Source organism: Primulina eburnea, chromosome 14, assembly GCF_022965805.1.
Source record: "Primulina eburnea isolate SZY01 chromosome 14, ASM2296580v1, whole genome shotgun sequence".
NCBI classification, from domain to species: Eukaryota; Viridiplantae; Streptophyta; class Magnoliopsida; order Lamiales; family Gesneriaceae; genus Primulina; species Primulina eburnea.
Window position 1 is genome coordinate 29,467,861 of NC_133114.1, and position 69,630 is coordinate 29,537,490.

At 32.9% G+C, this 69,630-nt stretch overlaps 13 protein-coding genes and 1 pseudogene across 16 annotated transcripts; 5 read left to right on the plus strand and 9 right to left on the minus strand.

Moving 5' to 3' along the window:
- Window positions 1-3,616: 3,616 nt before the first annotated feature.
- On the minus strand, window positions 3,617-4,570 carry LOC140811807 (ethylene-responsive transcription factor 4-like). The gene has a single exon (XM_073169882.1). The coding sequence runs from the start codon at window positions 4,500-4,502 to the stop codon at window positions 3,861-3,863; it is 642 nt and encodes a 213-aa protein (XP_073025983.1). The 5' UTR covers window positions 4,503-4,570; the 3' UTR covers window positions 3,617-3,860.
- Window positions 4,571-7,082: 2,512 nt separating this feature from the next.
- Window positions 7,083-11,312, plus strand: LOC140811805 (proteasome subunit alpha type-6). The gene is made up of 9 exons (XM_073169880.1): window positions 7,083-7,300; window positions 7,429-7,523; window positions 7,622-7,703; window positions 8,223-8,319; window positions 8,720-8,778; window positions 8,877-8,959; window positions 9,998-10,093; window positions 10,496-10,555; window positions 10,901-11,312. Exons 1-9 carry the CDS (start codon window positions 7,225-7,227, stop codon window positions 10,991-10,993), a joined length of 741 nt encoding a protein of 246 aa, XP_073025981.1. The 5' UTR covers window positions 7,083-7,224; the 3' UTR covers window positions 10,994-11,312.
- Window positions 11,313-12,285: 973 nt separating this feature from the next.
- On the minus strand, window positions 12,286-14,809 carry LOC140811806 (ras-related protein RABA1f-like). The gene is made up of 2 exons (XM_073169881.1): window positions 14,474-14,809; window positions 12,286-13,055 (listed from the first exon to the last, which is right to left on the minus strand). The coding sequence occupies exons 1-2, from the start codon at window positions 14,692-14,694 to the stop codon at window positions 12,623-12,625; spliced, it is 654 nt and encodes a 217-aa protein (XP_073025982.1). The 5' UTR covers window positions 14,695-14,809; the 3' UTR covers window positions 12,286-12,622.
- On the plus strand, window positions 14,693-15,814 carry LOC140811324 (pentatricopeptide repeat-containing protein At1g06270-like; annotated as a pseudogene).
- Window positions 15,815-16,199: 385 nt separating this feature from the next.
- LOC140811804 (cysteine proteinase COT44-like) lies at window positions 16,200-17,852 on the minus strand. Its single transcript, XM_073169879.1, has 2 exons — window positions 17,386-17,852; window positions 16,200-17,007 (listed from the first exon to the last, which is right to left on the minus strand). Exons 1-2 carry the CDS (start codon window positions 17,828-17,830, stop codon window positions 16,415-16,417), a joined length of 1,038 nt encoding a protein of 345 aa, XP_073025980.1. The 5' UTR covers window positions 17,831-17,852; the 3' UTR covers window positions 16,200-16,414.
- A 1,940-nt stretch (window positions 17,853-19,792) lies between these two features.
- LOC140811809 (PLASMODESMATA CALLOSE-BINDING PROTEIN 5-like) lies at window positions 19,793-21,060 on the plus strand. Of its 2 annotated transcripts, none has more exons than XM_073169883.1 (3): window positions 19,793-20,371; window positions 20,461-20,488; window positions 20,836-21,060. In XM_073169883.1, exons 1-3 carry the CDS (start codon window positions 20,032-20,034, stop codon window positions 20,978-20,980), a joined length of 513 nt encoding a protein of 170 aa, XP_073025984.1. In that variant the 5' UTR covers window positions 19,793-20,031; the 3' UTR covers window positions 20,981-21,060. The 2 variants fall into 2 exon arrangements, with proteins under 2 accessions (XP_073025984.1, XP_073025985.1); XM_073169884.1 differs by having other exon boundaries at window positions 20,839-21,060.
- Window positions 21,061-22,546: 1,486 nt separating this feature from the next.
- On the minus strand, window positions 22,547-23,529 carry LOC140812042 (RING-H2 finger protein ATL40-like). Its single transcript, XM_073170220.1, has one exon. The coding sequence runs from the start codon at window positions 23,469-23,471 to the stop codon at window positions 22,743-22,745; it is 729 nt and encodes a 242-aa protein (XP_073026321.1). The 5' UTR covers window positions 23,472-23,529; the 3' UTR covers window positions 22,547-22,742.
- A 3,407-nt stretch (window positions 23,530-26,936) lies between these two features.
- On the minus strand, window positions 26,937-28,829 carry LOC140812757 (transcription factor PCF5-like). The gene is made up of 2 exons (XM_073171114.1): window positions 27,317-28,829; window positions 26,937-27,155 (listed from the first exon to the last, which is right to left on the minus strand). The coding sequence occupies exon 1, from the start codon at window positions 28,252-28,254 to the stop codon at window positions 27,367-27,369; it is 888 nt and encodes a 295-aa protein (XP_073027215.1). The 5' UTR covers window positions 28,255-28,829; the 3' UTR covers window positions 26,937-27,155; window positions 27,317-27,366.
- A 9,268-nt stretch (window positions 28,830-38,097) lies between these two features.
- LOC140811494 (signaling peptide TAXIMIN 1-like) lies at window positions 38,098-38,801 on the plus strand. Its single transcript, XM_073169403.1, has 2 exons — window positions 38,098-38,394; window positions 38,499-38,801. The coding sequence occupies exons 1-2, from the start codon at window positions 38,288-38,290 to the stop codon at window positions 38,620-38,622; spliced, it is 231 nt and encodes a 76-aa protein (XP_073025504.1). The 5' UTR covers window positions 38,098-38,287; the 3' UTR covers window positions 38,623-38,801.
- Window positions 38,802-38,972: 171 nt separating this feature from the next.
- On the minus strand, window positions 38,973-41,027 carry LOC140811492 (uncharacterized). Its single transcript, XM_073169401.1, has 2 exons — window positions 39,493-41,027; window positions 38,973-39,360 (listed from the first exon to the last, which is right to left on the minus strand). The coding sequence occupies exons 1-2, from the start codon at window positions 40,615-40,617 to the stop codon at window positions 39,082-39,084; spliced, it is 1,404 nt and encodes a 467-aa protein (XP_073025502.1). The 5' UTR covers window positions 40,618-41,027; the 3' UTR covers window positions 38,973-39,081.
- Window positions 41,028-41,188: 161 nt separating this feature from the next.
- LOC140811493 (protein trichome birefringence-like 39) lies at window positions 41,189-45,016 on the minus strand. The gene is made up of 5 exons (XM_073169402.1): window positions 44,698-45,016; window positions 44,263-44,434; window positions 42,006-42,181; window positions 41,726-41,884; window positions 41,189-41,634 (listed from the first exon to the last, which is right to left on the minus strand). Exons 1-5 carry the CDS (start codon window positions 44,988-44,990, stop codon window positions 41,346-41,348), a joined length of 1,089 nt encoding a protein of 362 aa, XP_073025503.1. The 5' UTR covers window positions 44,991-45,016; the 3' UTR covers window positions 41,189-41,345.
- A 3,307-nt stretch (window positions 45,017-48,323) lies between these two features.
- Window positions 48,324-52,949, minus strand: LOC140812576 (uncharacterized). Of its 3 annotated transcripts, none has more exons than XM_073170885.1 (7): window positions 52,769-52,949; window positions 51,110-51,249; window positions 49,460-50,105; window positions 49,279-49,383; window positions 49,071-49,184; window positions 48,696-48,859; window positions 48,324-48,622 (listed from the first exon to the last, which is right to left on the minus strand). In XM_073170885.1, the coding sequence occupies exons 2-7, from the start codon at window positions 51,194-51,196 to the stop codon at window positions 48,446-48,448; spliced, it is 1,293 nt and encodes a 430-aa protein (XP_073026986.1). In that variant the 5' UTR covers window positions 51,197-51,249; window positions 52,769-52,949; the 3' UTR covers window positions 48,324-48,445. The 3 variants fall into 3 exon arrangements, with proteins under 3 accessions (XP_073026986.1, XP_073026985.1, XP_073026987.1); XM_073170884.1 differs by having other exon boundaries at window positions 52,765-52,949; XM_073170886.1 differs by having other exon boundaries at window positions 49,071-49,178; window positions 52,765-52,948.
- A 3,058-nt stretch (window positions 52,950-56,007) lies between these two features.
- LOC140812975 (ABC transporter G family member 10-like) lies at window positions 56,008-58,324 on the plus strand. The gene has a single exon (XM_073171365.1). It carries the CDS (start codon window positions 56,293-56,295, stop codon window positions 58,099-58,101), a length of 1,809 nt encoding a protein of 602 aa, XP_073027466.1. The 5' UTR covers window positions 56,008-56,292; the 3' UTR covers window positions 58,102-58,324.
- A 118-nt stretch (window positions 58,325-58,442) lies between these two features.
- LOC140812976 (transcription factor bHLH30-like) lies at window positions 58,443-60,582 on the minus strand. The gene is made up of 2 exons (XM_073171366.1): window positions 59,922-60,582; window positions 58,443-59,237 (listed from the first exon to the last, which is right to left on the minus strand). Exons 1-2 carry the CDS (start codon window positions 60,180-60,182, stop codon window positions 58,758-58,760), a joined length of 741 nt encoding a protein of 246 aa, XP_073027467.1. The 5' UTR covers window positions 60,183-60,582; the 3' UTR covers window positions 58,443-58,757.
- Between the last annotated feature and the right edge of the window lie 9,048 nt (window positions 60,583-69,630).

A 69,630-nucleotide genomic window follows, 5' to 3' on the forward strand; every position in this document is an offset into this window, starting at 1 on the left:
TATAAAGTGTTAACATGAAAGATCGATGAATAAATAATTTAGAAACAAGTAAATCTTGGTAATCCCAGATTTTATGATGTATGAAATAAATATTTGGTTTATTAATTTTTATTTTTGTTGAAATTATGTATTCCAATGCTAATACAACGTATCAACTCAAAGAATTCAATTTGAAGTTAATTAATTTATACAATCGTGTCATATGAATTTTTGTGATGAACTGAAAGAAAAAATTCCTCATTTCTTCTGGTTCTGGACTCAGATTATTTTGAGTATTCAATGCTTTGGGTTCACATCTTTGAAAATTGGACTAGTTTGTGCATTTTGTGACAACATAGTAAAAAGCCCATAGAAGGGATTGATTGATTGATATAATTTGCACACTTTGGTATGTGATGAGTAATATAACCTACATGCAATTGATTTTACGCATGGAATGAAAAAGTGGCGCATTGGAGTGAGTCAACTTGGACATAAGAAATATATATTATTATAAAAACAAAAACCAAACTTCGCCATATAACACACAGTGTTGACTGGTGAAAAGAACACCGGAGCCGCCCCACTAAGCGCGTTTGGTGTGATTATAGATAAACTATCCGTCTGTCCACTTATGCACGTGACAAGTGGCTAGGTATTGAGCCACTTCCAAGAAACAGCGGCGGGTCAAGCGGCGTGCCGGCCCACGGCGGCGCTTATATTTGTGATATTTCACGAGTCAAGCTGGTTAAAAGAGGTATGTTAGATAATTTTTATTTTAAAAAATACTTTATTTATAATATAATACATTTGAAAAAGTTATTTTTTTTACAAAAAATTTGATTAGATTTATTTTTCGAAATATCCTGATTATTAAAAAATAAATTATATTATCTTTTCAATACAAATATAGGGTTTTAAAAAAAAAAAATTGATTTTTTTAAATATTGTTTAAAAAATAAGGTGCATACCCGAGTTTTGCAAAAATAAAGTAAAACACCTTTATGAATAACAAGCGTTGTAAAAATATTTAAATATATGCTTTTTTATTTTCAAAAAATAAATAAAATATGTATTTATATCAATCCACTTATTTTATTTTTACTAGTAATATGATTAATAAAAAATTAATATAATAGTTGAAAAATTCAACTTCGTACTTAAAATTTTTGAACTTGTATTTTTTAGTTTTTTTTTAAACAATTTCTTTTATATTTTTTTAAAAAAGGGTGCAAATTTTTTTGAAAGATAACTTATCGAATATTGTAAAAGTAAATAATATTTTAAAATGCTTGATCAGTTCACAATTTTAAGTTGATTTATCTTTTAAATTAGTCCACGAACTAAATAAGAATTGAAGTCCAAATTCATTGATTTGAAAGGGAAAAAAAATAGATTGACGCACATCCCTTCCTTTATTTTATTTTTTAAACACTAAACTAACATATATTTAAATAAGTAAAAGAATTTATTTAAAAAAAATTAAAAGATCACAAAATCAAGAATTTTAAGTACGAAAATTCAAGATTTTGCATACTGCAACTATCGTTATTAATTTTTTTATTAATCATATTTCATGTAAAAAAATAGAAAATAAGTGAACTGATACACATAATCGTTTCTTTATTTTTCTGAAAACTAAACAACAGATCAATATTTAAAGCAATAAAGAGGATTTGTTTAAAAAATATATAAAAAGTACAAGTTTTTTAAAGATAGATTGCCTAATATTTTACATATAAATAATTTTTTGAAAAAAAATAGTAGACAAGTTCATCATTTCAAAGTAATATATATATTGAATTATTGAACTGAGATTTAAACTCTCATTTTATATAGTACACCATTTGGCAAAAATTTGTGTGAGACGGTCTTACGGGTAATATTTGTGAGACGGATCTTTTATTTGGGTCACCCATGAAAAAATATTATTTTTTATGCTAAAAGTATTATTTTTTATTGTGAATATGAGTACTGTTGACCTGTCTCACAGATTATGATATGTGAGATGGTCTCACATGAGACTCACTCCCACCATTTTGCTTTAAAATCAAACCATTTCATCCAAGTATAATCCAACAGAGACACGCCTTTGAGCCAAAAATAAAGAACTTCAACTAGTGAAATTGACAATGGCTTTGGGAACCATTCTTCTGAATTTGAAGTTTGAACAAGCAGTGAGTACTTAAATCTAGCTTTTTCGATAAAGGGCTTTCATCAATAAATTTTTGTATACGTCTTGAATTATCCATGTAAATCCGTATAATTGTGCCTTCTGTTAATCTACAAAATAGTCTATTCTTTTTCTGCCCAGCGGGGAATACAACTCTCCCACTGAATGTTCATACCCACTCATGTTGTCCAATATTTACAGAAGTTTCCCTATTTTGCATTTTCTCCATATGTAATAATTAAAATAAAAATAAAAATACGCTCTTAGATTTAAATATTTCGTGAAATTCGAGTAATTAAAATCTATACTCAATAAAAATGGATTTCAGTTTTAATTTTATATCTAATATCTTATAATGTCCATATCAGTCTAACTCTCTTTAGCATATGCTAAGAGTAGATTCCAGATTTTCATCCAAAATCTCACAAAATAAAAGGAGCAAGAGTATCTGACATGGTAAATGAATGTAACGCAAAAGTAGCCTTCCAAAATGCTACGTGTATAGCCTATGGGTGGTGTGCATGGAGAGCAGGAAACAAAGTGTACACTCCACAACTTCCGCCGACGCAGCGTGGTTGAGGCCCACCGAAAGCGGCAGCGGAATCGCGACAGCTCAATTTTTCCACCGCGGACCCCGCCGCCCTTTTTCTCCTCCCTCACCCCACGCGCTTCGTCTTGTCAGGAATTTATCCACTTTTTCCATTCTTTTCGAATATTTTCTACGTCGTTTTTTTTAATATATATTTTAATATGTGATACAGAAAAATAAATATATATATTCACCTACTTCTAATAGATGTCACACGTGCCAACAATAACGATTGGATTTTCAAAAGGAAACTCGTTCACATATTTGTAAACACATGGTTCGTCGATGTTGACAAATTTGTAGATAAAATCGAACAATTAAATTTTCATGAACATTAGGAAATAATATTTGATACATCACAAATATTAATTAAATACCGACTTTCACAAATGACTCAATTGATACATTTTTTAAATCTAATTTCAATTTATTTCTTTTTTGGAGATAATATGTTATAATGTTCATTTTATATATTAAAAATTATATTAATATGTCTAAAAGTATTTCAAAAAAACATAATTTTGAAATTATTTTTTTCTTAAAAAAGAGAGATGAATAGGAATGGGTAGCAAGCAAGGTCTAAAAGTAACACGTGGTGCCGTCCACCTTTCACACGCATGTACCCCGTCAACACGTAATTCAAATGGCTGCTGGCTCGACACCAACACTGACACACAGCCATTTTACTTGACCCATTCTTTTACTATTACAAATATACATGAGACAATATTTATTATTTTCGGACCTAATAGTATTTCAAGATTAGATAGATATAGCACCAATAAAAATCGAACAATAAACATTCTATAGCGGTCTTGTTTGAGATGAACGATCGAATCGACAAGTGCTGCCCATCTTTAATTGAAGAGCCAAAATAAGATTAATAATAATGGGTCGACATTCAGATGGGATGAACTGTAAAAATATTACATCAAAACCTAGAAATTACTGAAATTTTTCTTTCAAATAACATAAAATTAATGGCCCTTCGAAAATGTAACAGCTTAGAGAAATTGCAGTGATTTCTCCAAGCTGCAAAAAAAAGAGGAAACGGCCATATGGAAATCATTTATCTACAAATCAGAGGTGAGAGTAGTTATCTCGCTCATCCGGGTTCAATCAAGCATCGAGGGGAGGTGGAAGGTTAAGATCGAGGTCCAGACCCCTCTTTCCATCAGATCCGTCAAAATGATTTTCATCCACGACAGATGAAGAGTCGGAGTCGCTGTGAGCCGCGGAGTTTCTAAACCCAACAGCCGTCGGGTTCAGGCGGTACGCCGCCGGCATGCCCAGATGCTCATATATCAAAACCGGCTGCCCGTTCGGCAGCACCGCCATCGAGGGTTGCCTCCGTAAAAACTGATACCCTTCCATCGGTGCCGCGTGATCCAAGCCGAAGACGGTTTCATCGGTGGCGCCTAGGCGGCGCGTGAGATCCAGCTCGACAGGGGCACGCTGGATGAGGTCCCCGCTGGACGATTCGACTGTGCTGCTGTTGCTGGGGCTGCGGACCTCGTGCGAGAGGGGGAAGTTGGTCTTGGCCTTCGGACCCCGGAAGTCGCGTGCCGCGGTATCGTACGCACGCGCCGCATCTTCGGCGGTGTCGAAGGTGCCCAACCAGACTCGGGTCTTCTTACCCGGGTCCCGGATTTCGGCAGCGTAACGGCCCCACGGCCTCTTCCTGACGCCTCTGAAGTGCACCTCCTTGACCTTGGCGTCCCCGTTTACTCCGGCATTAGCCTTCTCCTTGATCGCCGTCATTAGGATCCCTGGAGCGTATAAAATATTTCTGTATCTTGTGCGATGAGAAGTTAAGGAAGAAAAGGTGCAACGGAAGCTTTGTTTATATAAAGAGGCGGGTGAGCGCAGTCAACAAGGGATTTGACTTTAAGCACGGGATGTAGATAATAATTATGTGCTACTAAATCTGCGGTTACAATTACGTATATTTTCTATTTAATCGCTATTACATGCATATTTTCTCCTCTTTTTTTTTTTTTTTTTTTTTTTTACTGTAATAGGAATTCGGCAAAGCTTTCTAGCTAGGCCTAAAAAGTAATCAAATATCTTCTATTATATTAAATCAGAGTATTTTATGTCCAAAAAAATTATTACATTGTGTATTATTTGCTGATTAATTTCACTAAATTTATTGCAGTTTTACTTAATTTTACAAAAATACTCTTAAATCCTCAACAAACCTCTAATGATATTTCTTGATAAAATTTTTACATAATACAAATTTATTATACTTATAATAAATATAAAAATAAGATTTTGTTCAGTTACGTTTGCTGGGACCGCTAATGTTTTTTAATTATATATATATATATATATATATATATATATATATATATATATATATATATATATATATATATATATATTGTTCGATTTTTATCAGTTCATTAGAATACTTTTTATGTTCACTAAATTACTAATGATACCTTTTTATTTTTTTGACCTTTAATTTAAAAATTAAGTGAATTTATTTAATCGTTCAAAAAATAAATTACTGACTTTTACATTTCAATATTGATCAATAATGCATCGTACTAATTTGCAAAAGAATAAAACTGTTGCCTGTTTAATTTAAGTAAGACGAATCATGAATATCAAGACTAGATGTATGCCTATCAAAAAATAAGAGTGATAAAAGGAATATTAATTTGACATTCCAGTCGAAATTAAGACAAAAACTGCTTAAAATTCCGATACGAAATAAGATAAAAATATGCCCGATTCATCAAGTTTCAGCCATTTTTTGTTTGGGACAAATTCTCAAATGTCAAGTGCAAATAGTTAGATTCTATTTAGTTGTTTCGACTTTAAGGATGATTCTTCCCGCCTCCTTCCTTACGAATGTCGCTCGAACGCGGTATACGAGACAGCCACGCCAACCCAAGACATATATATATATATATATATATATATATATATATATATATATATTTATATATATATATGATATGCAATTTAATTTTTTAAACAACAAATTCTATATGGTCGATAATAATCCGTAGTTTTTCTGAAGTTTGATAACAATTCATTGCTCTCGCTAAAAAAAATAATTGACGAAAAATCTCACAATTTCTTTTAGAGATTTGTAAACTTATTAATTAATTAATTAGCTCCTCGCCCAAGCTAATTAACCTAATCTTAAATTCCTAAATTGTTTTACTTTGACTAATTTTTTTAATTTCCCAGGGCTGAACCGAACTTGACACGTGTCTAATGCCTGCTTCTACGTGTCTGCCTAGCAACCAGGCGCTGTTTCAAATCTCTCTTTCCATTTCCCCAACGCTCTATATTTTTCTATTGCCTTCTTATGTCTAAATATTTGTTTTATTATCTAAGTAAAAATACCTTCAATCCGATTTTATTCATAAAAAATTATTATTTTTTATATCAAAAATATTAATTTTCAAGTAAAAATTATAATTTAAAATTCAAGTTGAAAAAATAAAACGAATTAAGATTGAAGTTTATCTATTTCTAAAATCTATTGATTCCGACTACCTTTTTCAAAAATAAAGTATCGAACTAGCACCTCATCTCTTTTGAGTGTGAACAATTGGGTCTCCAATCTTTACTCCACTCAGTCGTCAAATAAGAAGAATATGGGGCTGCGTTTTGCTTCCGTTTGGGCTTGTATGATTAGTTTTTGTGGGCTTCTCTTTGTTAAAATCACAAAATCAGCGACATAATGTCAAATTTTAACTAAACCAATAAAATATTTAGTGCTAATAATTCTCAACATTAGTTCATACTAGTGTATCGACACACGCGTTGCGTAGTTATATAATATTTTTTTATAATTTATTTGATTTATAATTAAATGAGGATAAAAATATAACTATAAGAAATAATCAGGGACTCCACTGTAATTTCGATATATAATTGTCTCAAACTTAATAAAATTGTATAGAAGTATAACAGTGTTCCTTCATCTCCACATATAATTATTAAAACAGACCATGACACTAAAGTTAGTTATTCTAATTGTCTCAAACTTAATAAAATAGTATAGAAGTATTGATAGTATAGATTTTTCATAATTTCCAAAACAAAAACCCGTTCTTAAACAGACAATGCTTGGCTTTATAGTAAAGCAAAAATTTGTGTAAGACGGTCTCATGGGTCGAATTTGTGAGACAGATCTCTTATTTGGGTCATCCATGAAAAAATATAATTTTTTATGCTAAGAGTATTACTTTTTATTGTGAATATAGGTAAGGTTGACCCGTCTCACGTATTAATATCCGTAAGACGGTCTCACATTAGACACTCTTATAGTAAAATGAATATAAAAATTTCAACATATTTTTTAATAAACCCGGGGGTATTTTCGTACTTGTGGTCGACTCTGCTTGGGCACAAAGCTTCTGCTTTTCTCTTTAGTTGTGCAAACCCTTGGCTTTCTGGTATCTTTTTCGACATCTCCAATTCGATTAATCGGAACTGAGAAGTATAATCCAACAGAATGAGCCGTGGAAGTGGAGGTGGATATGATCGGCATATAACGATCTTCTCTCCTGAGGGTCGTCTCTATCAAGTTGGTATGTTGTTTGCATCAAATTTTGTTATTTCCTCATTTTCCATTCTTTATTCGTATTGAGGTCTCGATGTTTATTTTTCTTGGGATTAGGGTTTTATGATTTATTTTTGTTACGAATGAACTATGTAGAGTATGCTTTTAAGGCCGTCAAAGCTGCCGGAGTTACCTCTATTGGCGTTCGCGGGTCGGATTCCGTTTGCGTTGTTACTCAGAAGAAAGTTCCTGTTAGTTTTTTTCTGAAAAAATCGTGATCTTTATGATTGTTTTTATTTTCCAGTAGATGTTAAGTTGTCAAACTTGATTCTTGTGGACGAGTGTGCAGGACAAGCTTTTAGATCAGACGAGTGTCACCCATTTGTTTTCAATCACTAAATACCTTGGATTGTTGGCTACAGGCATGACAGGTACATTTTGCTTTGACTTCTATTTTCATTAGCATTTTCTTTTACCGAGTTGCACATTAACTAACTGATGGGTTATTATTGGAGACATGAATTGATAATCTTTCTAGATGAAAAATGATTTTTTTTTAATTGTATGGGAATAACTGGTGCATCTTGTAATTTTATGTGGATGCAAAGTCAGTGGCTACATGCTGTTGGTCACATCGAATAATTTATTTTAACCACAGTAAACGAAATGCTAGTTAAGTATCTGTTGATTTAAATCCTATTTACATTTTTCAGACTTGATTTACATGCTTATGCTATGGAACAAAGTATTTCGTGAACAAATAATTTATTTTGTGAATTCACAAAACTAGTCGCGCTGTGTAGTTCTGGAAAATTGATTGTTTTTGCTTTGCATTCGATTTGGGTTGAAAATCCATATTTTATTTTGCAAAGAAGCTCAATGTTCTTCCATATCGTTATTAGTGTCAAATGTTGGTTTTTATTTGATCATTTTTGTTGGTCCCCTTCCAGCTGATGCAAGGACTTTGGTGCAACAAGCAAGGAATGAAGCTGCTGAGTTTCGCTTTAGATATGGCTATGAAATGCCTGTTGATGCATTGGCGCGCTGGTATGTTGATTTGAATTTTGAATACTTTTGTTGCAGTAAAATTCCATACAATTTGATGGTGCATTGGTTCTATGTTGTTTGTTGAGGCAAAGCGCTTTTTTTTAAAATAAATCATGTGTTTCTGATTATTTAATGGTCATTTAGTCTGTGCACATTTAGCCTAATGTAATCCTAGGATTGTGCGATGAATTGACTTCCAATTCTCATTTCTCCAATTTTTTCCTTAAAATAGTGTGGCAAACTGACAATCCTATAATCGGATCTTCAAAACATGTGTTTATAGGTAGTTGTTTGGGACTTTTTGCAATGAATTCTTTAATGGTTCAAAGAAGAGCGTAATGAAGGTGTTAAATTTTCTGGTTTCACTCGAATCATAGTGCCATATTTATCCATGCCACAGGATTGCTGACAAGTCTCAGGTTTACACACAACATGCCTATATGAGACCACTTGGAGTCGGTTGGTTGCAGATTATTTCTACTCTTACAAACACTTCTTTATAAAATGTCTCGCCGTATAATAAGTTTTATTTATAATGTGTCTTTTAACGTGGGCAGTTGCTATGATTTTGGGTATTGATGAAGAGAAAGGTCCGCAGCTCTTCAAGTGTGATCCTGCCGGCCATTTCTTTGGTCACAAGGTAATTTGGACTGTCCATCTTTTGAAATGAAACATAAAAATGGTTTCACTCTATTTTTATGTTTGTTCTATTTTTATGTGAATATCTGTTATCCTTTTTGCCTTTTACTTACCATAGAACTTTGTATGTGCCTTTCTTGAATTTTTATTGTATACAAATGTTATCACCGAACTTTGAAATCTTGAGGACATCTAGTGCGGTATCTTCTTGCAAAAGAATCCATGAAAGTTCCAACAAGGGGCTTTCTGAAAATAGAATTTGAAATGGTCATCAACTTTTTTCTTCAGGACTTACACTATCTTCTATTATGGTTAGCAAGTTAGGAAATTCTTAATTTTATTCCCCTGGGGCATTTTGAATGCCCATGCAAGCTTATGGCTTGCCTTAGACTGGGGAGTGTTGAATCTGGTGAAAATGGCTCCTCGAGTTCTGTCATCATTATTCTATACAGTAGCTCTTACTGGTTAATTTCCTTAGTTTAGTCGGCTTTGTGAATTTAACGTGTACAGGTTTGGATTTATAAAATCTTTCGGGCTTGACAAGATTGACGGGCTTTCATTGAAACTGGAACACTGCATATATCTGTGGTATTGGATGAATGATGATATCGTGGATGAGTTGTGATTTGTTGTATTTATTTTAGTCTTGACACCTTGGTGATTGGTGTGTTTTCCATACCCTTCGTTTTCGCCTCTCCATGTTCCCTTTGGCTTTGATGTGTAGTGTTTTTCGTTGCTTACTAAAGATCCCGAAGTAAGAGTATTGTCTGCCTTCACTATCAAATGACGTGTTTAACGTTGCTTCCTAAAGATACCGAAGTACGAGTACTGTCTACCTTCACAATCAAATGACTCCATTTGATTGTCATGGATTTTAGATGGATGTCAATTACATAACCTTAACTTGTAGCATTAGTTTCTGAGGGACGTGCTTTTGTGATAGACTCGTAGAGTTGCAGTAATTTTCTTTTCTTTTTTCATTTCTTTTTGTTTCTCTTTGGTCTTGCGTTGTGTATTACCTTCCATTTATTTCTGGCAGGCAACAAGTGCTGGATCAAAAGATCAAGAAGCCATTAATTTTCTAGAGAAGAAAATGAAAAATGATCAGGCATTCTCCTATGAAGAAACTGTACGGGTAATGAAATAGGTTTTGCTGCATATGATCTCCTCATGAATAATGCTTGATTTTGGATACTGAGCGTATTATTTGCTATAGGCTGAATACCATACATGTTGGTTAAGATTTAGGGCATGTCCCTTTTTAGATGATATTGGTGTTTTAATGAAAAGTTTCATCAAAACAGCTGACATTTGGCTTATTGCCCTTGATTATTAAAGTATGAAGTTGTCTTGAAAGCTTTGTGAAGTTGCTCTCTTACAATTTATTGAAATCTAATGCAATTTGTCATTCAGTTTATTCTTGGAGGTGAACTTTTGTTTAGGTTTTCTTATGAAACAAACTTCCTGGTTAGAATTCAGCTAACATTATTTATCTCAATAACTTTTGTTCTAACGTTTGCAATGCCTTCGATCGCAGATTACAATTTCTGCTCTGCAGTCTGTTCTCCAGGAGGATTTCAAAGCTACTGAGATTGAGGTAGTCTTTATTTGTATTCGTATTTTCTGAAACTGGAGGCATGGTCTTTTTATTAGTTCTTTAGTTCTGTATTCTATTAACGACTTCGCTGTTCGTATAGTGTAAACTCAACTACTTAGCAAATGAAAACCTATCATATGCTTTACTTGAGGGATGGCACCTTATTTGTTAACATATTGTTTAATATTAGGCACATTAAATGCGCACCATCGAAGAACATAGGCTTTCTACATTTTTGTCATATGGATATGGATTGCTTTCCAAAACTTAAATGCTACTGTTATTATATTTTTCTTAGAGGCGAAACTTGCTGAATGCTGAGAAATCTTTTGATGTTTATACCAGGTCGGTGTTGTGAGGAAAGACGATCCGGTGTTCAAAGTATTGTCGACTGAGGAGATTGAAGAGCACTTGACTGCCATTAGTGAGCGAGACTAATCCCTTCCGAGGTTATCCAAATGTTTACGTATTCTGATTCGAACGCATAAAGTTTGATTCGTGGGGAAAAGAGTCCGAGGGTGTTTCCACATTTGTCTGGATTGTGAAATCTTCGAACCTCATGCCCCCCTGCATTCATCTGACCGAAAATATGTTCCATGTTCGGATTTGGTTCATCTCTATCATTATTTCTTTATGTTATTGTCGGATTTATACAAAACTAGGCTCTGATGTGTAATTCATTCTCTATGCTTTGTTGAGGCCTTATTAATTAACAACGACATATTTACTAATAATGATCCAAACTGGTGATTAATTACACCCATGCTAATCAAATCATATGCTAAATATGATCATTTATGAAAGGACCTCGATGACCGATTTCAATCTTAAATCAGGAGTAACCGTACTAGAATCTGAACAGAATAATTTCTGAAAGAATCTCATTGACCGATTTCAATCTTATCCCATTGTTTCTCAGCTATATTTATCGTTGAACGAGGCCAACACTTCATGTATGAGAAGTGATGTCATAGAATAAACAAATATGGAGAGACACAGGAATCGGGCTGTGAGCGAAGGACGAGGCCAGACAATTTAGTTAAATAGATTTACTTTTTCGAAGACCTTTCGTTGATATTTCAAATTTTTGTTTGATTCTTTGCAAGAATTTTACTAAAAATAAAGAGGCAATTCAAGTTGTTTGTCGAGTTCAATAACTTAGATGGAAGATCAACTTAGCTATGTTCGATTAGTACAAGCACGTGACTAACTCTTAATTCGAACGCGCCAAGCTTTACAGTGGGCGAAAATTGTATAAATTAATTAATTACTTTTCATTTAAAAAATTGAGAAATTAATCCATGATGCTTAATTTATCTACAAATAAAAAATACTGAAGACCAGTTGCTATACACGCTTTATTTATTTTAACAAGATTTTAAAGAGCACAAATCATCGAAACAAAAAGCACGAACCATCGAAACATCACGGTGAAGTTTATGCTTTGCAAGATTAAACGGATCTAGTATAAGTTTATGCGTAATGAACTTTTAGAGTGACCCAATGCCTTCACAAATGGACTTCACGTTGAGGCCCAATGCCTCGGTGTGTTTGATATCCAGTTTCGGTCCCAGTCAAATAATTGTAAATCTACATACATTCAACAGTGACTAAGTGTACTTGTCCACACCAAAAGCAACTTGTCCACAGATGCTGGTAACACCTGGGTAGTAGAAAGTTGAATTACATAAAAACACAAATCACATAGCGAACCATCAAACTTGAGTACATAGAGCAACTGCAATGCCAATTACATATCTAATTTCAAATTCAAATCAACAACCTACGATAAACTTGTCTCAATCTTATCAACAAATAATAAAATACTCTTTCAAGAAACATAAGATCGTGATGATAAAAAAAAGTGAAGAAAGGACTAAGGAGTGAGAACCTTACTCTCAGAGAGGTATCTTTTTAAGCTGAACAGATATGTATGTGTATGCCGAAAAGTTTGACTCCTGGGGCCAAATAATTCAAGTGATTGATGTATACAAAGAAAACATCAAACAGATACCATAATACAAAAATTCAACAAAAACTGTAGCTGCATTGAGTTGTTAGCTTTCTTTAAGTAGAGCAACACCCGGATTTCTTTACTGCTGAAACATCATCCTTTAATCCCACGTTTATGGTCTGTCCCTTGGGTAAAGTAGCCGGATCATCACTAGCCTCAAGTGCTTTTCTGCTGACGACGCGATGTATCTGAGTAAGCACTTCTGTGAAAGCATTTTCCACGTTCATTGATTCCAGGGCAGAGGTTTCCATGAAAAACGTGCTTTCCTTCTCAGCAAAAGCAGTCGCATCTTCAGTGGAAACAGCACGCAAATGACGTAAATCAGCCTTGTTTCCAACAAGCATGATGACAATGCTTGAATCTGTATGATCCCTCAGTTCCTTCAACCATCTCTCAACATTCTCAAATGTAACGTGGCGCGTAACATCATAAACAAGCAATGCACCAACAGCTCCTCGATAGTAGGCACTTGTGATTGCACGATATCTTCAGCAAATACCACACATCGGATTAGGTATGATGTAATAGGTCACATGGTTTAGATGAAAATTGAACACCCAAAAATAAACCACAACCATAAATTTAGATTTACATCTGCTATGCCAAAACAAACACTCAGGGAACTTAAAACAGTTTTGGATTAATGATGCAAAAACTCAAAATATGAGATAATAATAAAACCTTTGTCGTCATATACAAAGATTCATACGCATTCTAATATGAATATCATAGCTTTACAACTTTCTGAAAAGTGGTACTACATGATCAATAGTTACGTATAGCTAAATGCTAATAGCACAATAACTCAATGTCTTCTTTAGCAACTCTGGCAAAAGGGAAACATGAAAACAGGAAATTACAAGGCATTTAGTTCCTTACTGCCCTATCGTATTTCTAGATACACAGAAAATTTTACAAGTCCATGTACTTCAAGATATGCCACTTTAGTTGGCAGTTGGCAGCTTGGTATCACAAGGAATAACAATTGGTCTATCTATGAAAAATGAAATTGTATTTTAATACATACAGTAACTCAAATGCCACTATTATTGGCAGCTTAGTGTTACAAGGAATAACCGTCTTTCCATGAAAAATGATGATCAGGATTAAGTTACAGGCAATAGGCTATTAGGCTCGTTATATAGACTAGTATTTAACAAAATACAATAACATGCACGAGGTCAAAAACATGTAGATTTAGTGAACTTCATACTCTTGAAAGAAGAGTTACCTTACAACACTTACACCACTGATGTTCAAGATCCGTAAATAAACTTGGGAGCATACGTTATGGTGTCAATGTAACTTTCCAAGTGATGTTCCGTGTATGGAAACACCAAAAGTTACAGATAGGTCGTTATAAATAGGACAAATTGCAAGTTATTTATTTAAATTTCGCAAGTATACCAAAACACTGACAGATAACTTATCTTGGTTCCATACAAAATTCTCCAGAAAATCAATGTTGGCCTTTAACTGTTGCTAGTTTTGTAAATAATGAACAAATGTAATGTCAAATGCAACATATACGGAGGGAAATTCGTCACGCCAGATAAAATCTTACATTCTTTAACAAAATATATAAACCCAAGAAGTTATAATTAATGGTTGAGCTGCATGCAACAGATTTCAGAAATAGCTAGAACCATCCATTGCAAAATGCAGATAGATCTAAGCTAAAAAAGCTTCAGATCTAATCCTCATACCAACAACGGCTACAAAACAGGTCATGCAATTTTCAAAACCTTAGATCTCAAAAATTCTAAAAGGAACGACCAGGAAAAATCAACATTGCAACAATCAAAGCGGAGATCTCAAACCAAGAAAGTGCTCCTCCAATGCAAACCTCCACATAAGATACCATACTCATTTTCCCATAAATTTAGAACGCGAGGTAATAATACCGTTCTTGACCAGCGGTATCCCAAATCTGAGCCTTGACAACTTTATCGTCGACGCGGATGCTTCGAGTGGCGAATTCGACGCCAATAGTAGACTTGGACTCCAAACTGAACTCGTTGCGAGTAAATCTGGAGAGCAAATTGGATTTTCCGACGCCGGAATCTCCGATCAACACAACCTTGAACAAGTAGTCGTAGTCATCGTCTGCTCGATACGCCCCCATGAATGTATTTGTATATTTGCGCGATTGATCGAAGAAACGTAAAAGGGACGTGCCCCGTTTCCGGGAAAAGGGACCGAGAAGACCCACGATCGATTCAAATATTTATATTATGTATTTACTTTTTCTCAATTTAATCGTGATTTTATAAATGAAAGTGGAACCCAAAAATCCACAATCTATTCAAATCTTTATATTTTGTTTTACCTTTTTTTTCCAATTTAATTGTGATTTTAGAAATGACTATATGTAATTATATGTGAGATCCTCTTATCGATATAAATTTGTGGAACACTAAATGAATAATTATTTTGTGAGACAATCTCATATATTTACAAACGTGTTGATCTTGTTCATTCATGTAATAAAAATAATATTTTTAAAATAAAAATTAATCTTAATTTATATCCCTTTGCTTTTCTAAACAAGTTTACTGAAAGCCACCGAGTTCATGTCGTTCATGGAATTTTACAGTCCTTAATTTGTGTTCGACCCCGTGGCCGACTGTATGGAGTCTATTCCTTTCTCCTATCTTACGCTCTTGGAAGCTCGAATCCTCTCCCACTTGCGTTCGTGATCCTACAACGAATGCTTCGTTTACGGTTGTAGTCCTGTTTCACAAACTAATCTACCACTTTCCAATGCATGGGTTGACCGCCTGCAGAAATTGCAGTCTGTTTCTAGTATCCTATCTGAAATGCACTCAATTGGGTACTCTCCTGACCGTGGGACTTGCAATTACCTTATTACGTCGCTCTGCAAAGTTGATCGGTTAGAAGAAGCAATTAAAGTCTTGCAGGGCATGAGCAAAGCGGGTTGCATTCCAGATTTGGATAGTTATGGAGCTTTGATCAGTGAAATGAATGAGCGAAGAATGACAACTGAGGTACTAGGAATGGTGAAGGAAATGGTGAGCAATCATGGATTGAATCCAAGGCAAGATACCATGCTAAAAGCAATCGGTGCAATGCGTGCTAATAGGGACATATGGAGATCAGTAGAGATGCTCGAGTTTTTAGAAGGTGAGGTTGTGTATTTTGGATTTGAGGCCTATGAATCAGTTCTCGAGGGTTGCTTAGAGGGACGTGACGTCATTTCGTTTTGGCTGGAAAGTTTGTCATGAGAATGACCGAAAAAGAGTTTACCTTGAAAAATCTCAAGGAACCTTTGTATCGAAGTATGACCCAAGCCAATTTGGCTCAGGGACACCATCCTTGCATATGTGAGAGACTCAAGTTCGAGTCTTCTCCACCAAAAAAAAACGTCCATAACACCCTTTTGGATATTCTTGAATTTCATGAATTTAAATTCTCTCCTTTTTGAAGCTTGTTTGTTTATTTTAATATAATGTCACGAAACAGAGCCAATTTGTAATCAATCCATCAAACCCCTTATCTTAAGTCCAAATCACACCATCCAAAACGCGTGATGCACTTAACTATGAAATTTGTGATGTCCTACATATGAGAAAAACATAATCTTTGTAGTATTAATCGGAATTCCGTGCGTCCAAAAAATCATCTGGTAAGATCATATATATAATTTAAATAATAATATTAATAACAAATAGCCTTCCAATTGCTTTTGTATTATTTGTATGATTATACTGTTGAAAACTGCTTTGTTTTTACCCAAGAGTTATTGCTTGATCATATAACTTTTGTTTGCGGAAATTATTATCTAAGACTTGACCTGGAGTCTAGCATTTGCCATCGAACATTCTTCAACTCTTGGTGGGGTAGCTGGGCTCCAATGCTATGCCACACTCGCCATTCTTATCAGAAGAATCACGCTTTATTTTGACATATCCTTCCTCACCCCATTTAGTCCCCCACGAGTTCTTCACAAGCCAGTACTTCTCTCCATTTTCTACACCGTAGCCTACAGCTGCAACTCCATGATTTAAATCTTTTCCACAATATCCAGATAAGATCCCACTAGAATACAATTGAAATTCGTACCCTCCAGCATCAACGGCTACTGCTACTGGTTGTTTAGCCACTGCAGCTTGCAAGGCCTTCTCATTTTTAGGAGGTACTGATACGTAGCCACTTATTGCCACTGCTCTTTCTTTTTCTTTGTCAATTTTACACCTTCCACGTACCCCTTCATAAGGATAGTTTTTTTCCGTGGTTATGCCATTATTATTTTTTATAAATTCAAATGCTTTTTCCATGTATCCACCATTACAACCTTCATTTTCTCCCTTGTAGTCGCAGTCTACAAGCTCTTGTTCTGACAAAGACACCAATTTCCCAGTCTTGATCTTGTTGATGCCTTCCACTGCTGCTACGGCGGAGAATGCCCAACAGCTGCCTGTGATGAAACATGTTTATTTGGTTATCAGTATACAATTGTTTCTTTCAAGCGTTCTTCATCTAAAGAAATCCGCTGGAACATTTACTACAATTCTCAGTTGTCACGCCAATGATATTTGAAGTTTAATAAGTTACTGCAAACCTTACGACTACCCTGTCCTGGCATTTACTTTCGTGTCTTCTGTGAAACATTTCAAGGAAATATACTTTCTTGACATCGAAAAAGTTGAATAAATTTTTTCGCGTGTGTGATTGATATAATCATTATATTATGATGTTACCGCTAATATTTACTAAATGGTGAGATAAGATTTTGGTTATTTCATTTACCAGCGCATTAACAAGGCTAAAACATGATATTAGATGTTTTTTTTACCACAAGTTCCTTGATTCTTGATCGGAGTAACAGCGCCAAATTTCCTCCAGTCTATGCTAGATGGCACTGAAGAATCACCAAACGTGCAGTTGTGTTGGTCCTCTGCCTGCCGCTGGCCACGACTCCTATAACCCAAGTATCTCGATTTGAACTCCAGATTAGTCATGTCTGCAAATTCATTATCTGTAAGTCTATAAGGAAGATTCTGAGAATTGATCAAATCAATCAACACTACATTTGACTGGTAAATCCCGAATCGCAAATTCCATTCATCTCTGTTCTCATATCTTCGTCCATGTTGTATTATCCAAGCTTGGTACCTCTTCATCATGACATCCATGATGTCCTCGCTTGTATTGTGGCCAAAATATGCACACGAAGAACCACAGAGGACACAAAAAAGTACCATAGCCAGGAAATATTTCATCATTATAGTTTTAGTCATCAGTGTAAGGGAAGATTTTGTATGAAAAATGGCTGGTGAAGTTTGAAACTCATCAGCTGAGGCGTTTTTATTGCAAAAGTTCACAAACATGGATTGCATACTCATGTAGGTAACCAATATAATTGGTAAGTCAGTTGGATTCATGTTTTTTATATTGGTTTCCCACTTTTGTTTAGCTGCGGCAAGTCTATTGTGTATGTTGTCTGTAGTTTCTGTTTCGTTCACGGGTTCTTAAAATAAGAAGGGACACAATGAATCCATGGAGGTGAAAATTCCGGCGTTCCTGGTTAGTTGTTAAAAGCTTGTCGGTTTCATGGGTTCCATTGTTTCTCTTATACTCGTGAAATATACAGTGAAATTTGATACTATTTTTATCCAAAAAGCTATACATGAAATTTGAATGTGTTGACCGGTGTGACTCGTGTGAGTAGTAGTGTCAATGTTCACGGCGTTGTTCCAAAAATGACGGGCCTCGTAGGGATCATCGCATCGATTAATACGACAAACACCATCACTTAGTGTTAGATGTTTCATATCGCTTGAATAAAATTTGTGTGAATTGTATATATGGTCTTAGACAATCTTCGTGAGAACAAAAATACACCATCTACGGTGAAACCAGAAGAAGACTTGGAAACCACCAAGGTCATCCAGTCTCAAACTTAATGTTGATGCAGCCGTGGATGAGTATCGGAATCAATAAAGCATTGGTGGAGTAGTTTGTGACACTCAAGGGCGGCTCTATTGGCATTCGGGAAACAAATTAATCAACTAATTTCTGTAGCTCATGGTGAAGCCTTGGAAATCCGAGAAGACATTAAACTGCTTTATGAGAAATGTTTTCAAGACGTTTAGGTTGCATCAGATTCAATTTTGGAGGTTCATGCAGTCACCACCATGATGTTGGCTATATTGGATTCTGTACGGCAGAAATAATAGAGTGCATTAAAGCACATATGGTTTGTGAGATTATTCACGAACGCGGATCGGTTAATAAAATAGCACATCATATTGTTCGTTTTACTTTGTTCTCCCCTTCATCTTTTGCTTGGGTTAATTATGAATTTTCTTCTTGGTTGCTTAAACTTGTAATTGACGATTATTTTCAATAATATTACGAGCTTTTGACCCTAAAAAAATTGTACCTTTTCTATGTAAACTTCTAAAATTCTTGGTCAATTTTCAATTTTAAAATCCGAATAACTTAGAAAATTTGCATTTTTTTTTATCAAATTTAATTTTAAATCTAAATAAGTTGAACATATAAATTGCATTCAAAGATTTCCTCAGGAATGGAACGTTATTAAATTAGTAGGAATCTTGTTATATGTTTATTCATGAGACAGATCAAATATACTAATATTTACAATAATAAGTAATAATTTTGACATAAAAAATAATATTTTTTAAGGGTAACTTAAATATGATATTTATCTAACAAAATTGACACGTGACACATTCTCACAAAAAAATTTGTGTTTTTAAATATAGCACTAATTTAAACTTCTCAAAACCATACACTAAAAAAGAAAATAAAGAGGATCGGTGCTGTTTAATAATGTTCCTAATCCCCATTTTCAGTATAAAATTTTCCGAGAAAAACTAATATATTGACAATTCTTTTTTTTTTTTGTAAATGGATAGATTTGTACATATATTGCTATAATTTATTTCGCCGAAACGGAAAAATAAATATATACGTCTACTAATTAATATGTAAAGAAACGGAAAGCGGCAATTTATTTACGATATCTCATGCTTGATATTCCAGAATGTTTCTTTAATGATAATTTTCCAATTTAATATGTAGAGAAACTCTGCATTGATTCCAGCCCTTTGGAATAATTAAAATTAAAACTTTGAATTGATATATAAAACTGCACAACTGCGCTATTTAAAAAAGTGAGATTAATAAATTATTATTATTTTTTTAAAAAAAAGAAGAAGATGTGAGATTCTAAAATTAATTAATGATCAGTTGAGGGGTCAATGTGCCAATTCCATCCACCAAAGGTTGTATGAATGCAGACAATATACTCCAACGTTACTGATCCTCCTGCGTCTGCTCAGTTCTCTATGAAACCCAACGGTCGCATTTCCTGCAGATTTAAAACCGCATCCTTGTTAAACTCCTGTAACTAATTCCTTCGACTTCGATTTTGTAGTCTTCCACGTCTCATTCATTCTCTCTTAGCTTAGCTATGGGTGCTGGTTTTTTCGCGGGGGTTCTACATCTTTTCTTATTCTGCTGTTTCATCTCCGCCGTGTCGGCCGCACAAGGAGGCGGAGTGCCTTCGTTGGAGCTGTGGTGCGTTGCCAAGAACAACGCGGAGGACAGTGCCCTGCAGTCGGCCCTCGATTGGGCTTGTGGGCCCGGCGGAGCGAATTGTGCCCCGATTCAAAATGGTGGGCCTTGCTACGACGCGTCCAACATCCTTCGTATGGCTTCGTTTGCCTTCAATGATTACTTCATAAAAAATGGTCTTACTGATGATAGCTGTAACTTTAGTAACACTGCCGCTCTCACTTCCTTGAACCCCAGTGAGCTTTCTGAATTTTTTGGCGCATTTTCTCCCACTTCTGTTTGATTTTAAATTATGTTATCAATTTTTTTTTCCATATCGTTTCAGGTTATAAAAAGTGCATATTTCCATCCAGGTGAGCTGCTGTGCAAAATTTTGTATCAGACCTGGTTACAAATTTGTTCTTTATTTTTGGCCGATCATTCTTTTATTCAGTTGTGTCAAATGTATGAATTCTAGTGGTCTGCTCTCTGTGGTGTTGTAAGTTCATTTCCTTTTCACAACACCCACAGTAATCTGTTATGATTTCAAGTAGATGTTAGAACATAAATGTTAGAGAAACACCAAATCCAAAGAGTTTACTGGTCACTTCACTTTTTTTATCCGGGGCATGTTAGGATGATCTTGTATAGATTGAGAACTTCTCTGTTTTTTTTTTGACAATTCTAACACTCATGGTTGTGTATTTTGGTGCGGTTTAAGTAGGGGAAATGTGAACTTGAATGGTTCAGCGACAGCAGGGCCGGCTACTGCGGATATGAGTGCCAGTAATTCAATCTCGAGACGATGGGATTTGGGATCGATCTCGATTTGTCTCTTATTTTCCATCCCACTAGTACTTTTGTAGTGAAAACAAGACTGGATACATTCATTCTTGTCTGTAACAATCCTTTCTTGTTCGGATATCATATAGATATTTCTTATCAATCCCACGCTTAAAGAATCACCAAGTGATTTTTTGTTAAACATGCTCATTTTCTTGACCTTTTGTGGTTCCTGTTGCATTGTTGTCCTAAATTTTTGATATAAAATCTCTTGGTGCTTCCATCAGCTCATGATTTTCACAGCTTTCCATGTTCACATAATAGATGGGAAAATTGTGGGTACATTACAGATGAACTCATTTATACCCATCCTTGAGTACAAGTCAGCTCGAGTTTAAAGTGTATTGAGTGTGTGTTGTGTGTTCACGTTTGCGCGAAAAAGAGGAATCTACTTGCCATTTTTGGCTGAATATCGGTATATTTTTCTAAAGCAAAATGCAGGTTCTAGACTTCTAGCCCTCTGATCCATGACCCAAAAATGTACAATACAGAGAAAATCGTGACTCTATTTGGAAAATTACTTATAAATTTTTTGCGATTCCCAAAAATTTGAAAAATACGTTTAATTATTATTATTATTTTAAAGCTATAATTGGATAAGAGTTTGTTTAAAAATGTTTTTACAAAACTTTTGTCCAAATACATTTTTAAGTTTTTTTACTCATGAAAACACTAAAAACGATTTTAAATCTCCATCGTAAATCTAATATTTTTCATTGATATTGTACATCTTGTTATGATTATTTAACGTGAATAAATTTTATATCTATTTCATGTACATATTTATTCGGTCCTACACTAAAGGATGTTGCTGTAAATGTTCATTCGATGATATAATAAAAGTCACATCTAATTTTTGACATTGTTGGTCAGTCCACATGAAATTCCCTTCTTATTTTCCGATGATCCCAAAAAGAGAAGTGAAAATTAATTAGTTAATTTCAATGAAAGTAGGTGTTTCCTTTAGTCAATGATTACACAATCAGAAAATGCATTTAGTCCGTGGTTTCACATCGTGCCACCAAACCAAAAGAGATTCATTGACTTGATATACAATTATACCATTGTTTATTTCGCCGTCCCACTTAATCAGCAAACTATTATATTAGTTTACCAACATTCAAGAACGTTTCACATGCATGATCAACCAACAAATAATGTTTCTAAAAATTTCAAACTTTTTTGGTTCCCCTTAATTATATAATTATAAAAAAGATTCGTCTTAAGTATAATTTAACTTTTGTAATCACGCCCAAATTAAAATTTAAGTTTGAACTTTGAAGTTAGGCAAAAACTTGTGTGAGACGGTCTCACGGGTCGTATTTTGTGAGACGGATCTTTATTTGGATAATCCATGAAAAAGTATTACTTTTTATGCTAAGAGTATTACTTTTTATTTTGAATATGGGTAGGGTTGACCCGTCTCACAGATTGTGATCCGTGAGACGGTCTCACATGAGACCTACTCTTGAAGTTAAGGTAAAATTTGTAGAAGGGTGCATGATTTAAATTTCCAATTTTACTTTTTGAAATAAGATTAATTTTGACAAACTAAATCATCAACTGTTGACTGTGTGGGATAGAAGAAAGAACTAGGAACATCTCGTTGTAGACGAAGAGCGCAACTTAAAATTTCAGAGTTTGTATATTACAAAAACGACAAAATTAAATGAAAACGCAGACATGGACCAAAAGAAATCATCCCAAAAAAAGTTTCGGCTCTGTATGTATTTGTATGTAATAATCACAAAATCGGAGTGAAATAATACCTTTTTATTTACATTGTCACTGTCTCTCAAGGTCGACTGGGAAACTGCCATCTTGTCCACATGATTGATGATTCTGAATCCTCCGGGATGATCTTTCTCTACTAAGAATCCTTCTGAACGAATTTAATCTCGAGCTTGATCCACTGTTAACTTTAGCCAAAGATTGTCCCCCGCCGCCATCTGAAGTTCCTTCAAACGGGGGAGCCGACGGTGCTGCTCCAGCTGCAGCCACCACCATTCCTTCCCTCGGCTCCGCCACCAGCCTCGGCTCAGCCTCCGCGCGGCAAACGGGACAAGTTAAATTCGAAGCAAGCCATTTATCAATGCAGTCTACATGGAAACTGTGGTTACAATTCGGCAAAAGCCTAACCCTCTCACCATCTTCTAACGCACTTAGACAAACTGAGCACTCGACGGAGCTCCCGCGGCTTGTTTGCTTGAATGCTAAAACGGGTAAGGAGGCGAGGACCAACGGGTCAAGGCCCGTTTTTGGTGGCTCAGTGGTCTGCAAGATGGCGGAGGTTCTTAACAAACGGAGGCGCCGAAGCTCCTCCCGGCGGCGACCTTGGCGACGGATCGCGCATCTTGCATACACGTGAAGGAGCGTGACGAGGAGGACGACGAATGATAAAGAAATAATGGCCGTGATCATGATCTTATTATTGGCCTCATAGTTATTCTTCTTATCTTTGTTGTCGAAAAGTAAAGATGTATTGTTGTTAGATTCGTCATCGCCAATTCCCATTGAGAAATTTGGGACGGAGGAGAACAAGATAGGGGGATTAGATTTTTGGATACTTGAGGAGAATGTGAATCGAAAGGCTTCGTTATATTTATTATTTGTTGTGTGCGCAGCGCGCGCGGGTTTGCGTGTCGAAGGAACACACCGTGAATCGCAAGGTGTTGACTAGAAATTGGAGCATTGACGTTTTTGACAAATCCGTTCCGTTGTATTCTTCTGATGAAGTTTCCTGCGCTTTAATCTTCTCTCAAATAATTAAAGCGTAATAAATATGCAATGCGCGAGATTGACTAGTGATTAGGATCGGACAACGAAATTAATATATACTAGTTACTTTGCACACGTCATGTATGTGTGTATAATTTTTTATCATTATTGATGGACTAAAGTGAAATTTGATAAATTATGGAGGGATTAAATTTATATTTGAATGTTTAAAATAAAAATAAAAATAAAAGTTTGTGTGGTAATTTTAAAAAAACAAAAAACAAAAGTAAGGGTAAAATTGGAAAAAAAGTTGGTGTCCTTAAAGATAGTTATTCTAAGGCCCTCACACTTAATATAATAGTATAGATATATAAATATAAAAAGACATCTTTGAAATTGGAAAATATAAAAAAAATGATTTCTTCCACTTCACTCCTTTTTTCCATACTAATAATAATATAGCGTTGAATATTATGGATCTTGTGCCGATATACAATGTTACGTCGGATATACCATAAGGCCAAGGGTGCCACGCCCCCAAAAAATTTTCATTTTTCTTTTTTTGTATATAACCTTTTTAGAAAATAAATATATAATTAAATGCCCTAAAAATATATGAAAATAGCGTGTCTTTTCATCAAAACTAGGCTCTAAATAAAAAATACATGATGATTTTTTATCGGATACATTGATGATATTTATTGAAAGATGAATTCTAAAAATATTTGTATTGGTGTTATCATTGAAGACTTTGAAAATTTTAAAGAATATCGAATTTCGAGATAATTTTTTTTCTTGTTAAAAACATACATATGATCTTAATATAACCGGTGAAATATTTATCTTTTCCTTCGTTTGTTTGTCTATTTTTTGTAAGCTCCTCCCCTAGAGCTTAAATCTTAGATCCTCTCCTGCCGACGTATCACCAAATAATTAATTTAAAATAAAAATTCTAAAAAAATAGAATTTTTTTTTAAAAAAAAACCTTGAACAATCGAGACATAGATATCAAAACTAAAATTTTACTGAAAGGATGTTTGAGTCACTGGAGCTAGATTTGAGTTGGGTCAAACTTAGATTGAGCAGCTATTGAGTAGCTCGGTTAGGTTGCAACCCAATGGCATATCACAGGAAGAATTTAAATGTTTAGGATTTGCTTGTAACCAACTATTATCATACCATTAAAAAAATATTGTTTCTTATAATAAAAAAAATGTTTAAGATTTACGATATTTTTTAAAAAATATAAAAATTTTAGCTAACGTATGAATGTCGCAACTACAATTAAGTGGTTTCAATACCAAGAAGAAGAAAAAGTTCTCCCATGACTTATTATACCAAGTTTTAAATGTGATCTCAAATTTTATTTTTAGTTGGGGCGATAGATTGTTATGATTAGGAGTTCTCCGATGACTTATAGTTTACCAGTCATTAGGTCATAAGTTTTAGACGTGATCTCAATTAAAACTTATCCGATAAATCATTAGGTCCCATGTTTTAGATGTGATCTCAATTTTTTTTTATTTATTTTTAGTTGATGAGATGATTGTTATAATTGGGAATTCTCATGTCCCAAGTTTTAGACGGGATCTCAATTTTTTGTGTGTTAGGGAGAAGGCTTTAATAATTAAGTTTTAAACTCGAGAAATCCTCTCAAACTTGAAATCTTTGTACCAAATTAGCTACAAGTCATCGAGATATTTGATCTCAATTTCGAAATCAAATTTTAACAACTTTTTCCACGAAGAAGAAAGAAGAACAACATAATTTGAACAGTACACGGGGAAGGGGCTTAGTATATAGATATAAAAATAGAAATAATTTATTAAAAATAAAATACTTCCAGAATTGGAGAATATTTTTTGGGGGTGCTGACTACGAATCCTTTAATTTAGCAATGGCGCCAAAGTTGCCCTGTGTAACTGTCAATTGATCTTAAAAAATGCCTAATAAGCTTCACAGTCTTGAATTGGCCCAATTATAATCTGATTGTCTAAACTATTGGGTTTCCAAGCCCAATGAATGATGGGTCCTTTCATTGTTTGCTGGAGGCCCAAAACTTGTTAAATTATACATGTTTAATTTATTTTTTGCTGCCTATTTCGCATAATATATTTATTAAATTATTTTTATAATGTGTGTCAGTGTGCGTATATATTGTTAAGATTGGAATTTGGACCTAACTCAACCCCAAAAGCTAGCTTAAGGGGGGAGGATTGTCCAATCCCATATATACCACTCAAAGGTTATTTATCCAACCGACGTGGGACAATTAACATATATTCTTAAAAAAAATTTGGTGTGATTATCCCAACACAGTTACAAGGGAAAATGCATTTAAAAATTTATGTGAATCAATATTTAATACAAGAAAACTGGGAGACGATTGACACTGGATGATGTCTCGGTGTCACCACATTTACTTCTTCTTTTTCCCCGTGATTCAAATTTTAAAATTGGGGAAGAACAAGTTAGATTTGGATCCGCATTCGAATTTCTGGACTTCACATATTTAGAATTTAATTATTAATTAATTATTAAGATCAATTCCATCTGAGTTTTACCACATCAAAGAAACTCCATGCTTTATCTATTTAAGATCAATCTCTTTTAATCTTTAATAAACAGATCGTTTCTAAAGCATACATGTTTGTTTCTACACAGGAGATGAGTTTTATATAATTAGGTCTCATACGCGAAATCTCGTCCCATGAAACGATGTTTTATCTCGACTAAAAGTCTGATTTAATTTATATGGTTACATAACAATTATTCTGCTTCGAACTATCATGCGGCTTATGGATTTATTATTTATTACAGTAATTTTTTTATTCTGAGGTCCTAGTTGCCCCAAGGATAAAAAAAAATCTGAATTATTGAAACTGTTTGAAAATTAATGTCTAGAAATTCTACTCCAAATACATATCAAGGGTAAATCTATAGTATTCTTTTACGTACAAATTTCCCATTTATATCAATTGAAAAATGCATAATTCATCAACTCGTAGTTTCAATTTCATCCTATGTAGATTTTGTTTGTGTTTAATGTTTATAATATTCCAAAACGGGGGACGAGGACTGGATTTGGATCCGTAAGTTCATGTTTCTTTTCAAAGTTACATGTGATTTATTAAGAAAATTATTACTACAATTTTCGATTCTTGATATTGTATGTGACATTTGAGTACTTTTCGATATTAAAACTTTACTTGCTCTTTCATCTAGTAAATTTATGTAAAATCTCAATACATACACAATGTATCCAAGAAAAATTAAATGGATCAATATAAGGGGAAAAACTTATAATATTACCTGACATTACACAATAAAAGTCCAATAGAAGAAAAAATAAACTAAGATAATTGATTGCGCATTATTCTGATACAATAATTGCTTGGCAAGAACTTAAAATGATAGTTTCTTCTCTTTTAGCTGCCGGAATTGGTGAAACATATCTGCACGACTGGTACAACAAACACACTGCAAAACCATCAAATCAATCAAAACAATAAAGCTAACGAAAAGTAAAATGCATTGCTGCCAGCAAATTTAAGGATACATGGGAATATCACATCAAAAAATAATTCAAAATAAAATAAGAAAATAATATAGAATAAAGAATATAAATCGGGTAAAAGTACCTGATAAATATGAAGATGAACACCATATAACTTGTCCTTGCAATTCTTCATCACCGATTCATTCCTTCACCATCTTCTGCATAAAATTGAGCTGGAACATGAAACCCCAAATCAAAATGGTTCGCAGAATCTGAAGATAATTGGCGGCCCCGAGGAGGTTGATAATTGTGGTCTGCGACGGCAAATGATGGCCTCTCATTCCAAGCATGAGCAAATAAGTTGGACTGAAGGAGATCCCTTTGGGAAAATGCAAATCCCTGAGGAAAAAATCCCTGCTGTGAAATCACCTCCATGTTTCCACTACCGTTACACCAGTTATCAGTTCTTTGAAAAGTATCTTGAAATCCCATTAAATTATTCGAGCCCGAAAGAAGCGAGTTGTGACCAGGATTCTCACTATTTTGATCAGCCTGTAAGGACTGAAGAGAGAGGCCAAGATCTTCCGCCTGGAATGAAGCTCTAGGAATAATCCCTTCATTTGAAAAATCAGAGTAATTCACAGAATTTGTAGGGAACAGAGATTTCATCGAGTTTACATCTGCAGCGTGCATAAATGAACAGGTACTCATACTTGGATTACTAATACTTGTGTTTTCAAGATGGATATCTGGCTGGTCTTGTGCAAGCTCACCAGAGCTGGGATTTGAGTCTGAGCTTGGAGCAACTGCATTATCTGTACTGGGGTTCCAAGTAGGTAGCTCATTTAGCTGATTTATAGCATTTTTCGCCTTCTGGATTAACCAATCCAAGGCTTTGCTCGGCCGGTCATAGCCTAACCTGTCTTGAACGTCGTAGAATTGAATCGCAGTGTGGGCAGAAAGCCTCACCCTACGATCCCTCGGCCCTTTCACCGTAAAAACTTTGCTGTGTCGATCTTTCCGGCCAGTAGCCCGGATAATATGCCCACCTTGAACTTGAACTATCTCGCTCCCCTTCATAATTATTCAAGTTCTTGTAATTGTCGGTTCATAACTGGATCTTTAATTATCTCGATGCAAGAGGGTTTTTCTCCTTTTTATGGACACTGATGATTCCACCTGATTAAAGAGCTCCTTAAATTTACAACTAAAAGGCAAGTTCTATGAATTTCGGCTTTTGATTCACTTTTTCTTCTTTTTTTTTCCCTCTTCCGGGCTTCTCTTTTCTTGACCTAATCTTGAAGATGTTTGCTTTGCAGTATATAGCTAGAGTACAGCAGCAACTGCAACCCTTAACCTGTGGATCTGGTCCTTCTGCTGTGCCTCTGCTGGTGATGTTGATCCCCAGAAAAACCCTACTGAGAAATCCCTATCCCAAAAACAAGCTGGTGAAAGTAAAGACAAACATAAAGTTAATATTTTATTTCTGAGACAAATATGATAAATAAGTTATGGCTTCAAGATCTTCAAATCAAGGCAAGAGATATGGTGGAGACAGAAATGCAAAGATCTGAGTTTGTGAGAAGGAAATTTTTTTAAGATAAGAAAGGGTAAGGTTGGAACAAAATGGTACAGAAATGAATGAAACAGTAGATCTTATATATATACACAATATGAAGACATATATATAAACAACCTAGTTGGTAAGAATTATAATGAGTTAACTATATTTGTGGCATTTCGTATAAAAAAAATGGTTTAAATTTGTGCATATATATTCTTTTTAAAATTATATTGCATCTCAAAAATTTCACATGGATAGATATATTTGGTACATTTTTTTAGAATAACTTAAATTATGGCATATTTATTTGTGTAATGGTGGCTTTATTTAATAAGATAATTAGGTACATATATAAGATAATACTTTATTCGATCTTTGGCTCATTTTTATACGAGTTAATAATTTTAATGAAGTTCGATTGCTACAAGAATTTTATCTCCTTTCCTTTTATTATTTTATTTTTTTTTTGAATTTTGCCTCCGGGGTTCAAATGTCATTTTATATTTCTTAAAGGGCCCTCGGCTGCTTTTCCCACCCACCCACATTGAAACTTGATAGAGGTTTCTTGAAATATCTCTTCTTCTTTTTTTTTTGCATGATTAATTTTATATTTCTTTAGTGTCAACTCAAATGCTATGCTCTTTTATCAAATGAAATGTTTTTGCAAGTGGATTTACATCTTGTGCCAAGTATTCCCGACTTATATCATTCATTAAAAGGGAACATCTTAAATTTTTACATGTATGTTTGTATCTGCGTGATTTTATCATTTACATTATCAAAATGTAATCTTAATCTATACAGACGACGATATGACGTTCTTGTGTACAATACCAAACACACACAAAACACAAACATAAAAGATGGAAATTGTCAATTTACTTAGTGCCTAAAAATATATTTTTTGGAACATGCTTAAATATAATTTTGGAGAAGGAGCCATTAATATAATTTTAAACATGATTTCTATTTTCCTAATTACCATAGCTTCTAATTTTTTATATATATAACATAAGTGCGACTCAAATAAATAATTAAAACGAAGTCAAAGTATTTAATTTTAGCGGTTACTTAAATTTAAAAATTCTTTAATGACTAATAATTCAACTATAGTCTTATGTAATTAATTATGCACCAACCCTCGTAAACTATAAAGGCCAATGCTTTAGAGAAAAAGGCTTCGGCCCCAGCAGCAAAAGTTCGTAGAGAGGGCTTGTAGCACTCAATACATGATATAGGAAGTACTTTTAAGGTGAGCAAGATATATTCCGACCAAATCCAAAGATAATTTCGATCAAATGGAATACTTATGTATATAATAATAATAAATTAATAATAATAATAATAATAAAAATATATAAATTTATGCCACCTAAATGTTTTCAGGCGAGGTCGTCGCACACGAACAAAAGTTAACGTCCGGCGTGGCTCATTCGATATCTCCGCTCTCTCACTTAGGCATCGGTGGAGCTATTGGAAAACCCATACTAAGGCCATCTCCAACCCATTACACTATCTTAGTGTCACACTAACTTTAAAATAGTGTAATTTTTACACTAAATCTAAAACTCATCTCCAACACATCAACTCTAAACTCTACACCAAAAAGAATATTCTCAGAATATTCCCTATTATTTTATTCACAACAAATAATTTATTTCACAAAATATTTTTAAACACAATAATTAAAATATCATTAATATCTAAAATAATGTATATATCGAAATCCATTATAAATATACATGAATTAAAAATTTAATTAAATAATGTTTTTTGAATTACGTTAAATTTTTTAGTATTTAATATTATTATTTTAAATACTTAAGCTTAATACTTAATTGAATGTAATAATTGCTAATTAATCACATAAAAAAATCAAAAAAAAAAAAAAAAGAATTAACGCTATTGCTACAGTATTGCACCAAATTTGGTGCAATACTGTAGCACACCACCAAAATAGAGTAGGAAATGGTGTTGGGTTGGAGAAGAAAAACTCACACAATAATGGAGTATTGCACCAACATGGTGTTGGGCTGGAGATGGCCTAAATGTGGTAAAAATATCCTCGGAAATAACTAATTGTTGTAATTGTACTTGCCACATTAGATACATACGATGTAATCTTGTTCGATCCCTACATCATTATCGTAACCCCTGTAGCTATTAATAAATTGAATGAAAATGCGGGCGCATAATTTTTTAGATACTAACAAATTTAAAGTTCTATTCGACTCTATATATTCATAAAATTAAATATAGCATCGAGACATTCTGGACATTTTTGGGTGAAATATTCAAAATATACATGCGTGTGGTTGTATTGGTTTTTTTTAAAAAAAAGAAGAAGAAGAAAAAGTGGAGAAGAATCATTGCTGTGAGAAAATAAGGTGAAATATTGGGTTATGAAATACATAAATATGGGTATATCTATTTTTTTTAACAAAATTGTGAAATTCATATTTCAGACATTAAATTTACTGTATTGAAAATTGGTATTTCAATGTCTCCGGTGACTATTAGTTTAATTATTTTCTGGATATATAAGTTGTCGTGCTGTATGAATTTTCAATCTTATAATCATTTTTAAGCAATGCGTGTATTATCTTTAAAAGAAGAGATAATAATATTTTATGATACGTAATTTGCACATTTTTTATTTTTAATAATGTTATGAGTCAATTCACTATTTTAGACCGCTAACTTGCACTTTTTCCCAAAATTTTGTTTTTTTTTTCACCAAAGAGCTTATGTGACTTCGAAAAATGTCACGCACATAAAAAATTGCTGACTTGACATCGAAAAATTGTGACACAGAAAAATACTGACGTGTCCAGTCTAAAACCATGAATTGAACATGGAAAAATCACAATGAGTCACCTATCCCATAATTGTTCTGAGTCAAGTACACTTTAACTTTGAAGTTCTTATGTTATGAGCTTTCGAAAAGATGATACATCTTGTTGACATAAATAATATCTATTAAACATTTAATATCTCCAATTCTACTATGTGATCGGTTCCTTCACGCTCTTCATCGTCCCGTCATTGGTGGGATTCCATTTTTCAAGTGACCATCATGAATATCGTAGACCATGTACGGTAACCTATGAATTTCAGTTCCATATCTCACAAATATCATGACAAAAAATGTTATTTTTCCTTAAAATAATAAGATATCGTCCTTTCCCCCCATTGATCTTATATATCCTAGTCGTTTGATTTTATTATAATATTTTAAAAAATATATTTATAAATTTCTAAATATATTTTATAATATTAAAAAGAACTTATATATCGATCGAACCAAACATGCTCTACACACTCCAGAGTTCAGAACTTCCCACTAACACGTCTACTTTTATACTAGCTTGAAATTATAAAGTCTAGCTAATTGATATATGTTATGTAATAATTCTCATACACAAATAATTTAAAAAATTAAAATCTGACGAACATTATTTTCCATCAAATTTCACCTCTTCCCAATTATATATATGTATTTACAAGCTAGAGTCTATGCATAGTTCCATTAGAGCCCTGCACAATCTATTTCAATTATACATATAAATAAGCGCAATCGTAATCTTTTAATCGAAAAATAATCACACTTTTTACTTAATTACTTTAAAAAAGTAATATTTGTCTCCCAATTTTAAGGAAGTCGGCACCTCATTTATATTTTATAAATTTCCCAATAAAAATGAAAATGAATTTTTTTGTTGATTCTGGAAATGTCACAATTAATAAAATCATTCGATTCCTTTTTTTATTTTAAATTTTGCTAAAAAAAAGTGTGATTCGTGAAAAATAGTGGTCCAAACCAACGACCCACACGGCAAATGTACAAACCCTAAATCGTAAGTTCATTCGTAATATATGTGACTTAAAATTTATATATATATATAGACACACACACACAGTCAAAAGCTCGAAATTCCTTTTTCCTTTAATGCACGCTTTATTTAGATGAAAAGGAAAAGCACGAAAGGAGTCGTGCTTTCATTTTCGAGCATATTTTGCGCCCGATTTTGCCCTTTCCATAAGCTGCTACCGCCATTTGTACGTACAATATTTCCTTTTCAATGATAAATCAATCAATACTTATCGTCTCCAATATATTCAATTTTTATTACACAACATTTTCTAACAGAAAGGATCGACTTGTTATGCTTATCACAAGTCACTTTTATGTTTGGCACTCGAATTTATAATTAACAAAATTAATTTATAGTTAAATCAAATTAAATATCTCCTAAAAAATTTTGAGTTAGAACAATTAATATGGGATGATACTTTAAGGGAATATTTCACCCTACCTCATGGGGTACAGCCCCATGAGAATATCAAAGGCCCAAATTTAACCACACATATGCGGGGTCCATCAATTCATATGCGGGTCCACCAATTTCTTTAAAATCAACTGTCCAGATCCTGTGGAGCACTGCCCCCACATGTAGCATCGAATTTAAGATAATACAATATCTAAAGATGAACATTTATCTGTACATACGAATTTTTTTTAGTGAACTCGTAAATGTTCACATATGGATGGATGTGTGTGAATGCAATCTTAGAAGGAAAAAGGATGCATCGATCTGACGGGGGATGTAGGGTTTCCGACAGTTGAATTTAAAATCCTTGAAAAGTATGAATTATGTAACGTCGTTAGATCCAAGATGATTAATGTCCACTGAATATTATCCTGCAAAATATGACTCACACTGCAACACAAAATGTTAACATGTCCCTATCTTTCCAACAACTTGCTATTTTTTTTTTAAAAAAATATCTATTATAACCAGCTCCAGTCATTTTAATTAGCCACCACACCTACTGTACACAACAACGTATATACATACATATATATACATATATATATATATATTAATATATATATATACATATCTTGCAATAATTAAATATGAAAAAAATTACAAGTATAAAGTATTGATCATATATCTACGTAACGTAGAAAATATTATTAAACATACGTACGTTAATTTAAATATTAATTCTGCATGTGTGTGTGTGTTCGTTGCCCAGTTGGATAAAATACCCGAGAGTTGTATATATGGTCTTGGACAATCCTCCCCCTTTAGCTGGCTTTTGGGGTTGAATTAGGTCCAAGTTTCAATCTTAAAAGCGCGTACAACGTTTATATATAAAGGTGAATCTCATCTTCACACTAAACAATATCTTGACAGCATATTTGTTGATGTCACAGATAAAAATCAAACCATATTTTAAGTGCAGTGGACCATAGATTCCCAGACAAGAACACCATTTCAAGGACAAAATTCAAGTATGAAATGTGTCTGTTCTTTCTTGCGCCTGTCACGTAAATTTGATTTCAGAGAAGGAAGTTGTGTACGTTAATGCAAGTGAATATCAGATCTATTTATGGATAATCGAAAATCAAGTCGTATACGAGCGACTTTTAGCCGTATAGTTTGGCATTTGTTACATCCTGTGAGTTGAACTCTTACGAGGGCATATGAATCTTAGCTATAGTAACACAAATAATTGAATTCTAACTAATATACCCACAGAATTCGTATTGCGAAATGTGGCTATTTGTCTGTGAGTCGAGACGACGTCGTCGTCGATGTAGGCACGTATCAGCTGGATTTATACCTGCAACGACGATGCCTGATTAATTTGGAGCTTTAATGTACGTACGTATGACTCTAGCTAGCATATATACTTAAATGTATAGGATTTAGAGCAATTCTTTTAGAACATCGAACATATATGATTAGTAATATTGTTTATTGTTTCGAACTATTTGAAAATAATTCTAGCTCCTTTAAATTTTTTTTTTATTTATATAAAACTTATCTCCTACATCGTGTCTTGCCTGGCATGCATGCAAATAAATTATATAATACTTTCTCCTCAGGAATTATTTCGTGAACCGAAATAAATTTCTACCCTCGCACGTCGGGTGGCTTAAAATTTGAGATATAAATGTTCCAAACAAAAATCAAAATAAGTGCGTGATATAATTGCGATACTTGTACGTTCACACGCCTTGAAAATGGTACAACTCGCGTGCTTGGGAAAGCAATGTGAAATGAAGCAAACGCCAATCACTGAATGTGGTCCGGTCCATCCATTCATATACCTTCTTTTTTCTCTTTAATATTCATCCATCCATAATATTCAATGTATATTTGTATTCCTAATTCATTTTTTTTTATATTGTTCATTAAATATACACACACACTACAAGGCTTCTCCAATCACACAATTACTAATAGGGAAAATTATATTTTTTTATACTTTATGTTTTTTTTTTCATTATTTTAGTCAAAATTTAGTCTCAGTCATATATCTTTCAATTTTTTTTTTTTTTCAAATTTAGTTCTTTTTATTTATAATGTTGATATTACATTATACACGTCGTGAGTAATACGTCGGTATTTTTCCCTAAATTTTTTCCCATCACAAAAAATAAGAAATTAATTAGGTCTTGTCTTGGATTCTTATACAAATGTTTTACGCAAAAGTTCACAATTTATTCAATATCTGCATCGGCATGGGTAAGTTTGCCTGTTTGAGATGAACTTTTTTTTCTTATTTGGAGGATTATCGATGTTACAACTGAGTCTTGAATGCGAAATAACGTCCCATATTTGAAATCTTTAGTGTTAGAGCAAGTCATCTGACATATGAACTTTATATTAAACAGTTATTGATATGCTTATTAATTAAGGTATCAAACGCATATGAAGAAGCTTCAGAATCAATTCCATTTCTTATGTTTGGAGAAGTATGGAAAAAAAATGGAAAGTAAGGGATATATAAGCCGGGCCTTGGGGAAAATGGATATTGGGCAAAATTCATCAATGGGCCCGTTCAATTTGTCTTTTCCATTTTCAGCGTTCAGGGGCCTGGAATTGTGAATCTAAGCAAATGTGACTAATTCAGAGTATTTCGTATTTCCCCAATATTCGTCCATTTAAGACTATAAAATAAATAAATAACAATGACATTATGGTGCAGAGAAAATCTAAATTCACCTTCAATCTTTCATAAACCAATAAAAAAAAGTGCGGTTCGTTTGAGAAATTCCTATCTCTCTATCTATATTTTTCTTTAGATCTCTTGTTTCACTCCGATAATATTATCTTAGGATTCTAATTCATTTTCCTAATAAAGAGATGAAAGATAAGAGAGCGAATTAAACATTTTTCGAATCTGAAAAAGAATAAGAAGAAATGGTTCGATCCTCCGGATTGGAAGTCTGATTCAAGTGATCAAAGAATTTTCAAATATGGAAATAAACATGCCAAAATGGTAAGAGAGAGTGGTTTTTTTGGGGGACAAATTAGAAAATCAAATAGGATGAAGACTCGCTTTCACACTTCTATCTACGATCGACGATTCATTGACGAACATGATTTATTTTCTAAATAAATATACATTTGTTATAATAAGCAAACAGTTAATGATTACTAATTAAATCGAGATTTGTCTACTAAACTTGAACAAATATTTCATTTTAAAGGACAATGTTTTTTTTTCCAAGGGACTTGTTTAATTTTGGATTTTCATCAATTAGGTTTTTATTTTTTATATATAGATATAGTAAGTTTTTTATTTTCGGTAATTTTGTTTTAATTGTCGACATGCCATCTGTCACAAGCATTTTTCAATACCACAACGACAATTTTACAAAATTAGTGAAATTAAAAGTTAACGTATCAAAATCTAACTTTGAAATTTTAGTGGACCGAAATCCAAATTTAACAAATTAATGGACAGAACAAAACTATTTTCCCTTGTTGAATCGAATTCGTGAATGTTGAGCTTTACTTGTTCATAATCGAATTGAACTCGAGCTTTATTTTAATGAATATATTTATGGCTCATGGGTTATTCGAGCTCAAAGCAACTTGAAAAATATATATTAAAATTTTAAATATTCATTAAATTCATCAAAAGCTAAATTATATATTTAGAAAAAAATATTTATAATATTTTTATTAATTTTTTTAGTTTTATTTAATAAATAAATTTAATATATTTTTCATAAATAAAGTGTGAATCTATAAATAAAATATCAAAATTATTATTTTAGTATTTTCTCATGTACCTATGAATAAATCTGTTCACGAACTAATGAGTTGAATATCGTAAAGATTTAGTTTGATTTGTTTATTTTAACGAGATTTATTAAATGAGCTCAAATAAACTTATTCGAATCAAGTTTCGAATAATTTACGAATAGTTTGGTTCAATTACATTCCTAACAATTTTTTTATATGATCTCGAAGGCAGTGTTATTCGTAAATTAAAGATGTAATCTTATTTACGTAGCGTTTGTTAAGCTTTTATATATTCTCGGGAGCGCCAATTTTCGATGTTCCCTCCATCGTTAAACTTCACCGACCCAAAATATATTCACAAAATTTGAACACACACACAAATCGAAACTCGAACTTCGAAAACCAAATCATCCCTCCCTCCAAAATCTGTTTTCACCATTACTACAAATACCTCCCAACACCTGCACACATCGTCCCTGGATACATCTACTTGCGTGGCCGATGGAGGTAAAAGTCTCGATCATGGAGTATAACGAGAAAGAGAACATCCCTTCAAATAAAATCGCCCCATATTCTCAAAACATCGAAAAGATTCCAAAGTATAGGAGTCCTTTAATGGACATTACTCACTTTTACTTGGATTCATCTCCCCTTCCCAGGGGTTTCAGGCTACAATCCTCCGTTTTAATATCTGGGTTGTTGCCGAGTAATCGGAAGAAATGTACTGCTGCTCACAATAAAGTTTATGAGTCTCGCTCGAAGATCTTGAGAAGTCACTTTAGATAGTTTGCGCGTCTGTTTTATTTAAAAACAATAATGTTTCTATTATTGTTTTACAAATTCTTCATCTCTTATTTTAGATTTGTATCGTGCAACTACTTCAGCAATGCAATTTTTTTATTGATTTATCTATAGATCGGTCTAAGAATAACTTGATATATTTCGAAGAAGATTAAAGAAAGAGGCAGCTCAGCCTTGAAGGAATTTTTTTACCCTTCAGATATGATAACATAATTCTCTCGTGTGTAAAAATACAATTTAGGCGTCTGAATTTTAAACTAGTATTCAGAGGGATACCCTGAAGCTGACACGAAGTAAGGTTTGGATTTATAACAATTAAATGAGACCACATGTCGTGAGCTGTGTCGATTACGATTCGGGCATCATCCGTTGACTTTTTTGGCTTCATATTAACAAATTTCTTTTTCAAGGTAAAATGTAAATAGGGTTTAAAACAATATTTAGACTTGGGAGATTAGATTTACGTATAAATAAATGGCCTGACAGGGATTGCCTAATGCCTACCAGTGTTGCTTGATTTAATGAGTCATTGAACGTGGCCTCTAATTATCGCTCCTACACGTCAGTCAGATGACCAAAAACGATAACAAATCCCAAATATTTAAGCCCTCAATTTCCCCCGGAAATTCCAAGAAATAATAGCAAGAACCCAGTCAGGATTTGAAGTTCACTTGTTCTTTTTTCAGAAGATCGTAGTATGTGTTGCAATGGGGATTGCAGGCCTTTGGGCTTCCTACTGGGTTTGCCCTTTGCGTTTCTTTCCTTACTCGTCTCCCTCGTCGGCATACTCGTCTGGATCGTGGGGTGAAGTCTCTTTACTCGGAATTTTTTACTATGCTGTGTTTTTGTTTTGTAATTCCAAATATGTTATATTGAGGCGGTATCTGTTGTATGGATCTTGAAAATAGGTTGACGTTGAGCTGCATATGCCCTTGTTGCCTGTGCGTGACGGTGTTGGTGGAGTTGGCGCTGGAGCTCATCAAAGCCCCCATTCATGTTATGGAGTGGTTTACTTCTCAAATCCCTTGCTGACATTTTTAAACTTTTTCCCTTGTATTGGGATCATTCTTACAAATGATTTCTTGTTTATTTCGTTAGCCGGTTTTCTTCAAGATTTATCGCAACTATAGGGCCAACAGAAGCACTAGCATGACTCGCTTTTCTACATGTAAATATCATCCCCTTGAAGTGAGTAGTGCGTGTATAATCCATTGTTGCTCTTTCTTGTCAAGTTAATTTTTTGTTTATCACATTGATGAACAATCCGTAGGCTGCGATTAAAGATTCTCTCCCATAATCTACATTATAATTGGGAGAAAACCATGGATTATACTTCATTATTATTTGAAACTAGGACTCCACCATTTCTTGGTCAACCAAAAGAAACAAACTTTGGACGCTATTACCAATGCAAAGGATTATTCCATGTTCAGCATTATTTTACACCAAATACAAAAATAGCCAAAAGGACTTGTTAAATGTGAGCTTGATCTAAATCCCTTCTCCAGTTCCACGATATGGCTCATCTTCTCTATCCTTGGATCCACGGTCCTTCTGTTCCAGAACTCGAATTGGGTACTGCCCAACAAGTAGGTCCTTGGTTGTCTGCCCAATTTCCATTAAAGTTTCGCCGATGGCCTGAAAGACTCCGCCGCCGCCGCCGCCACTCCCCGGCCTTCGCATTTGTTCATCTTCGTCTTCCCCATGAAAGAACTTTTCTGCTGGCCCTTCCCTCTTCGCCCTCGTTTCAAACGTTTCTCCCCTCTCTCCCTATGTGAAAACAAACATCAATTAAGCATACAACATGATCATTATACTATAAAGATTCAACTTTTAAGTCATGTCATCTTGCATTTGCCAAAAAAGGAAAAAAAAAACTCAAATTTATTGAAACTGGTTTACCCTCTCATATGAAGCTTTCTTTGCTTCCAAATCCTTCTGCGCCTCTGCCTTCTTCGTACCAGCGTACTCTGCTGCTTTTTCTTGACTTGAAATCACCGCATCCTTAGCAGCCGCCAGTTTCTCCCCAGCATAGTCCACCACCGTCTGTCCAGCACCGGCAACCTTATCTTTGGCGGCCACCGTCTTCTCCCCTGTATAACCTGCAACGCTAGATGTTACCCCGGCCACTGCTTTGGTGGCCTCCGCCACCTTCTCCAGAGTATAATGGGTTGCCCCCCAACCAGCCGCAACGGCCTGATCCTTTGCCTCTGCGGCTACTTTCCCAGCATATCCTGCAGCACTTTTTCCACTTTCCACCGTAGCGTCTTTTGCAGCCGCTGCTCTGTCTCCAACATAGCTTGCAACATTTGTAGTGGTATCCACTGTCGTATCTTTTGCCGCCTTGGCTTTATCAGCGGCGTATCCAGCAGCAGACTGGCCTGTCGAGGCAATAGCATCCTTTGTTTCCACCGTCTTCTTCGCCGTAAAATCCTTCGCCTGCTGGCCTCTCTCAACTGCGGTGTCTTTCAAAGCTCCACCTTTCGATGAGATAGAATCCTTTGCCTCCACTGCCTTCTGCGCGGTACAATCCTTGGCCTGCTGACCCTTTGCAACCGCAGTGTCCTTCAAAGCTCCACTCTTATCGGCAATATACTGACTTCCCGTTTGAATTCCTCGAAGAACATTGTCCTTTCCTCGACCTGCTGATTCTCCGGTCTTCTGCAAAGCCGAGGCACATGATTCTTTAGCCTTCTCGTATCGCTCCTCCGCAGCCCTGATTGCCTCCACGTAGTTCTGTTGAGCCGTACCCCTCAATTCCGAGATCTCCTCCAATGACGGCCCTTGTCGCCGTTCACGTCCCCATTTCTTGCCTTGTTCATCCTTCGTTTCTCCAACTTCAACAGGAAGAGTCTCGTAATGGTGCACTTTCTCCGCTGATCCAGCAGAACCAGGAGACCCCTGAGGCGACTTAGCCTTCTCAGCCAGAGACTCGTAATGGGTTCTCATTTTCGGAACCACAACCTTCTCCACCTCTGTCTTGCGTTGATCAGCGACATTCTCCCTTCTCGCTTGCTCCGAAGCCATCTTCAAGCTATCAAAATACGCACTTCCGCCGTCTGTATAACCGTAATCTTCTTTTTCTTTGAGTTCTTTTTGCGAGTTGTGAATAGTGACATTCAACGATCAATCAACTGCTTTAAATAAAAGCGAGAGGAAGAGGGGAACAATGGCGGTTGTGGCGATAAAATTTATACGGAGATGGACAAGTGGTGAGATATCAAGAAACTCAAGTGAGTCAGCAATTGAAATACCTCCTAGTTCTGACACGTGTCCCAATGACAAAAGTATGGATTTTGCAGTTTTCCCATCCCATATGAAAAATAACTTTATCCCGTTGGCTGACTCAATGGGTAAGCATTTAATGTAATTTTATTTCTTTTCTTTTCTTGGACAGTAAATTTAGTTTTCAATTGCAAATCAAGAATTAATACCATACACTAATACAATAGTTTTCGTTTTTATAGTTTATGTAAATAATATATTTCCGAATTAAATGATTTCTTTTAGAGATTTTATTTATTAAATATTTTTCATTGGAAAAAAAATCGAATTTAATTCAATTTACAGTAAGTATAAACATTGTTTGAGTAGTTCATATGGGGCCAACTGTTCATTTCATGTGACTCAGGCAAACCCTTTAATTAATGCCAAACTAATCCTGAGATAATTATTTCGACACAAACACATTGAAAAATGGGAAGAAGAAGAATAAAATTCCTATGATGAACATTTCCAGTCAACAAATATTATATTCAAATGAAGAGGGCAGCGTAGAGCAGCAGATTCCAAGTATCCGGCAACCCAGGGAGGCACCAGTGGCTGCAATCCAAGCCATTATGCAGCCCATAGTAAACGGGGTGCGCATCTTTTCGATATTGTGACAGTAGTGTGATATCAAGTAAATATACCGGTTTCTTGATTCGGCTCAGCACTTTGTTCACTACCACTGCAGCCATTGGGGTTCCTGCTGGATATTTTACCCCAAAAAATGGTTGTGTTTGCCCTACACATGTCTTTGATGGCTCGTTCCAATCCTTTCCCCTGCAAATTTTATAGATCGAGTGGACGTTTTTGAAAAGAACACATACACAAATAAAATAAAATGTTACGATTGAAATTAAGGAATGCTTACACATAATGCACGGGGGAAATTCCTTGGAAGAAGACTTTGGTTTTGGAAGGATCGATGTTTTTGTTGACCCATCGTGCCCAAGTTGCCATCCCTTTATAATACGCGATCAAACGGTTCATATCTTTGAACAATTTCCCTCCCTCTTCCATATAATCCCATCTGCATACAAGAGCAACTACTCAGATTAAATCTATATATTTCTAATTTCGAAATAGGTAACAATTTTTGTCAATTAAATTCTTTTGCATGAGTGTAAAAACGAGGGATAAGATCATCTTACGGCTGAGAGCTTCCGGTGTGAGTCCACCAATGCCAGGAATTGAAAATCAACATGTCCATACCTCTCCATGCATCGCCATTTTTAATTGAATCAATCTTCAGAACACGACCCACTTGTTGCCTCTCCAAGTCTACAAGGTATTGAGTCCGATAAAGTAGCAAGTTTACCCCATAATCCTGAAAACCCAAATTTTACAAATTTAATTAATCTACTCCATAAGATGTTAATATATATATATATATAAATTAGCAGGTATAATATAATTAAATATTTATTTTTATTTTCTGCGTGCTTCTGACATTGCAAGCAATTGATGTACGTATCAATGATAAAACATGCTACATACTGTTTTATTATTATTATTATTATTATTTTGATAATTGGGGTTGGGAGTGTTCGAGACTTCATCCCAATATAGGGAGGCTGATGCCACTTAGGCCAACATGCATGTGGAAATATGGCGTTTGAATAATATTGATTCAACTATATATGTTTTTTTCCCGAGAAATTAAAATTTTAAACGAAATTTGAAAATAGTCGTATTGGGAAAAGGCAGCAGTAATTTGTCTTTACTGCCCCTAGCTAGCTAGTGACCACTCCACGAGGTGAACACCCAAAAGTAAAGAGGAAATAGAGAGGGGTATGGACCATACAACTTTGGCTGTATACTTCCAAAGCTCAATCAACATCCCATAGTCAACTCGATTCTAATTTGGACCAAACCCCACTCCACTTATCGGTCCCTAGCTCCGTGGTCGGCTTTCCCGCTCCTACATCCTAACCACGTGTTTCTCTTGTTATCTCGTGAATGATCCATTAATGCCAGGAAATCCCACTGACCATACACTACATTAGTAAACCCAATATTTAATGAGCTTACCCTTACCCATTTATATTAATCCCCCACACAGGCCTGCGCGCTGCAAACACATATATTTATTTGAGAATATATTTGCAAAATTTTGAACGATATCTCGAGTTTGTAAGAATGTGATTCTTAGTTTAAAATAAATAAATGAATGAATATAATATTGCTGCAAAAAAATTCTTTTGCCTGACTTCTGGGATTTTTGTTTCCATTTGATTTCAGTTTTCCACGTGAGCGTGTGACACAAATGTATCGACCAATGTAGCCAATTCTTTATTGTCTTCTAACAAAATAATTGATTGACCCTAAAGTCCGATATATTTAGTAAGTTATTCACATGCATTACGTTACCTTGATGGATGGCTTTTGATGAATTATGGTTATTCCAGCGATTAACGAAGGTCGATTTCAAAATCGACGGCTTTGAAAACAATTATCGATCAAAAGTCAAAATTGACGTCTCAAATCAAACTCTTTTATTTATATATTATTAAATTAATTATATTATATGCATAGATCTAAACATACGATAAAACGACAATTGTTTGAATGACGAAAGTGCACAATTTGTCCCCACCTGAGGAATCATGCCGCACCAGAAGCACAGACTAAATCGTAGCATAAAATTCTCTGTGCAGAAAATTTAAAAACTTTAACCCAAATCTTACGTTTTCATACTATAAAACTGAATTACCATAATTAAGTTAGTGACAAAAATGCATTAACGTTGTGGTTAAGAAACTTTAAATCATAGGGTCCTAAAAGTGGCAAGATTTTTCTATTTGTAGTGACTAAAATGCATTATTATAATTCCTTTGGTACTCCCTTAGGACCAAAGTTAGATCACGGATCACCAATAAATTCAGACTTGATTTCAGGATTAATCATGATTTTCACCTAATGATGGTTAAATTTTGTGTGTTACGTTATAATTAAGTTTCTTACAAGTTATGATTTAAAGGAACCAAAAGCAACAGCATATATATTCATATTGCAAATTGCTGCCAAAAAGTTTTAAAGGGAAAAGGAAAACACATGCGTGCACTATCCAAAAGTCATCATCATCATTATTATTATTATTATGATGATCATCATTTTTGTGTGGATAAATTTAGCTTAATCTGAAAGGTATATCGACTTTAAGTGTAATAGTGGATAACAGAAGAGGATATTTCATTTCTGAAACATGGAATAATATATTTTTTATTGATTCCTAGCAATTCTTCTACATCCTGGTTTATCATGTACGTCTTGTTAGATTCTTGTTTTTCATAATAAGTTTTTTTTTTTTTTAAATTGTTTGAGTTAAATCATGATCCAATAAATGCAATGAATTTACACGAATCGATCGTGGGAAAGATCCGAAAATTTATAAAAAATAAAATTTACCAGAAAAGTGAGCTGAGCTAGGCCATCTCTTCTGATGAGTGATGTCTTAGCAGTCGGCACCGATGAATGAATCATGCAACTCAATGACTGCCACATATTCAAGCTTAGTGAATCCCCGACAAACATGATCTTCTTCCCCCTCCATTTCTCCAAGAAATTCACCCCATTAAAACTGAAATTCATCCAACTCATTTAGTTTAGCGCAGGCTGAAAACATGGAAAATAAATTTTCGAAAAACAAAGCAAAAAAATTGCATGACAGCCCTTTCATGTACTGTTCGAGAAATATATAACAGACTGCGATATAAAATTATTCATCTGCTGCTCTGGTTAGGTTTTTCCCAGTGACTGTGACCCGTTCAAGTTTCTTCCTTTGAAACACTGGATTATCTGTGTGATATGGCGCAGAGAGCACTGTTATAGCTAGTTACGTACCTCGGTAAGTTGCAGGAGAAAGGCTGCCATCTATATTTGAGGTACATGCGATCGGGTCTCTTGTACTTGAGGCAGTTGAATTCGTCGTCTATAAATGGACAAGTTGAAAAGTCGTAGAGAGGATAAGAAGCATCGTAAACCCATTTGCCCTGAAATATGTTGCACCTTCCGGCCAGCTTTCTGCCGACACCGGCGGAGGAGGTGGTGGTGGTGTTGAGGTATTGCTCCGCCGCTGTCTCATGTGAAAACAAGAAAGCCGCTACAAGCAGGGCTTTTAGTTGAAACGAGACCATGTCGAATCTTAATTAATTTGAAGTTCTGGCTTCGAATTTGAAGTGCATATATACTTACATGAAAGGCGAGGTGGATCAGGGGCACTGTTGGAAAATCCCTTGTTTATAATTATAATCATATATATAAATATAACTTAATTACATGATTTAGATTTCTAAAAATTTAAAATTGATCATCGAGCTAAATGTAATGGATTCAAAACAGATAGATATCAGAACGAGTGACCACATGAATCATATGTGAAATAAATATTGAAATAAGCATAAGCTATAAATATAATTAGTATGTATATGAGATATGTTACCGTCTGTTCCGATTAGTTAGAAGTACAAAATTACATGAGTAGGTCTCTTCTGAGAAGATCTCACAAATCTTTATACGAGCCAACCATACCGATATTCACAATAAAAAGTAATATTTTTTCATGGATAACTCAAATAAGAGATCTGTCTCACAAAATACGATTCGTGAGACCATCTCAGACAAGTTTTTGCCAAATTATATTATGTTAAATCGTATAGTTATTGCTATCTGATATTCGTGTTGGCTGAGTTGACAATCCTATCTTTTGCCCGAAACGTATTCACAACTCCGTCAAAAAGTGTTGGTTTCACTTTCTGCTATCCTCTTCAAAAATTGAAAATGGCAGACATCTTGTGGTGGATCTCCCCATCTTCCATGTGCCCTTCCTTTGAGTCACAAGTTTAATTTTATATGTAATTTTACTAAAACATTTATAAAATTTGTAACCCCAAATGCCAACAATTTTTTCTTTTCTAAAATACCGACGATGCAATCTTGTAGTAAATGGAAATTAAATATTTGAAAAATTAATTAAACGATTAATTGAATAATACACAATCAAAGACAAATTGTTTGATAATTATATGGACATAGACTTTATTGTGACACTAATCATGTGATATATGGAAAATCATTCCAAAGATCAATCGGTGCCAGACGGCATGAGATTGTGACACGACCTTGTATTTTAGAAACAACTTTGACTAATTATATTTCAGCATATAATATCAAGAATATGTTTTTTGCTAGACGGTCTCACGAATTTTATCTGTGAAATGGGTCAATCTTATCGATATTCACAATAAAAAGTAATTTTTTTAGTATAAAAATTAATAGTTTTTCATTGATAATCCAAATAAGATATATGTTTCACAAAATACGATCCGTGAGACTTTCTCACACAAGTTTTTACCTAATATATCAAATTATAATGGTAAAATGTCAATTTTAGTCAAATATGGTGTGTATGTATTTTTATTATCAAAACTTTTAGTCATTTATTTACATGATTTTTGACAAAAATGACTAAAATTCATCAACAAATATAATTACAGAATTATAATTATTCAATAAGACATAATTTTAAATAAGACATAATTTTACTTTTTCATTTATTCATTGAAACACTAATAATAAAAAAATCAAGTGCGACTTTACAAGTCTCCTCATGTCTACTTGAATCGATCATCAATGGACTTATCGGGATGAGGTGATGGATATATAATAGGTTATTTTGTCTCATCAATCAGAGGTACAAACAAACTAATGGATATATAATAAGTTATTTTGTCTCTCAACCAAAGGTACAAACAAAATATCGAACTATACACTCTTCTTAATAATAATAAAAAAAACCATTTTCTATAGATATAATGATACTTTAACCATAAGAATATTTCGTCATTTTATTAGACAATAATTAAATAATGAACTTCATATAAATATTAAATAGTGGCATGTTTGGCCTTCAACATCGACAAGGTTTGAATAACAATGTAGGGACTACCACTTTAGTAGCTTCTGTAAACTTTTTATATTTGGAATTAGAATCCAAAACATCCACTTCTCTTCCTCACCAAACTCTCAATAGCAATTTTGCCCCCTTTAAGTATTTCTTTTAAGAAATAAAATTAATACATATTAAAGCAATTTTATGCCTAATTAATTTGGTAATGCATCCCATTGCCAAAGATAGCATTAAAGTCGAAACTTTCCGCAAATATATATACACCCTTTTTCACAATTAGAAATCACCAAATCTTTCGAAGATTTTGATTAAGACTTCATATTGAATATGGATAATTTAATTAATTTTCTTGATTAAGATATAATCATTCCTATGTTGAAGTGTATAAAAGTTAAAATGCAAATTCAAGGCAATTGTCCACTTGCGTGTCTTCGAGTGAGCAGCGTATTTTATTTGGCTTTCACATGATAATAATAATAATATGACAAAAATTTGTGTGAGACGGTATCACATGTCGTATTTTGTGAGACATATCTTTTATTTGGGTCATACATGAAAAAATATATTACTTTTTATGTTAAGAGTATTACTTTTTATTGTGAATATCGATAGGGTTGACTTGTCTCACTCACAATATATCTACTCTAATAATAATAATAATTATTATAATTATAATAATTATTATTATTATAATGGTAATTTGGCGCTATGCTTTTGTCACCTCGTGTATATGTGTCATTATTATAGCAACAATAGAATTTTGTGCTCGCCTAACTTAACTTGGATTTTGTTTCAATATATTTGGAATTTATTAATTTCGATTATTGGTTTATTGTTTATAATGAAACAATGGACTAAATTTTAAATTTAGATATTAGTTATTTATATATTAGTAAGGTAAACTGAAATATATTTCAAATAATATTATTATTGAATGAACTTGAAATAAATCATAATTAACATGACATGTTATATAAACATGTGAGTAGATATGAGGTTTATGTTCTTAATTTTTTAACAACAAAAATACATATAAAATATATGAATTTGAAATACATCAGTCTAAACGCTACCTAATACATATTGATCAATTCCGTAGATTTCCACGTTTAGTTTGCGTTCCAAATTTCAATTCCATTATCTGGTTTGAATTTTATTCGAGAAAGGACACGAATTATTAAGCATATATTAACGTGTTTACTCATTTTTACGTAAAATATTTTTAATTTATATTATATATTATAGCATGAGAAGAAGAAGAAGAAGAAGAATTGGAAGAAAAGATGCACTAAAATTGATGTGATAGACAGCACAAGTGTCCTGAAACTGGACCGAGTGTGTAGCTTGCTTGGTACATATACTATAATAACATTGGAGCCCCACGAGCAACTATGTCCATCCCTGCAAAATAAAAACAAACCGGCCTTATTTCTACAGAATATTGCGACCGCTCGTCTCGTCTACCTCGGGAGGGAAACATACACGCGAATTATCGAATATAAACAGCCTTTACATATTATGTTTGTTGAAGATTCGGAACACCGGGGAGAGAAGCTTACTCGTCTCATAATAATATGTTATATTGCGATACATTACTTACACAGTAGGCCGTTGATGACATAATAGGCATCTTCAGTAATAGTTACAGATAGCTGAATTAACTTGTATATACTATATATGTTTCTACAGAAGCTCCCACTCAGATTCCAAAGAATCGTGATCCGTTATTTTTTGTTTCAGGCCAGATTCTATAGAATGAGCAGGAAGCATCTCCTCTGGATTGTTCTTTCCACAAAAATCTTTATGCCCTTCTTTCCTTGTGGACCTCAGTTTTGCTGAAAGAGCGTCACGGATCTTTTTCTACGAGAAATCAAGATTGTCAAACATGCATTCGTTCAAAAGAAACAAATAGTGAAGGCAGAGAGCAAGAAACCTTGTACGACTTATGTTTTCTGTTTCCTATTGAAACAAAATCAAGATCGCCCCCTTCAATGAAAACACATGTTTCCTCCAAGTTCGACCCTTCAAAAGCCTCGAAGGTTTCAATTCTTGGTTTAGCAGCTTCTTCATTCTGGATCACCTCCATGTCAAAGTTATCTGACCATGTGGTAACAGTACTCCAGTAAAAATAATCACCTTCTATAAAACTCTACCTACCAACTTTACTTGCAGAGATGCTACAGTTAGCTACCAAGAATTTGCACTCTGTTGAAAATTAGTTGTCGATTCTAAATGCTTTGTTATCCAGTAGAGAACTTAGAAGACGTAGATAATAATACCCATCTCTGAAATGATTAGATTCACATACCTTTGTCAGACAGCACAATTTCCTCGACAGCAAACTCAACATTGCATGTATTAGTATTCCTTATATCTGGATATGACTCGAAAAACGAGCCATTCTTTATGGTTGTGTCTGAAACTAGAAAATGAGAAGGTTGACTTAACAAGCGTTAAGTTCCCTAATATCACAATAAAGATGCTATCCATTCTCTGATATATGTAAGTGTTATAACCTTCATCAGATGCCGTGACTTTTTCACCGACTAATTTGGCGTCGCATGCATTAGTTGCATTATTCAAGTCTGTCTGAGAAATTAAAGTGCCGTTCACAGATGTACCTGCCAAGGAACGATATATCGTAAGAAAAGGTAGGGTTTTTGATATAGAAATCATATGTAAATGAGGATAAAATACCAAGAGATGAGGTACACTCAGATTCGTATTTCTTCTGCCTCCCAGATCCAGCTGCTATAAGTTTGTCAGTAACAGAGGACTCGATTTTAACATCAGAAACAGGCGAACTTTGGTTTACTGGTCCAGGATCACATCTTTCAAGAGAGTCCAAGGATGATTTTAAATTCATGTCACCGGAGGACTTCAAATGACTTCCACCACCACCACATGATGCACTCCCGTTGCTCCCAAGTTCCGACAGAGAAGTTGCTGGACCCACTAATTTTGAAGGCCGATCCATCTGTGAAATCCTTTTGATTCCAATGGGACGTCGGTACACTCCAAATTTTTTACTTTTTGAAGAACACAAATCAGAGGATGTATTTTGAACCAAAACTTCAGAACAGAGAGGAGGCGAATTTGTATCAGAGATTGCTTCATCTTCGGTTTTTAACTTCTTTAGCTCTCTTGGGCTTTGTAATGAGAATGATTTTGGCTTCTTACTAAGATCAGTGTGAGCATAAGGGTTCAGAGATAAGTCTCCAGTAGCAACTTTCACGGGATCTACACAAGATGATGGCATTAAATCTTGCATTACTTCTGAGTAGAATTTCTTTACACTCGCACCGACTTTCTGTGCCTGATTTTCCATGTACTTGACAGCATCCTGTACAAAAATGATAAAAAAATGTTAGATATTAAAAAAAGTTCCAGTCCGATCAAACATCGTAATAGCATTATTTGTTGAAAATTTGAAGCAGAATTAAAAGCAAGTAAAACCTAGAATAGGGGTGTCTTTGCGAATGATCCAATACTTGAAAAAGAAAAAAGAGCCATATGTAGACACACTATGTGTGACGGGATGCAGTTCTGCATATATATTGTAAACTACTTTTCAGGCAGAAGTAAATATATCAAAAGGGTACAAGGTAAAGTATATCCACGCCAACGTAAATTTAACGAGATTAATTTTACAATCCATGATGAAATTATTTTTTACAAAAAATAATATTGTTGATTGATCAAAAGATCTGTCAGACCAAGGGTAAAAGTACATTAAAGAATCAACAATGCATCAGTAGGAAAATATTGTTTCCAGCCAATTTATATTTAGGGGAAGGACGACACATCTAGAGTCCAGATATTAGCAATTTGATGCTTAAGATCATTTGAAGGCAAATGTCGTGAACTTCACAGCAAAAGACAATATTGAATACAGACAAACATTGACTGAACTTTTCCTGACTTGGATCGACTCAAGATGCCACACCTCATGCTTTCTTGCAACCAACTAAAAGGCCCAGAAGCATCGAGGATTATTTGTATTAAAGGACTTTAATTATTTCAAACCCAAACCCTTGCATATATTGCTTTGATTGGTTCTTAAATGGTGGGTCGATCAGTCTGAAGTAAACTTGGAGATGGAAGTCTTCTTTGGTTTCTCGAAAGGAAATTGACTTCGAACAACAAAAAGCCTGTCACCTCAGCGAAAGTACTTTCAGCTCAGGGTCCTAGCGTAAAAAGTAGACATTTTGACGGAAATTCCAGCCATTTAAGGAAACAAACAAAAGAAACTATATGAAGGAACTAAACAGAATCAATGACAATAACTTTTACATCTAGAACACGTAACTCAATTTACAGCATAAAAGAGAAAACAGGAGTAGTTACCTGGTACATAACCTCTTCTACCTCCGAACACATAGCCTCAAACTTCTGGTATACATCACCTGCCCAGGCTACACCTTTGAAATCCATAGCAAAACAATTATCAAAGTCAAAGTCCAATTCCAAAATTATTCAGCACTCACCTGCAGGAATTTGACTAAAATATCAGCTGATATAGTGTGTTGAATTTTCCACACTATAGCTAGTTTGGAGTTCCATCCAGTAAAAATATGAAGCCATAACACTAATGCAGATATGTCTCACTATCTTAACAAGTTTTCAACAACATAATACAGATGTTAGAGGAAAAGGAGAGGTAGAAGTCAAAATTCAAACGAGATATAACCAATAAAGTAGATTCTTTTGGATGAGGTGCTAATTGTTTTCTGCATGTTTGTTAATCATCTCTTTCCTTAATGTGAAACAAGATATATTGCATAAGTAGATTCTCTTGGACGAGGTGTTGTTCCGCTCTGTTCGTTAATCATGTTTTATATTTAATTCAACTGTAAGACATGAAAACAACTTTCTAAATACTATTATACAACAAAGACTGGGAACACTTGAAAGTATAGCAAGCTCAATAAATACAGACCTTTGACATTAAGGAAGAGGGCGAATGTTTTGTCGTGATTCGAACGCTAAATCATATTGCTTCTACCCAAAAGGTCTTAAAATTTAATTAACCGACAAAAGAGTATAAATTGTGGTAAGAAGCCATTCACGGTTAACAAAAAGCCATTCGGCGAGTTAACAAAAGAATGACGTAATATTAACTCCGCCAACACCCAATCAATAAATATTTTCAGCAAAAAATCGACAAAACATCATTCATTATTGCATGTGCTCAAGAACTATGAAGAAAATGGAGAGTCAAAAATAAACTTGAATGGATAATAGGAAAAAACACATAGGAGCAGATTAAGAAACAATATATACTAAATTCCAGGCAAATCAATATCGCAAATATCATTAAACATGAAAACATTGCTAGAAAATATTCCAGCAAAATTACTGCAACAGGGCGCATAACTAACAAGAAGGCAACCCAAAAGAAGGATTTCACATATTTGAAACTGCAAACTAAAAACATGAGAAACATAACAAGAACACTTCTGGAGAAGAATCCTCAGCACATAGCTGGAGTATAAACTCAGAAATCCCTACAAACCATTGAAACACAATCACTTCCAGACGAAAATTCCCATTCAAAAGGGGAACTTTTTAAGAACCCTTTTCCTGTCATTGGAATATATTCTTTCACAATTCAACTTTCATTGATATAGAATAAAACTTCAGATATAGAAAAGGCCATCAACAGTTCCTCTATTTCCAAAATAAGGTTTTTAATCTAGCCTAAACCGTAATCATACCAAATTTCAAGCAGAAGTAATCCGAACCCTGTAAGTCAACCATCAACCAGAAAACAAGACCAAACTCCAAGCCTCCATCCAAATTCCATACTTTTCACGAAAACCATTTTTTTACTCCACCGAAAAAAAACCCCACTCAAAAAATTAATAATCAAAACGAAAAGCTCAAAAAACATTCGAAGAGCTACATTAAACCAGGAAATATACAAGTAAAGACGATCAAAAGCATACAAGTCACAAGAAAACTTAAATATCATCAGTAAAAGGTAAAGCAGCAGAACTTACGAACTGACGAACGAGAAGTAACCCCCGAAAGCAGAAAGCATGATGAATTATACTTCAAAAAATTAAGAACAAAATTGAAAAATAAAAATACAATGGAGACAGAGAGGTATTAAAAAGGGTTGCGCAGAAGGAAAGAGAGAAACGTAGAGGTGGAATGGAATGCATCCTGTTAGCTTTGGGCATGGGATTTTGACACGTGTACAAGAATCAGCTTTGACTAGGTACTTCGTCTTATATTCCATAAAAAAAAAATTCTTATTTTTCGTAAATTGACGATGTAAACAATGTCTTTAACTCCTAATCTGTTTAAAATTATCATAAATAATCTTATAAAATAATTGCTAAAAATTCTCAATTTTAATATAAGTTTCCACTATTTATATATTAATTGATTTAACTTCAAATATATATTATATATTAACAATTGTATTAAATTACATTATTGTGCAACATACTACGTATACATAAATACAGTTTGATATATTGTCCAACCATTGTGTTCACTTATATATATATTCACAATATGATAATTTATATAATTGATATATTTCATTGTATCCAATCTATTGATACAATGAGTTTTATTAAAACTTTGCACAAATATAGTATATCCAACAGTTTGGTGATATAAAATAATTACTTTGGAGTAATGTCATGTTCATGACAAAACTTATACCATTTTATCATATGAGAAAGAATATATTTTTTAATTTTAATATAATTCTATATTTTCTACACAAAATAATAATTTATACACATATAACATATGAGTATGTAAAAAAAAAAACTTCCACGCACATTAAATTTAGAAATAAATATGATAAAATCATTTAAATAGAATAGAAATCAAAAGGATATATATCAAAGAACATATTTTGATTTATTTGTTATTATAATGATGATCACAATAAGCATCATTATTATGAATATGTTTTTTGAGACTGGTCAACCCTACCGATATTCACAATAAAAAGTAATATTCGTAGCATAAAAAGTAATATTTTTTCATGAATGACTCAAATAAGAGATCTGTATCACAAAATATAATCCGTGAGACCGTCTCATACAAGTTTTTGCCCATTACTATTATTATTTGTTGTTCTTTCTTTTTTCAAATAGTTTCCAATAAAATCCTCCGCATGTATATCTCCTCAAACTTTCGTCTCCACATTCAAACCCTACTGCTCTAAACATCACACATAGTACTGCAAGTTTACAGATCCAAATTCTGCTGCATTTGCGCCTAAAATTCTGGTACGATTCCGACGCGTCTCCACATAGTTGGCCCGATTCGATAACATTCCCGGGATTCATCAACATGAACCTCAATCACGAGAAAAGAGACGAAACCTAAAAGGCTTCCACAGAGGAGCCGAAGAAACCTCATTTTGGCCATCACGCCAACAAACTTCTCGATCCCTTTAATTTGTTTTTGGATATTTACTATTTTTTGGGTTCCATTCAGTTTTTTAAAAAAACACCTTCGCGACATACATGCTTAATGTGACCAATTGTTTTAAACTCATTTACCTAGTTACGGTGCCGAGGGGGGTTTAAGGTCAGTCATGTAATAAACATCAAGAAAATTTTAATTCATTCAGTATGTTTATTTTTAAATTTTTAAACATATATCAATAAATTAAACACAATTTATACTATCATGTAAATGTTAAGTGGGAGAATTCCTTCCCTAATATATTATCTATTTATAAAATATATGTTTGAAAAAAAATAGAAAAGATTTGTCCGATATTATTTTATAAACCAGTTTAATAATTTTTGCAGACCACAAATATATAAAAATTAATTATCTATCGATTTTGGACATGAAATATGTGACGCACTGGATTCGATCATTGTCCTCATTGTATCAAGACGAGTTTTTCAGCGTGCTTATGTCTTCACACACGCAACTTAGGAAACTTCCAAGAGGTCCACCCATCATAGAATTTCTCCAAGTCAAATACGCTTAAATTTGAAGTTCTTATGTGGTGAGCTCCTAAAAAAATGTACTTTTTTTATATGAGTAGTATATATCAAATCTTTTAAGCATCATTCAACTGCACAGTGTCATACCAGAACAATTTTGGAATCTCTCTCCTTCCGGTAAGAGATCGGTTCATTCATGTGCTCTTCGCCTAAAAGCCTACCAGAAGCCGCTCATTGTTCGTGCAACCTCATGCACAAACGATCACCCCCGCCCTCTTCGATCCCGGGCCTCACATGCTCACCAGCTTTCGCTTGATTCGTCCCTGGACCACATAGTACTAGGAGATGTCGGCTTTAATACCAACTGTAACGTGTTTGACTTGGAGCAATTTTGGGATGGGTAGGGGTGTCAAAATCCGACACGACCCACTAAGCCCGACACGGTTCAATCAGAAAAAAATAAGGTTTGGGTTTGGGGTTCTAGGGTTCGGTTCAAATCGGGTTGGACCCAATAGGCAATAGCTGATTCGAAAAAAATGATTAGGTTGTGTTAGGTTTGGGTCAACCCAAAAGTTAATTTTTTAAAAAATATATATATAATTAATAAATATTGCCTTAATTTTTTATATATTTTATGTCAAAAAAAATATTTATTGTATATTTATATGATAAATTTTCATAATTTAGTATTTATTTTGAACATTTTTTTATTTTTTAAATAATAGTTTGTTTGATTTAGTAAATATATTTTATTTTCTAAGATTAAAATTTCAAATTTAAATCATATATATGAGAGAGCTTTTGTTATTATGTGTTTAAATTAAAATATTATTAATTATTTTATTTTATTTAATTTTCTTTAAAAAATTCAAAATCGGGTTATACGGATTTCTGGGTTGATCGGGTTGATTCAGGTTTAAGTTCGGGTTGAGAGTTTTTGGGTTGAGTTCGGGTCGAATACAGTCACGAAACACATGAATGAAATGGTCATTTGATAAACAGTACTAACTCCAATTTTTGGTCCTTTCGTTATATATTTAAATTTTGGCGATTAAAAAATCAATAATTAATTTTTCTTGTTCGGCAATGCATCACTAATTTCAATTTCAGTTGTTTAGTTTAGTACACATGAAAAACACTCTACTATTACAACTTTTGAAACCGTCGATTATCACAACAATATTGAAGCAAATCAACTCGACAAGGGTGACACTTTTCATGTGTCCCCTCGCCAGCCTTGCAAGAGGGAATTCTCCTTCTGTAAAAGAGGGGCCTACAGTTCAAGTTGGGTACACATGAACTTCACCAGCTTCGATTCTGCACATGATAACCGACATCATCCAATCTGCTTTATGATGCAAAGAGAGCTTGAATTGCATGGCAGCGCCCTAACCTACATTTCTTCAATGTGGCGATATATGGACGAGAATCAACAACATTGGCTGCCACCACGTGAAATTGACTCCACACTTCTTCAACACGAAGTACATGCATGATGCATAGCATCACCTTTGTGATTTACTGATATAAATAAAGGCCAGTTTCGAGATTAAGTAGCCCATCTTCCCCTCTGATCCATTTTCTTCCAATTTTCGGGCTATGGAGTTGCCTGTGAAGAAACCATATTCTGTTCACCAAGAAACTGCTCAATATAAAATAAAGACTAAAGATTTATCATACACATTGTTTCCAAGATATGGTTGGCTTGGGTGGAGAGAGGGCTCAAGCTGCAATGCTAAGTGCATTTTGAAGAATGTGAATTGTGAAGCCAAACCGGGAGAACTTACAGCGATTACTGGTCCAAGTGGAGCTGGGAAAACCACATTACTAGAAATTCTAGCAGGGATGATAGTCCCGTTTAGGGTTTCCGGTCAGATTCTTGTCAACGACCAGCCTATGGACGAAGAACATTTTCGCAGAGTATCAGGTTATGTGACGCAAAATGAAGCTCTCTTTCCACTCCTAACGGTTGAAGAGACGCTGACTTACAATGCACGTCTGAGGCTTAAAGCGGGTCCTGATAAGGTCAGAAATCGAATCCAAAGGCTGCTGAAGGAACTGGGACTGGAGCACATTGCTGGTGTCCGAGTCGGGAGTGAATCGAGCCGTGGAATTTCAGGGGGCGAGAAGCGTAGAGTGTCCATTGGGTTGGATTTAGTGCATAACCCTGCAGTTCTTCTGCTTGATGAACCTACTTCCGGACTTGACTCGGCCTCTGCTCTTCATGTTATGATGATTCTCAAATCCATGGCCGAGAACCAACGTAAGACGATAATACTAACAATCCATCAACCGGGATTTCGGATTCTTGAATTATTCGAGAAAGTTATACTGCTATCCAATGGCGTGGTTCTTCACGACGGTTCTTTGCATCTCCTAGAGGAACGGTTTAACTCTGCGGGCCATTTCATCCCTCGGCATGTAAATGTGCTTGAATTTGCAGTTGATATGATAGAAAGCCTGCAGAAAGAAGAAAATGACGTCAAACCTTACGAAATGCAGCAAGAAAGTGATTGTATCTCCAAAAATACAGAAGGAAATCGAATATCATACTGCAATTCCCCATTCAAAGAGGTGCTGATTCTCAGCCAGAGATTCTCCTTGAACATTTTCAGAACCAAACAGCTTTTCGCAGCAAGGATGATTCAAGCATCACTGGTGGGAATCATGTTAGGGACGATTTTCATCAATGCCTTCAGTGACTCCGTGAAAACGAAGGTGCAAAACCAATTGGGATTCTTTGCCTTTAGTCTTACATTCTTAATGTCATCAACAACGGAAGCTCTTCCAATTTTCTTGCAAGAAAAAATAATTCTAATGAGAGAGACTTCAAGGGGAGCATATAGAGTATCTTCTTACATCATAGCAAACACCATAGTGTATTTCCAATTCCTACTAGTAGTTTCTATTCTCTACGCAACTCCCGTATATTGGCTTGTTGGGTTGAGGCGAGAAATTGATGGATTTCTCTACTTCTTTCTAGTAGTTTGGATGGTTGTCTTGATGTCAAACTCTTTTGTAGCGTGCTTCAGTGCACTGGTGCCAAATTTCATCATGGGAATGTCTCTGGTCGCTGGTATTATGGGGTCGTTTTTCCTGTTCTCGGGATACTTTCTATCAAAGGATGCAATACCCAAGTATTGGAAATTCATGCAGTACCTGAGCCTGTTCAAGTATCCATTTGAATGTTTAATGATCAATGAGTATGGAGGCGAACAGGGGAAGTTGAGGTGCTTAGACACTATAGAAGGCCAGTGTTTAATTTATGGGGATCGATTCTTGATGGGGCAAAGTTTGAAGGAGTCACAGAAATGGAATAATTTGGTCGTGATGTCGTGTTTCATTTTTTGTTACAGATTCGTAGGTTTTTTGAGTCTCTGGTACAGATCATACAGACCCGCAAGTTAATGTACTTTCAAGTCATTTGCTTTTAAGCGCCTGTTCACTTGTCATTTTGCAACAAGCACAAAATCATTTCTTTATGAGTAGTGCACGGCTTGCTCTTTCAGAGAATCCTCATAAGCATTAGCATTGATGTTTTAAGAGATGGAGATACAACTCAGATTCATTTATACCCTTTCAGTCTCATTTCATTGTCTTCAAACTAAATCGACAGAAAGTTTTTTATTTTTCATGTTTAAGATTTTCCGACCGCTTCTACGATACACAGCAAAAGCCAACAAAACTCAACAAGAACGAGGACGGACGTATATGATCTATTTTGGCAGGTTACTTCAATCTAGTGGATCCAGTCTTCGTTGCTGCAGTTACACAATTCTGATTTAAATACAATGCGATATAAAGCACAGCAGGAAAAAAATTTCGAAATCACCACCAGCAGAATTCACTATAAAGATGAAATTTAAAAACAAGTAATACTTAGTGCAACATATATATACCACTACAAATGCAGGCATAAGACAAGGCATGCACATCCCTTTCCACAAAAAAGCAGAAGATATGCATGCCAAGGCTTATGCCCGCAGATTACAAATCCCCAACTTATTCACCAATGTCCTTGATAATAAAAAACGAACAGAAGAACCTATATTAAAACCATCATATCACCATATATCTCCGTGAGAAGGTGAGTTCAAAGAACTGAATAAGGAAACTCTCCTCCTTTTATCAGACATAGTATTTCTTGATGAGAATTCTTCTGACTCATAAAATTTATCGAGCACAGACCTTAAAGTCTTACGAACAGAATCAACAAGAAGTTGGGATCCTTCCACATCAGCATTGCATCCAGCAATCACAAAAACATTTATCATTCTACTTCCCAAGGTAGCAATCTCCGCTCTTACTGTTTTTAAAGGGAGAGCTTCAATGGCTTCTCTTATATCGGATAGAAGCTCGGTTTTGAAATCACAACACAGGGATGCTCGTATAGAAACGGAATTTTCATCGTCCTGGTCTTCTCGTTCTACTATCAATTCATCAATATCTGTTGGCACGAGCGTGCCTCTAGTAACTTCAGTCGCATGGTCTCTTAATTCCTTTACTTGATTTACTACTTCAGCAAGTAATGCTGCTTTGTCCATCTGCCGAAGAAAGTTAAAATGATCAACCAATTTGACAATAATATTCAAATTGGGGTGATATAAATGAAAAAACCTATTCAAAAATTTCGAAAAAGATTAAGGACGACATTTTTGAAAGTTGAAAATGGTGAATGATTTAGGTCATCGTGTCTTTTAATCACTCCCTCCATCTCTTCACCTCATAAAAACAAAAGAACACAGCATTTTCCTCCATTTTGATGTTGATTTTAATAGTTCATGATTATCTAAGCTCATTATGATAACAAGCAGATATGAGATACCTTCTCTGTACGTCTATCCTATCAAGCATATCTTGACAGCAACAAGTGCAAAAACTCTTTTTTAACATACGGGTAAAGTTTAAAATGTTCGTAGACAAAACTTTTTGAGATAACATCGATATCAACCACAAAAATGCCAGCTGATTGAAGCAAGGAACAGCAAAGAAATAATCTAATATAAATTCTTTACAAAGTGGTCTGCTGGAAATAATTTTGAGTAAGATGACAGCTATAGGAATGAAACTTTACAAATAAATCAAGAAAACTTCTTATAGCAATACTACAACACATTTGCGCGCGCACTATGATCAAAATCAAGGAGATCCCAGGGAGATAAAAATACTTGCGAGAGAATTATATGCTCTGAAGTAACACAAAATGGAACAAATTAATATTGCGTTACCTTAGCTGTGCCAGGAATTAAACCCCTAAGAGTGGTCAAATGAGCATTTATTCTTTCTCTTCTCCTCCTTTCAGCCTCACTGTGGTTCCTCAAAGCTAACAATGCCTTCTCTGCACCGGTTACCTTTCGTCCAGGCTTAACGAGAGGCTTCACACGCTCTCCTCTCTTACCATCCAAAACCAATGATAACCCCTCGTTTGAAACCTCTTGAAACCCAAAACAGTTGTCTGAAAACCCGTCAAAGTTGTTGCAAAAATCCATCTTTTTTTCTTTTCTTTTTATCAGAAAACACAGCCGTTGCAAGGCGAAGGCAAAAGAATTTTGGGGCAGATTCAAAGAGGTGATAATTCTTGAAATGGGATTGCAGAGCTTGTTTTGCTCTATAAATTCAGTTGCCTGATGGGATAAACCAATGATAGATACGAGAACTGTGGGTTGTAGTAATTGCGCTGGATTTTTTGTTCATAAAATGGGATACTGGCGAAATCTTTTGGAAACCATATCGAAGATTTGTTATAAAAGCACAATAATACAGATGATGGATGCAAAATTTCCACTCAAATGTCAACTAGAATCCTTTACTTGGGCCCTGACTGCTACTTTTTGATCGCTGCATTAACTCTATGCGCCCTTTGGTGTCCCTGTAGGCCATGTTTTTGGGAGAAAAACTTGTGTGCAAACAACTATTTAAACCAAATCTCTTCAAAAGTTAGGCCGTTCATCAAATTTCAATGTCCCTTTTTCCCTGCACGGGGATTAAAATACTAGTCGTCAGTAATTTCAGTGTGAACTCGTTCTTTACCAACTCCAAAACAATACACAAGTCGCCTTGAACCAGTAATTTTCTTTTAGCCCTTTACAATAATTACATATTTTTTGCACTTTATGAACCAGTAATTTTCTTTTAGCCCTGTCATCTGTTGGAGTACTGTAAATTCATACAAGTATACAATAAAATGATCTTTTTCATATATAAAGTAATAACAAACTTATTCAAAATATGATGACATGAACCATATCCTAGTTTCACATCGGTTAAAAATAAATATTTTGAAGTGATTTATAAGGGTTCATACAGACTCTTATTGCAACTTGGAATACAATTTTGGCAGAAGTTGGACGAATAAAAAGTTATTTATATATAAAATCATTGTGTAGTCGCGTTTATGCGAATGTTATACTCGCACATTTCACTTATCGTGATTAACTTAGCGACTTTGCTCATATATAACATTAATTTCGGTGCCACTCAGAGTTAAAGAATTTGCCTTAATTCAATGCAACGATCTCAGATTAAAACTCGATGTAAACTTAAATTTGAGCTTAAAAATTTTTAATTTTTAAAAACTTAATCTTGTTTAGAATCATATGAATAAACTATGCAATTGAACATTAAGATATACATGTTTAGTCGATGAAAGAGGAGTAGATGAATTTCGGTTTTCAAATATTTGATATAAATATATATAGTTTAATTGTTTAGGTAATTTTTGAAGTATTCTGCTTTTATTTAATTTCAAATCGTGGAGTTAATTTCGAATCCCTCGTTGAAATTAAATGAATTGAAATGAAGGCAGCCAAATGGTCAACAGCACTCGTTCAACAAATGATTAACCAGCTGACTCTTGTGGTCACCTTTATCAATGGGACGTCTTTCCTAAATAGTTTGGCAATTTATTAGTGTTATATATGACATAGGATTCCAAATGATCGTTGAAGTTTTGTTGGAATCCAATGTCAGATCAAATGCTAATAAGAAAGCTAATTAATTGTTCTTGTCTGAATTAGTGGAGTAGATGAACATTTGACCAAAAATAGTTCGGATTCGATTCCTGCTATCAACGAGAAAAACTTATCACATATAGTTTGTCAAGTATAGTTTAGTTGGTTATCGTGGTTTGCACGCTAATGCGTTGATCCAATGATTTATCCAATGCGTACCGAAAATATAACGACTATGAGTTATCTTGTCATTAACAAAAAGTTAATTAATTAATGTATTTGCAAATGAAGATTAATTATTATATTGATGACAAGAAAACCTATAATTTACCTAACCAAATACTATAAGGTAAACAAGAGTCAACCACCAACTTTAATATTTTAAAATGTGAGATGTTGGGTTCCATGTTCGCAAATTAGGTTCAAGTATGCATGATGATTTCATCACATATATATATATATATATATATATATATATATATATATATATATATATATACATACATATATATATATATATATTATGACAAATGCTATTACTTGGTTTGACAACTTGTATTATTTATTACATACTAGAAAAATGCACGTGCGTTGCACGTAAAAACCTAAACTACTGAAAATATATGTACGAAATTTTGATAATATTTATTTGAATTAAAACATGGCTAATAATATTTCTCAACTCAAACAAACCAAGCCATATAAAGTAAACGCACGTAAAAACTTAAACTGCTGAAAATATATGTGCGAAATTTTGATAATATTTAAATGAATTAAAACATGACTAATAATATTTATCAACTGAAACAAACTAAGCCATAAAAAATAAAAAAATCATGACCATAGACGGTATATGAATAAGAGAAATTATTTTATCCACTTGACACACTTTCAAATATGCTTCTTGGTTGATTTTGAGAACTCAACAACTCTTTGTCGTAGTTTGTTATAATATGCATATAACTATTTTGATATGCTCAGCAAGTATCTGATCGTCTTTAACATATATTATGTTATTTACAATCCTTCTCTGGGATCTGACATGCTCATAGTTTGCTTCTTTATCACGACATTTTTTCGGTTTTCTACATTGTTTTTATCTGATAATCTTAGTTTTCTGGCTATTTTTTTGTTGTTAAATGATTTTTCAGCTTTTGACAATCATCAACTATAACAACTAAGAAAAAATGCTTTTATTCGCGATAAGTTTTCACTGTGACTAAAAGTATGTATAACTTATATATTCTTCAACAACATAACCAATGAATGGTGTTGCACCTTCTTCAAATATTGTGATATTTGTGATATTATTTTTATATATTTAGTATCAATATTATAAATATATAGCTATAAGGTTAATAAATTTTTAACAACTATTTCTCAATCACTGTGTCTTCATCGTCATTTTTTGGAAGCTTTGAAATAATGATTGCGTGCATTATGTCATGATGATGATATAGTTTCAATCTCATTTGTTGCGTTTAGAACGTAATATTATATTATTCATTGAAACAAAATAAATTTTCTTCTATCGAGTTTATATTTTGTTTTATAATATTTTATATCTTGTGGAACGATATACAAACTTAATTATTGTATTTTAAAAATATTGAGAAGAGATACGAATAATGTAATTAAGATATGCATATGAGATATCATTCAAATATATGTCAAAGTATTTGTCTTATTCAATATCTCATCTAATAATATAACCATTTAGATTTCATGGACGAGGAGTTTTCTATGATACCATCATATATGTTATGAATTAGTGGTTAGACACTTTGACTAAAAAAAAAACAAAAACAATCTCGTAGTCACATCGAAATATATCGAGATAATATTGGAGGAAATAAAGTGAAACTGGCTTAATGTCTCAATAAAATGCACAAAATTGATCTATTATATCGTGTCAACAAAGTTTTAGAATTGTTCTCATACCATTATAAATAGAATGAGAATTATGCACAATTTGTTTTTTATGTATTTTTTTTCCTGAATGAAGAATTTTTTCTTTTTGAAAAACTATTTTATTGAGAAATATTGACATTTTATATGACATTCATATGTCGGACAACCATGAAGTAACAACATAATCATTATATAACACTTAATGTACACATACAATTCTTCAATTTCTTCTTCATTGTGCTTCGTTTAAATTTAAATCTGAATCATTCTTGATCTTAATATTTTTCTTTAAATATGATTTAATATATATGTTTCATGTTACTTAGTTGAACCCAATTTCAAATATCTATAAAAAAATGTGCTTGAATTATATCATACAGAAATTAGGACATAGTATGTAGAACCGAGCGCTTGTCGCTTTACCAAAATCTATAGTTAGTAGTAATGGTGCAACTCAAATCTTTTAAACTGCACAGCAGCTCAAGCACCACGGTTCGGCCGCTCTACCAAGCAGGAACAATTATTGCACCCAACAATCTACCTCTCAATAATTGCACTATTCGCAATCAATGGGAATCGTCTGATACCAATTGTAGGGCCGAGCGCTTGCCGCTTTACCAAAAGCTATAGCTAGTAGTAATGGTGCAACTCAAATCTTTTAAACCGCACAGTAGCTCAAGCACCACGGTTCGACCGCTCTACCAAGCAGGGACAATTATTGCACCCAACATAGTAATACACAACATTATTTTTTTTATTTAACATGTTTATTTTTTTTTCATTCACTATGTTTGTCTTAACTTTTTTGTTCAAAATTTGACGCATTTCGTAGACTATATGTATGAAAAACCAAAAAATTATATAATTCACAGAAACCATTTATTATTCTCTTCGTAGAAAAGAAGACCCAAAATACGTGGCTTTGATTGGTATACTCTCATACTTATTTTTATAAACAACAAGACACATCATATAATATCAGAAAAATCAATTACCGCCAACAATATTAACCAAAACGAATAAAAAAATCATAACACAAACAACCTCGATAAGGAAAAAATGATAACTCAAAGTTTAAAAATAATTTATTTAGTACAATAACAAAGAAATTGAAGTATATACGAGCAATAAAAAGCATAAATCACTCTCAAATTAAATATTAACTCATATTATTCATAATTTGTATAAATTTTTCAATATTTTTTTCAAATAAAGAGAAGACACCTTATTAATGTCATCGTTTTATAGATATTCATTCCACTTCTTTAAAAAAACACAAATGAAAAATGGTGCCTTGAAATCATAAGAAAACCATTTAGAAAAGGAGCCGTAAAAATATAATACAAAGTCACACAATTTTTCTTAAACCATAGAAAAATATTATACTATTGACAAAATATATCTAGCAACAACAAAGCATGTGTTAACTTGTGATATAATTAAAACTTAGAATCATGCATAATCATTGAATTAGAACAAAATCGAATGCCAAAAATCTACTGGATATTATATATTTTAATAATTTATCCATATTTGTCGTTCATCAGAGGACTCTTAGACCTACCAAATTTTGTAGTTCACCTATTATTTTCATAATAGATAATATCACAAAAATAATATAAGCAAGAACATAAAAACTCAAATTAAAATGTCTTCTATCAATCTAAGTAAAAAAAAAAATTGATTAGAGAATATAATAATGTCGTAAAAAAAATTAAATATTGATTTATGGACAGAAGTTTGGAAATACAATTGTCTCAATAAATAAAAAATATTATCTCTTGATATTCTGAGACATAACGTAAAAACGAAGAAATATTTCAATTTTTTTAATATTTTATAAGTCACTTCAAACTAAATAATCTAAGCAAAGAGAAAACATGCATTATGTGTTTAAAAATTAACAAAATATCTCAACAATAAAAAATTGAAAAATAACCATTTTTGTTGGATATTTGATTTTGTTTCTCTTTTCTTCGTGCAAACAACAAATCACATAAACAATCCAAAAACAATTACATGATCAATACAAATGACATATAACAATCAAACATGTTAACGCTATGGTAAAAAAAACTCCTCATTGCAAGAACACAAAATGATCAAATGGAGCATATTATTTAGTAATATTTATTTAGCAGCATTTATAAAAAAATTGACTAAATAACTTAAAAACAGTGTTTGAAATCACTTACATACAAACATTTCTCTCAATCACATATCTATATTGACACATAAAGAGTTTGAAAATATTTTTATTCTAAATGAGAGAAAGAAATTTTGTATGGCATTAATATTTATTAATAATTTATTTTTATTTAGTCCGACTCATCTCCCTTTGTCTTCCTATCATTATTTGACGGCAATATATACATTTAAGTAATTAAAATTAAATTTAAAAGTACATTAAAATAATAATTAGTTTGATTGAGTTAAATACACTATTAATGATCTTATTAAACTAACATAAAAAAATGACTTAAATAACAACATTAACATGACAAATTGTAAAACAAAAAAAAATATATAATAGTAAGCTCACAAATGAAAGTCATATATTTAATAGATTAATTAATAGATATTATATTATTTAATAATATGTATTTAGCATCATATATTGAAAATTGATTAAATAACTTAAATGTTTGCAATGAAATCACTTACATACAAACATTTTCTCTCAATTACGTATTTTGTTGATACATAAGTAATCTATATATATCTACCTTCTAAATGGGAAAAAAATATTTTATATGACCTTAATATTTATTAATAATTTAATTTTATTCAATCACATTCATCTCTATTTGTTTTCCCATTATTACATTAATGTCCGTAACATTAACAATTTATTTAAATTTATAACATTATGATAGTGATTTTCTGTGAATTTGATGTCAATGTAAATATTAAAGTAAATAATTAAATTTAAAAATAAAAACATATTAATGATTATTATTAAATGAATAGATGAAAAATATATATATATATAATTATGATAGTGATTTTATGTGAATTTGATGTCAATGTAAATATTAAAGTAATTAATTTTAAATTTAAAAATAAAAATTATTAATGATTATTATTAAAAGAATATATGAAAAAGAAAATATGTAGTAATTAATTTTAAATTTAAAAATAAAAATATATTAATGAAATGATTATTATAAAAAAGAATATATGAAAAAGAAAACGTGTATTAATGATTATTATTAAATGAAAGTAAGGATATTTATGTAAATTATTATTATTAAATGAAGGTACGGATATTTATGTAAATTCACAATTCACATTCATATATTTAGATTAGTATATTAGGATATAGATATAAATATAGATTAAACATCGACATATAAATTTAAAATTTCTTATTTTCTGTTTTGTTAAATATAAATTTTTTTTGTATTATTTGTAGAAAAACTAAGATTATGAAAAATATAATCAATACTTAAATTATAAAAATAAGTTCGAAACCTCTATTAGCATAATTTTTTGTATTATTTATTTTAATAAAAGAATGTATAACACTATTACTATTATTTATAAGGTATTTTCACAAAATCAAATAATTTTATAAATAATATTATTACATATTGATTCGAATCATTAGTTGTTGAATAAATACTTTGATATTATTTGTAGTCATGCCATGAAAGTGAGTGAAAGAGTAATAAATAATAATTAGTCAATGGATTAATAATAATTAACTAATTACATAAAAGGAAGAAAAAATATCATTAGAGTACAATATTAATAAGGACAATAGAGAAAATTCACAATTCAATCCGTATATTTATATAGATATAGAAGATATAGATTATAACATTATGATAGTGATTTTTTGTGAATTAGTATAGATTAAAAATTTATTTAAATTTTTAACATTATGATAGTGATTTTTTGTGAATTTGATGTCAATGTAAATATTAAAGTAAATAATTTTAAAATTAAAAATAAAAATATATTAATTATTATTGTTAAATGAGTAGATGAAAAAATAAATAAACATGTATTTATAATAGTGATTTTCTTGAAAAAGTGAGTGAAAGAGTAATAAATAATAAATAGTCAATGGATTATTAATAATAATAATTAACTAATTACATAAAAGGAAGACAAAGTGTCATTAGAATACAATTTTAATGAGAACAATAGAGGAAATTCACAATTCAACTGTGAATTTGATGTCAATGTAAATATTAAAGTAAATAATTAAATTTAAAAATAAAAACATATTAATAATTATTATTAAATGAATAGATGAAAAAACAAAAAAAATAAATATGTAATTATGATAGTGATTTTATGTGGATTTGATGTCAATGTAAATATTAAAGTATTTAATTTTAAATTTAAAAATAAAAATATATTAATGATTATTATTAAAAGAATATATGAAAAAGAAAATATGTAGTAATTAATTTTAAATTTTAAAATAAAAATATATTAATGATTATTATAAAATGAATAGATGAAAAACAAAAAAAAAAAAAATAAACATGTATTTATGATAGTGATTTTTTGTGAATTTGATGTCAATGTAAATATTAAAGTAATTAATTTTAAATTTAAAAATAAAAATGTATTAATGAAATGATTATTATTAAAAGAATATATGAAAAAGAAAACACGTATTAATGATTATTATTAAATGAAGGTAAGGATATTTAATTAAATTATTATTAAATGAAGGTAAGGATATTTATATAAATTCACAATTCACATTCATATATTTAGATTAGTATATAGATATAAATATAGATTAAACATCGACATATAAATTTATAATTTCTTATTTTCTGTTTTGTTAAATATAAATTTTTTTTTGTATTATTTGTAAAAAAACTAAAATTATGAAAAATATAATTAATACATAAATTGTAAGAATAAGTTCGAAACCTCTGTTAGCATAATTTTTGGTATTATTTATTTTAATAAAAGAATGTATAACACTATTACTATTATTTGTAAGGTATTTTCACAAAATCAATTAATTTTATAAATAATATTATTACATATTGTTTCGAATCATTAGTTGTTGAATAAATACTTTGATATTATTTGTAGTCATTCCATGAAAATGAGTGAAAGAGTAATAAATAATAATCAGTCAATGGATTAATAATTAACTAATTACATAAAAGGAAGAAAAAATATCATTAGAGTACAATTTTAATGAGGATAATAGAAGAAATTCACAATTCAATCCGTATATTTATATAGATATAGATATAGATTATAACATTATGATAGTGATTTTTTGTGAATTAGTATAGATTAACAATTTATTTAAATTTTTAACATTATGATAGTGATTTTTTGTGAATTTGATGTCAATGTAAATATTAAAGTAAATAATTTTAAAATTAACAATAAAAATATATTAATGATTATTGTTAAATGAGTAGATGAAAAAATAAATAACCATGTATTTATTTATAATAGTGATTTTCTTGAAAAAGTGAGTGAAAGAGTAATAAATAATAATTAGTCAATTGATTAATAATATTAATTAACTAATTACATAAAAGGAAGATAAAGTGTCATTAGAATACAATTTTAATGGGGACAATAGAGGAAATTCACAATTCAATCCATATATGTATATAGATATAGATATAGATATAGATTACGTGAGTAGTATATATACATGTTGCAACTATTATTTGAAAGTAACTGATTTAGTCACTGTTTTGTGATACTCGGACACCAATTTGTCTTTATGTAGTTAGCAAATGAGCATTTTGAGAAAAGCCCATTATAGAGATGGAATGTTAAATTACAGCTGGTGGATTTGGATAATTCTCTTGTCAGATAGGAACCCACTTTACATGGTACTAATCTCCATTGATTATTTGCCCCAAACTTTATCATTTTATTTTACTTAACAAAAATATTAAAGAAAATGAAACAAGATTTCTCGAGTTACAATAAATTATCAAAATAGAGTCTTCGATTGCCATCTACGCGATTGCTCGGTTTTTTCAGTCGAAAGAAGGGTTTCATTACATTGAATATTGAAAATTTGATTTGGTTTCAAACTTGAAATATTGATGTAAACTGGATTATAAGTCAT

Bases quoted from the DNA above. Each gene is read 5' to 3' on its own strand.
- LOC140812042 (XM_073170220.1), bottom strand. From the start codon at position 23,471: ATGGGAATTGGCGATGACGAATCTAACAACAATACATCTTTACTTTTC.
- LOC140812576 (XM_073170885.1), bottom strand. From the start codon at position 51,196: ATGGATTTCAAAGGTGTAGCCTGGGCAGGTGATGTATACCAGAAGTTT. The intron at 50,106-51,109 runs GTAACTACTCCT...ATTTTTGTACAG, and splicing joins TAGAAGAGGTTATGTACCAG to GATGCTGTCAAGTACATGGA. The intron at 49,384-49,459 runs GTATTTTATCCT...GTTCCTTGGCAG, and splicing joins TGAGTGTACCTCATCTCTTG to GTACATCTGTGAACGGCACT.
- LOC140812976 (XM_073171366.1), bottom strand. From the start codon at position 60,182: ATGGATTTTTGCAACAACTTTGACGGGTTTTCAGACAACTGTTTTGGG. The intron at 59,238-59,921 runs GTAACGCAATAT...TTTCTTCGGCAG, and splicing joins TAATTCCTGGCACAGCTAAG to ATGGACAAAGCAGCATTACT.
- LOC140812975 (XM_073171365.1), top strand. From the start codon at position 56,293: ATGGAGTTGCCTGTGAAGAAACCATATTCTGTTCACCAAGAAACTGCT.
- LOC140811807 (XM_073169882.1), bottom strand. From the start codon at position 4,502: ATGACGGCGATCAAGGAGAAGGCTAATGCCGGAGTAAACGGGGACGCC.
- LOC140811493 (XM_073169402.1), bottom strand. From the start codon at position 44,990: ATGGTCTCGTTTCAACTAAAAGCCCTGCTTGTAGCGGCTTTCTTGTTT. The intron at 44,435-44,697 runs GTACGTAACTAG...GATGAATTTCAG, and splicing joins TTCTCCTGCAACTTACCGAG to TTTTAATGGGGTGAATTTCT. The intron at 41,635-41,725 runs GTAAGCATTCCT...TAAAATTTGCAG, and splicing joins ATTTCCCCCGTGCATTATGT to GGGAAAGGATTGGAACGAGC.
- LOC140811809 (XM_073169883.1), top strand. From the start codon at position 20,032: ATGGGTGCTGGTTTTTTCGCGGGGGTTCTACATCTTTTCTTATTCTGC. The intron at 20,372-20,460 runs GTGAGCTTTCTG...ATATCGTTTCAG, and splicing joins TCTCACTTCCTTGAACCCCA to GTTATAAAAAGTGCATATTT. The intron at 20,489-20,835 runs GTGAGCTGCTGT...GTGCGGTTTAAG, and splicing joins AAGTGCATATTTCCATCCAG to TAGGGGAAATGTGAACTTGA.
- LOC140811804 (XM_073169879.1), bottom strand. From the start codon at position 17,830: ATGACTAAAACTATAATGATGAAATATTTCCTGGCTATGGTACTTTTT. The intron at 17,008-17,385 runs GTAAAAAAAACA...GTTTCATCACAG, and splicing joins CAAGAATCAAGGAACTTGTG to GCAGCTGTTGGGCATTCTCC.
- LOC140811805 (XM_073169880.1), top strand. From the start codon at position 7,225: ATGAGCCGTGGAAGTGGAGGTGGATATGATCGGCATATAACGATCTTC. The intron at 7,704-8,222 runs GTACATTTTGCT...GTCCCCTTCCAG, and splicing joins GTTGGCTACAGGCATGACAG to CTGATGCAAGGACTTTGGTG. The intron at 10,094-10,495 runs GTAATGAAATAG...CTTCGATCGCAG, and splicing joins CCTATGAAGAAACTGTACGG to ATTACAATTTCTGCTCTGCA.
- LOC140811494 (XM_073169403.1), top strand. From the start codon at position 38,288: ATGTGTTGCAATGGGGATTGCAGGCCTTTGGGCTTCCTACTGGGTTTG. The intron at 38,395-38,498 runs GTGAAGTCTCTT...TCTTGAAAATAG, and splicing joins ATACTCGTCTGGATCGTGGG to GTTGACGTTGAGCTGCATAT.
- LOC140811806 (XM_073169881.1), bottom strand. From the start codon at position 14,694: ATGGGGGCGTATCGAGCAGACGATGACTACGACTACTTGTTCAAGGTT. The intron at 13,056-14,473 runs GTATTATTACCT...TATTTGCTGAAG, and splicing joins GATACCGCTGGTCAAGAACG to ATATCGTGCAATCACAAGTG.
- LOC140811492 (XM_073169401.1), bottom strand. From the start codon at position 40,617: ATGGCTTCGGAGCAAGCGAGAAGGGAGAATGTCGCTGATCAACGCAAG. The intron at 39,361-39,492 runs GTAAACCAGTTT...GTTTTCACATAG, and splicing joins AGAAAGCTTCATATGAGAGG to GGAGAGAGGGGAGAAACGTT.
- LOC140812757 (XM_073171114.1), bottom strand. From the start codon at position 28,254: ATGAAGGGGAGCGAGATAGTTCAAGTTCAAGGTGGGCATATTATCCGG.